Source organism: Suncus etruscus, chromosome 11 (assembly GCF_024139225.1).
Source record: "Suncus etruscus isolate mSunEtr1 chromosome 11, mSunEtr1.pri.cur, whole genome shotgun sequence".
Taxonomy (NCBI): Eukaryota; Metazoa; Chordata; class Mammalia; order Eulipotyphla; family Soricidae; genus Suncus; species Suncus etruscus.
In genome coordinates, this window is record NC_064858.1 from 86,436,129 (window position 1) to 86,501,642 (window position 65,514).

General features: G+C 48.5%; 4 protein-coding genes across 8 annotated transcripts in view; 1 reads left to right on the plus strand and 3 right to left on the minus strand.

The window, feature by feature from the left end:
- The first annotated feature begins 4,698 nt into the window (after positions 1-4,698).
- Positions 4,699-9,645, plus strand: SHMT2 (serine hydroxymethyltransferase 2). The gene is made up of 12 exons (XM_049783076.1): positions 4,699-4,826; positions 5,755-5,952; positions 6,547-6,626; positions 6,736-6,936; positions 7,128-7,209; positions 7,319-7,441; positions 7,565-7,704; positions 7,990-8,155; positions 8,344-8,443; positions 8,529-8,684; positions 8,765-8,872; positions 8,995-9,645. The coding sequence occupies exons 1-12, from the start codon at positions 4,794-4,796 to the stop codon at positions 9,120-9,122; spliced, it is 1,515 nt and encodes a 504-aa protein (XP_049639033.1). The 5' UTR covers positions 4,699-4,793; the 3' UTR covers positions 9,123-9,645.
- Positions 9,646-9,720: 75 nt separating this feature from the next.
- Positions 9,721-11,536, minus strand: NDUFA4L2 (NDUFA4 mitochondrial complex associated like 2). The gene is made up of 4 exons (XM_049783102.1): positions 11,480-11,536; positions 11,182-11,270; positions 10,361-10,421; positions 9,721-10,231 (listed from the first exon to the last, which is right to left on the minus strand). The coding sequence occupies exons 1-4, from the start codon at positions 11,534-11,536 to the stop codon at positions 10,175-10,177; spliced, it is 264 nt and encodes an 87-aa protein (XP_049639059.1). The 3' UTR covers positions 9,721-10,174.
- A 6,923-nt stretch (positions 11,537-18,459) lies between these two features.
- On the minus strand, positions 18,460-26,572 carry STAC3 (SH3 and cysteine rich domain 3). The gene is made up of 10 exons (XM_049783105.1): positions 26,261-26,572; positions 25,678-25,775; positions 25,418-25,481; positions 23,564-23,661; positions 20,807-20,873; positions 20,584-20,633; positions 19,729-19,814; positions 19,497-19,548; positions 19,054-19,191; positions 18,460-18,801 (listed from the first exon to the last, which is right to left on the minus strand). The coding sequence occupies exons 1-10, from the start codon at positions 26,475-26,477 to the stop codon at positions 18,703-18,705; spliced, it is 969 nt and encodes a 322-aa protein (XP_049639062.1). The 5' UTR covers positions 26,478-26,572; the 3' UTR covers positions 18,460-18,702.
- A 4,962-nt stretch (positions 26,573-31,534) lies between these two features.
- R3HDM2 (R3H domain containing 2) overlaps positions 31,535-65,514 on the minus strand; it is a 183,579-nt gene continuing 149,599 nt past the window's right edge. For 3 of the 5 annotated variants that reach the window (XM_049783057.1, XM_049783059.1, XM_049783058.1), the window contains 12 exons: positions 64,208-64,404; positions 56,940-57,041; positions 52,901-53,143; positions 52,292-52,418; positions 51,522-51,682; positions 50,648-50,802; positions 47,622-47,722; positions 38,482-38,651; positions 37,619-37,766; positions 35,273-35,370; positions 34,882-34,966; positions 31,535-32,539 (listed from right to left, as the gene is read on the minus strand). In XM_049783057.1, the coding sequence (XP_049639014.1) occupies positions 32,199-32,539; positions 34,882-34,966; positions 35,273-35,370; positions 37,619-37,766; positions 38,482-38,651; positions 47,622-47,722; positions 50,648-50,802; positions 51,522-51,682; positions 52,292-52,418; positions 52,901-53,143; positions 56,940-57,041; positions 64,208-64,404 (1,928 nt within the window). In that variant the 3' untranslated portion in view covers positions 31,535-32,198. The remainder of the gene's footprint in view (positions 32,540-34,881; positions 34,967-35,272; positions 35,371-37,618; positions 37,767-38,481; positions 38,652-47,621; positions 47,723-50,647; positions 50,803-51,521; positions 51,683-52,291; positions 52,419-52,900; positions 53,144-56,939; positions 57,042-64,207; positions 64,405-65,514) is intronic. The other 2 variants (XM_049783061.1, XM_049783060.1) reach the window with 1 other exon arrangement.

Genomic DNA, 65,514 nt, shown 5'->3' on the forward strand with positions numbered 1-65,514 from the left:
GGGGACCCTGTAGCTTCCTTCCCTCGGCCTGGCCTAGTCTAGCCTGGCCTCGCTGTCTCCACCCTTTGCATTTTTGGGGTGCGGAGAACAGCCCTCCCAGGCCCCACCTGGGGTCCCTCCATTTCCTTCTAGGAAGTGACCCCAAGATGAGCATGGGAGGACACCCAACCTGGAGGGGTAAGGACACAACCCAGAATAGGGGAGCTTGGACGCTGAGGAGGTTCCCCTTTGCCCACCGTGTTAGGTTGGACACTCCCATTCCCTTTGCCCGCAGCTTTAACCAAGCTGGCACCCTCTTCGACATCCCTTCACCCCACTTTCCTACCCTGTGGGTGCTCATCACCTCCACCCTAACCCCAGTAAAAACTGTCAGGGCTGTACCTCCGTCTCCCCCAACCCCTGATGCCTGCTAAGCCCAGCCCGTCCACCTCCCACACCTCCAGGTAGGGGAGCGGAAGCACAACTCCTTGTCCACTGGCTCGCCCCTCTGCCTGCCCCCTCCCCAATTTCGAAGTCTCCAGCCCTATTTACTCTTCTCCTTTCCCGCTGCTTCCTCTCGTGATTTTTTTTTTCTACGCCAAAACAGACGTGAAAGGGCACAAAATAAAGTGAAACACTCCAGGCAGGCGTGTGTGTGTGAGAATTTTGTGGGGCAGTGGGGATGGTGGTGATGTCTGGTAGAGACCTGGCTAGGGTCTTTCTTGGGTGACTCCTGGGGAAACTGAGGCAGAGCTGGGCGACCTTGGGAAGGCATGCCAGGGCCGGGGAGAGACAGGGGTGGGTGGCCCTGACAGCAGAAGCCTCAGGGACCCTCCCGCGGTGGGAGGTTCACTCCCGATTCCCCAAGGGCTGCACCGGGGCGCCAGGGACGACAGGGCCAGGTCCGAGGTGGGCCGGGCTGCAGCGAGCGAGCGCTGACAACCTGCTAAGCTGGCGGGGCCCGAGGCAGGCAGGCAGGCGGGGGAGGAGGCCGGTGTTGGCGGCATCTGGAGTCATCGATCTTCCTTTTCCTCCCTAATTTCGTGGGCGCTGAGTTTGCAGACGGCGGAGGGCGGGAGGGAGGCCGGAGTCGAGGGGCGGGGGAAGGGACGAGCGGGAGTTGGGGAGCCGGGCCGCGACGCCTCCTGCCAACCGGGGCCCTGCAGCCAGCTGCCCACCCGCCCGCAGGTCCGCCGCTGCCTCCAGCTCTCAGCTGCTGCCACCGCCGCTGCTAATTTTATCCGCCCCCAGCCCTGGCCGGGGCGTTAATTGGCTGCTTCTTCATTAGCAGGTTTTCAGCTCAGCCGCCCCCCTCCTCTGGGGACCCCTGACAGAGGCGAGGGCGGGGGGGGGGGTACCAGCAAGCTGGAGCATAGAACCTCTCACTTCGCGAGCGCCTGGGGTCAAGGTGCAAAAAGGACAGCCAAAGTGGCCTGCTGGCCTGCTGGGTTCCAGTGAGGAAACTGAGTCTGACTTGGTGGTGCATAGTCTAGTGATTCGTGGACAATGGTCTTTGACAGCCGGACAAATGAGTGACAGGACCAGTGAGAGGAGGAGGGAGGCAGGCGGGATGTGGCTCTGGGTCTGAGACTGGGACAGGAACCCAGTAAGCCTTACCTGACTGAGGCTCCAAAGTTTAGGAAGATTTGTGAACTTCTGAGGCTCAAGGAGGAGGGATAACAGGCCCTGACAGAGATCCCACTAGCAGGGATTAGAATCAGCAAATTGGCTTGGTCTGTTTCCTTTCCTCACTTGTAAAGCAATAATAACGTAATATGTCTTCATTGCAAGAAAAATTATTTTAACTGGGGCCAGAGCAAATTAGGTGCTTGCCTTATATATGGCCAATCCTGGTTCAGTCTTTAGCACAACACCCCAAATGATCCCCCAAGCACCACCAGGAGTGATTCCTGAGTACAAAACGAGGAGTAATCAATCCCTGAGCTAATATTACGAGATGTGGCCCAGAAACAAACAAGCAAAAATTACAACTAATAATAGTGATGGATAGACATGTGGTGACCATTTGGTAATATATACAAATGTCAAATAATCTATGGTAAACTTTAAAGTAACGTATGCCAGTTGTAGCTATATATATGTCATGTCCTGGCGCATGTCCAGGAAACATTTCCAGGAGTCATTGTCCTCCCCTTCTGCTTCCTCCACCGTCATCTTCTCTTCCACTTCCAACATGTGGATATTTGAAGCAGACCTAGGTGACCTGCCTATAAATGCAAGTGTTGCATTTTGTTCTTTTTTTATTGTGGGGAGGGGCACACCGGTATGCTCAGGAGTTATTTCTGGCAGGCTCAAGGCACCATATAAGGTATTGGAGATCCAACCCAGGCTAACTTCATGCAAGGCAAATGCTCTGCCCATTGTACTATCACTCTAGCCTCACACTTTGTTCCCTTTTTTATGCCTTTCCCCAGTATACATATTCTGGGGTGGATAGAAACCCAGGGTCTATATATATGAGTATTCTTCCTAGTACTGAGTTAGTCCCAGCTCCACTTTTCACCTCTTGATGTTTCAACGATCAGTAATTTCTTTTTAGATCCCCGAGGGTGTGCCCATGCTTGTCACAGAAAATGAACTCTATATCCTCCTTATTACTCTTTATGTCTAGTGAATGAATAGATATGTAATATTGCTATGTAAGACAATGGTTCTCAAAGTGAATCACTGAGGAGAGGTTTCATTAACAGTTCATTGGCACAAGTGGGTAATCATCCATTTTTTTTTTCTTTTGGATCATATCCAGCAAAAATCAAGGGTTACTCTGACTCTGTACTCAGGAATTACTAGAGAAATCGTATGGGATGCTCAGGCTAGAACCTGGGTCAGTTGTGTTAAAGAATAGTGACTTATCCACTGTATTATCTATCCAGCTCATCTAAAAATCTACTCTTTAAGAGCCAATGAATTAGGGGCCAGAGAGATAGCACAGCAGTAAGGCATTTGCCTTGCACGAGGCCTACCAGGGATGGACCCAGGTTTGATCCCCGGCATCCTCTATGGTCCCCTGAGCCTGCCAGGAGTGATTTCTAGTGTAGAAGCCAGGAGTAACCCCTGAGCACTGCTGGGTGTGCCTCCCTAAAAAAACAAAAAACCAAACCAAAACAAAACAAAAAAACAGTCAATGAATTAGAACCTCTGCAGAGAAGTCTCAGACGTGTATATATTTATAAGATATTGTCTAGTTAATTTTGATGACCAGGTATGGGAGGTGCCAGTTAGTCTCTCCCTCTCAAGTCAGGTTAAATGGAAGAGACTTTCCCATTCCAAAGAGCTACAGTTCTGTAAGAGGTGAGCAGCAAATAAAATTCAATAAGCACTGTGCTAGGAATGGGAAGCTTGCTCAGCTTCTGGATACCTCCTCAGGAGGAGATTGCCATGGAAGAGGCAAGTTTGTGAAACAGAAACAATTTGTTCCAGAGCATGTTTACTTACAGGATCTGGGATGTGTGTGTGTGTGTGTGTGTGTGTGTGTGTGTGTGTGTGTGGTTTTGGAGCTACACCCAGTAGTGCTCAGGGGTTACTCCCATCTCTGTGCTCAGAACTCACTCCTGGAAGGTTCAGAGGACCATATGGAATGTTAAGGACAGAGCCTAGGTCATTGCATTGAAGGCAAATGCCCTATCTGCTGGACTATGGCTCCAGCCCACTTACAGGATATTTTTTTAAATTTTTACTGTGACCAAAGTGCATTACAAATCTTTCGCTGCATCATTTATGGTACATAGTGACAATGAATGAGGGGCATTCCCACCACCAGTGCTGTCCTCCCTCTGCCCCTGTTCCCCACTTAAAGGATCTTAACTTTTATTTTTTTTTGCCTTAAAATTGTTTTTGGGGGCTGGAGAGATAGCACAGTGGTAAGACATTTGCCTTGCATGCAGAAGAATGGCTGTCCAAATTCCGGTGTCCCATATGTCCCCTGAGCCTGCCGGGGACGATTTCTAAGCATAGAGCCAGGAGTAGCCCCTGAGCACTGCCAGGTGTCACCCAAAAACCAAAATAAAAATTGTTTTAACCATATGCATTAATGTTTAGGGATTTCTTTTGGCTCTGTACTAAAGAATTATTCCTTCAGAGATTTGAAGCCAGGTCAGCTATATGCAATGCAAGTACTTTACCAGGTGTACAATCTATCCAGCCCCTTCACATATTTTTATATTGCTTTGTGGATGAAGAAACTGAGGCCCAGATAGGATAGTTAGTCCCAAACCTGGAACTTCATTCAGCTCAGGGGGTCTCACCCTTCCAAACCAGGTGCTTTCAATCACTTGGGACTTTCTTGTACAGGAATTTGTTTTGTTTGGGGGCCACACCCGAAAGCGCTCAGGGGATACTCCTGGCTCTGTGGTCAGAAATTTCTGACCCTCTATAATCGCTCCAGCCCCTCTTGTACAGGATTATTTTTTATATTTCCTAATAGTAGATTGATAGTAGATATGCAACTGCATCCAATAACTGTTGTAGACAGAAATTAAAAAAAAAAAACCCACAAAATTTCAAAACACTGAGGAGATTAGGGGGTTGTACCTCTTTTCTTCCAGGCAAATCCTCTGCCCTTGGGGCTAGCTGGATTAGAGAGGGACGAGTAGCGGAAGAAGGGGAGGGAAAAAAACTACAACTCCCAAAAGGCGATCCAAAAAGGGCCGCTGTACGCATGCGTCAGTCCCGCCCCTCGTTCCCGCGGCCCTTCTCGCGCATGCGTGCTTCGTCCTGTCTATTTCCGACCCCCGGCTTTCCCCGGCCAGAAGTGGTGTCTGGACCTCGTGCGACCTGGACTGCAGCTGCCAGTGATGCTTGCCTTCTCGCTGCGTTGGGCGACTCGGGTAAGAACGGGGCCCTGGAGACAAGGTTTCCAGGAGCAAACAAAGTCTCCTCTCCCCTTAGTTCCCATTCACAAACTTTGGGGTTCGCTCTCTCCTTTTTCCACGCACGTGGTTGGAATCCTGAGGGAGTAGAGGAGTAGCTAGGGATTTCCAGAGATCCCGGAGGCCGCAGGGGATAACGGTTCCTGTTGCATGCCTAAAAGTAGGCTTGCTTAGGCCTCCTGACGTGGCATTGGGGTGAGAACCTTACCGGATGCCTTATGGCTCTACCGCCGCAAAAAAAGCCTTTTCCTGGCATGTACTGGCTAGCTGAGCTTTTCTTGCTTGCATAGAGCTGGCAGATGATGCAACCGTTCCTGCTGTTTGCATCAAGGGTCCTGCGGCTTTATGGTGGTAGAAATGTGTGTGTTGCTGGGGAGGGTGGGTATTGCACAGGACTGGGATGTGGGACTTGGCATATACCCTTTGCTGCACCCCCCCTACTTGTTCTTCAAGGACTCTGAACCACCTCTAAAGCCCCCACTGCCTTAATTCATGTCTATTCAACTATGCCCCAGCCCCATAGAGAGTCCTGTAGGAAGCCTTGCAGAAAGAACCTTTCTAAAAGTTTGTAGGATCAGCCTGAATTAAAGACAAAGTGTTTTTTTTTTTTTTTTTTTGGAGGAGAGACTTTGCCCTGTGGTTTTACAGAGTAGTAGTTCATGGGTCAGGCAGGAGGGAAATTCTGAGATGAAGTGAATGGACCGAATCAGAACCACCCCCTGGACATTGATCTTAATCTTGGCTCTGGTATGGCATTTGAAGGTGGAAAGAACTAGAACTGGCTGACTGGACGGCTAGATTTGGAGCCAGAGAGTGTGATAAGCATGACAGGGGTGTTGGGTGACACTCTAGATGTTTGATTTGACGCTGCTTATTGCTTCCCTAGCCTCTCAAGAGATGTGGGCCGCTGGGTGGCATGGCTGTGCGGTGCCAGCACAGTGAGGCAGCTCGGACCCAGGCTGGAGAAGCAGTGAAGGGCTGGACAGGCCAGGAGAGCCTGTCAGAGAGTGACCCTGAGATGTGGGAGCTGCTTCAGAGGGAGAAAGACAGACAGTGTCGTGGCCTGGAGCTCATTGCTTCAGAGGTAGGTGTGGGGGTCAGGGTGGGCACCAATGGTCATTTCTCTGTCCTGTCACCACATCTCCCTTCTGAATCAGGGCCTGCCTGCAGGTGTCTCATCTCTGTCTTATTTGGGGGTGGGGGTGAGGGGTTGGGCCACACCTGGTGGTGCTCAGGAGTTGCTTCAGACTCTGTACTCAGAAATCTCTCCTGGCAGGCTGGGGTGGGACATTATGGGATGCTAGGGATCGAATTAGGGTCTGTCCCAGATCAGACACATGCAAGGCAAAAACCCTACTACTGTGCTATAGCTCCTGCCCTTATCTCCTCTGTTCTTAGGGCCCTCAGACACCATTAGGACATGGAATAGAGCTTCAGAGAGCAACTAGGTCCTTACTACCTCTTTCCAAGAAGAGAAAGATGCCCAAAGTTCCTGTCTCAGTGGGCAGGTGGCCTTGCTGGGGACATTGGCATAGCATCTGGGATCACTAGCTGCCTCTACCCTGGTCAGGAAACCCGAGTGAACAGAGGTCTTCCCTGTGGACTGGGTCTCTAGCAAGGCAAAACTTTGGGGTCCCAAGAGTTGGTCCAGTGTCACTGATATTGCTCCTTCCCTCAGAACTTCTGCAGCCGAGCTGCTCTGGAGGCCCTGGGCTCCTGTCTAAACAACAAGTATTCGGAAGGTTATCCTGGCAAGAGGTGAGGGTGAGCCCTACGGGGATGCCTCACAGTGCTTGGGCTTAACTGGATGGGGATAGATAATGGAGCCCCTTCCCTGTGCCCTTACATGCTTTCCCTCCTGTGGCAGGTATTATGGGGGAGCAGAAGTAGTGGATGAAATCGAGCTATTGTGCCAGCGTCGGGCCCTGGAGGCCTTTGACCTGGATCCTGCACAGTGGGGAGTCAATGTCCAGCCCTACTCTGGGTCCCCAGCTAATCTGGCTGCCTACACCGCTCTCCTGAAGCCTCACGACCGGATCATGGGTCTAGACTTACCTGATGGGGGACAGTAAGTGTGATGGTAGAGGTGGGCTGGGAGCAAGCCTTTTGATGGTCTGTGAGGGGGTGAGGGGAGGAACCCTGTTCTAGTGTGAGGAGGGTGGGGTGTGCTTGGAGCCAGGTTTCAGGGACAGGCCTCAGGTGCTTGGCAGGAGTCAGGCCAGAGTACACCCCTGCAGCCTTCTCCCTCCTCCCTCCCAGTCTCACGCACGGCTACATGTCCGACGTCAAGCGTGTGTCTGCCACCTCCATCTTCTTCGAGTCTATGCCCTACAAGCTGAATGTGAGTGCTGAGAGGGAAGGGCATGCCCGTCTAGGAGCCTCTTCTGGGCAGGCAGTGCCCTACCCTGCTGCCCCCTTAGGCCTTTAGCTGTCTTTTTTTGTTCACCCAGCCCCAAACTGGCCTCATTGACTATGACCAGTTGGCCTTGACCGCGCGCCTTTTCCGGCCGAAGCTCGTCATAGCTGGCACCAGTGCCTACGCTCGACTCATTGACTACGCCCGCATGAGAGAGGTTGGTAGGGGGCGAGAGTTCTGGGACCGGCCCCAGGGGCTAGTGAGGAGGCTTGGGGGGGGGCAGCCTGGGGCAGGCCCACAGGACCCCCCGCAGGCTGAGGCTCTCTCTATACCTGCCCAGGTATGTGATGAGGTCAAGGCTCACCTGCTAGCAGACATGGCCCACATCAGTGGCCTGGTGGCTGCCAAGGTGATCCCCTCACCTTTCAAGCATGCGGATGTTGTCACCACCACAACCCACAAGACCCTCCGAGGGGCCAGGTCAGGCTCCCCCAAGGCTGGGCCTCCCCTGCCTCACACTCCCCTCCCCAGCACAGCCGGGCTGGCTCTGAGCTGCCACTCCCACCTGAGACCTGGAAGTCTTTCCACTTGTTGGCCGCAGGTTGCCTTCTGCGCACAGTGGCCATGCCCTGGCGGGGTTTTGGGAGGTTGGTGAGGGGCTGCTCCCCTGGACCCTCAGCCCGCAGAGGCTGGGCCAGGCAGTTTCTCACCTTTCCTGGTCCTACTTGTGCTTTCTTCTTCCATCTGACCCCTGCTGCTACACAGGTCGGGGCTCATCTTCTACCGGAAGGGGGTACGGACTGTAGACCCCAAGACTGGCCGAGAGATCCCATACACATTTGAGGACCGGATCAACTTCGCTGTGTTCCCCTCCCTACAGGGGGGTCCCCACAACCATGCCATTGCTGCAGTCGCTGTGGCCCTAAAGCAGGTTGGAAGCCTTGTCTGGGGAGGGTTTGCTGGGGTGGGGTGTGGGCCTGGAGGCATCAATCCTGCACCTCTTTTTAACTGACATGGGAATCAGGGTAGAGGGAAGAGAATACCCAAACGAAGTTGGGTGGCATGTGTGAGGAACGGGGGATAGGGCTTGGGTTCACAGGCATCACACCCTCCCTCCAGGCCTGCACCCCCATGTTCCGGGACTATTCCCTGCAAGTTCTGAAGAATGCTAGAGCCATGGCTGACGCCCTGCTGGAGCGAGGCTACTCCCTGGTGTCGGGTGAGCCAGATGGGCGGAGCCTTCATGACCTGAGATGGTGCCCCTGAGCTCATGATGCCCGGCTCACTATTTCTCCCCACCCTAGGTGGCACTGACAACCACCTTGTGCTAGTGGACCTGCGGCCCAAGGGCCTGGATGGAGCTCGAGCAGAGCGGGTGCTGGAGCTTGTCTCCATCACGGCCAACAAGAACACGTGTCCCGGGGACCGAAGTGCTATCACCCCAGGGGGCCTACGGCTTGGTGAGCCCTTGGGTGCAGGCGGAAGGGGTGTCAGGCTGCCTATGAGAGGAGCTACGCTCACCCTCTTCTGCCTCTGCCAGGGGCCCCGGCTCTGACCTCTCGACACTTTCGGGAAGATGACTTCCGCAGGGTGGTAGAATTTATAGACGAGGGCGTCCGCATTGGGTTGGAGGTGAAGAACAAGACTGGTGAGTGGGCAGGGCCCAGGCAGGGGTGGTGGGCAAGGGGAACAGGCACCGGCCCCTTCCCTACTGAGCTAACTGACCCTCTGTCCTCTCACCCCGAATCTGACCACTTCCTCTCTTTCCAGCCAAGCTCCAGGATTTCAAATCCTTCCTGCTCAATGACCCAGAAACCAGCCGCCAAATCACTGACCTCCGGCAACGGGTGGAAAAGTTTGCCAGGGCCTTCCCCATGCCCGGCTTTGACGAGCATTGACAGCATCTTGGAAATGGGGTGCACAGACTGAAATTTCTTCTTCCCCCTCCTTGGACCAGCAGAGGGGATGCCTGACACCAGTGTATTTGCTGGAGGAGAGCACCCCCTCCCCAAAAATCGCCCCCCCCCAACTCAGAGTTGAGTTGATTCCTTTTGTAACAAGACTTGGATCTTCCCAGGGCTTCCTGCCCTGCCTGCTCCCACTATCTCAGTGTTAGACTCCCCACTTTCTTGAGGAGGGGGAGTTGCCTTCATGAGCCAGGGCAGCAGAAGGGTAGGGTAGACACCCTCCTTTTTGTTTTTATCTAATAAAATGCTAACCTGCCTCCTGCTTCTGGTTCTGGGGGAGGGAGTCCCCTGGGCCAGGTGGTGATTTGTCTCCCTCAGTGTCTCCCCCACTCTCCAGCCCCCACCAGGACCCCCGGGGCTGCAGCCTCCTCCCTGTCTCTGATCAGAGCCGACACCAGACGTGATTAGCAGGCGCAGCAAATTCAATTTGTTAAATGAAATTGTATTTTGCCCACGGCTGCTTCTGTTTGATCCCCGGGGATGGAGGGGAGCATGGGGGGGGGGGCGGCAGGCAATGGCAGGGGGGAGGCCCAGGTGCTGGGCGGGAGGGGGGCCGGGTTGGAATCCCGCTGTGCTCTCTTGGGTGAGGTCCTCAGAGCAGGCGGAACAGCCCACTGCTAGCCCAGTCGAGCCAGGGCAGCGCCAACCTGAGTTAGCCTGGGACCCGCCACGTCGCTTGGCACTCAGGCCTCTGCTTGCTCTTGGCTCACGTAGGCCACGCGCAACACGTAGCCTTGCCACGCCCGGTAAAGGGGGGCTGGAGCAGGCTTGGAGTGGACTGGGTTGCTGCTGCCCTAATTGCCTCCCTCCCTCCCCCAGGGACTCAAGCTGAGGGTCAGAGGCGTTTCCGCTGCTGGGAACAAGGGACAAGGATAAAAGTGGAGCCAGTCCCCCCCTGCGTGGGAACCCCAGACTGTGCAAGCAGGGGCTGGATAGCTAGTAGGCTGACTGGGGTTTGCATCGAACGTGCACCTCGGTCCAGTTCAGAAATCCGGTCGGTCCTTCTTCAGCTTCTTATAGTCGGTGGAAACAGCAAGGAACTAAGGTGGAGGAACAAGGGATTTGCATTGGGTGCCCCAGGCCTCTGCCCCTTGCTTGGGGGGCTCTGAGGGAAGGGTGGGTCCATTGGATGAGCAGAGTGGGTACAAAACCAGTGCCACCAAAACTACCTTATATTGGTCATTGGGACTTAGGCGATTCCAGGGCTCCGGGTTGTTCTTTCGGTCCCAGCTGTGGATAAGGGGGGCAAGGAGCTATGACTGGAGCCTGAGGTGACCTCAGGGTCTCTTTCTCATCCCAGTACCCCCTCCTACCCGAGGGGCTGGCTTGTAGAACTGGGAGGGGTATGTCGGTGCTATGCTGGTAGAACTGACCTAGAGCTGGAGAGATACTTTGGTAGGGCACTTGATTTGGTCCCCATATGGTTTCCCCAAGTCCCACCAGGAGTGATCCCCGAGCACAGAGCCAGGAAAAAGCCCTGGTGTCTGACTGACAATCTACACCCCAGGTGAGCCCTGCAGAGCCGAGCAGAGGGCCAGGCAGATAGCCCACAGGGACAGCCGTGATGTGCCTTGAATGCCAACAATCCAGCAATGTTAGGGGGCTTCTGATGTGTGCAAGATGCTACCCCAGAACCCAGTTGCCTCTGGGGGGAGCAGACTTTGCAGCATTCTGCTCCCCGCAGCATCCCCCCCCCTCCACATTCCTCCCGAAGAGATAGAGGTACCCAAAGGCCGCAGGCTGGCACAGCAGCGTCGCCATGGTAACCAGGCCCGGAGCTGTGTGGGCTCCAAAGCCCAGAGCCAGCAAGTCTCGACCCACTGCAGCCGTCGGGTGGGTCAGGCCAGAGGAGGCTCTGGGTTAGATAGAAGCTGGTGGAAGTCACAGGTGTGCAGCCTTGTGAGCCCAGCCAGGCCCCATGTCACCTGTATTCTCGTCCCATCTGGCTACACCCAGGACCCCTGAGAGTGCCCCAAGACCGGCCTTTTACCAGACATCAGGGCTGCGCAGGGCGAGTCGCAGCAAGTAGAGCGCGGCACTGCCCATGCCCAAGCCAATGAAGCCGATCATCGGAATGAGCTGCAGGAAGATGAGGGAACCATCAGGGTCAGTGCCTCCCACCCCCCAAGTTCCAAGCTGTCTGTGACCAGCTTTTCTGCCAAGCCTGCTCCCATCCCACCCAACTCAGGCTCCCCGGTGCCCCTCTAGGATGAGATCAGGAGACGGCCCTGGACTGGAATCTGGCTCTATGGCGCAGCTGGGACTTGGCTTGGGGGCACCAAACTCACCCCCGGATGTCTCTTGACCTGTCGGTATAAGCGGGCCCCCAGACCGGTTCCTGCCATAGCTCCAAAGTTTCTGATCCTCAAAGCAGCTCGGCTCCCTCACTCCTCCTGGGGTCCCGCCCCCCCTGGGGAGGGATCAGATCAACCCAGCCTGGCCCAACCTCTTCCTTTACTCAAAGCCTTCTCCCTCCCACAATTGGAGGCTGGGAGTTGAACTGCTGAGGAGCAGAAGGGGTTTCTGAGGTCCACTGTCTGTAGATGGCTGTGCCCTGGCCCAGAGGGCCCCATTCCACTGGGCACAGGATGTGAGACCTCCATAACTTTGACCAGAGACTACCTGGAGGGAAGGAGGGGTCCCATGGGACTCCAGACAGAGAACCTTAGGCAAAATGGGTGTGTGGTGCCTCAGCAGGGACCGGGGACTAGTAAGAGTCTACAGAGCCCTTTGGGGACTCGAAGGTACTAGAAACTTTATTTTTTCTTTTAGCTTTTTTTTTTTTTTTTTTTTTTTTTTGGTTTTTGGATCACACCCTGCAGCATTCAGGAGTTACTCCTGGCTCTACCCTCAGAAATCACTCCTGACAGGGGCCGGAGAGATAGCATGGAGGTAAGGCGTTTGCCTCTCATGCAGGAGGTCATCGGTTCGAATCCCGGCGTCCCATATATGGTCCTCCCGTGCCTGCCAGGAGCAATTTCTGAGCCTGGAGCCAGGAATAACCCCTGAGCACTGCCGGGTGTGACCCAAAAACCACAAAAAAAAAAAAAAAAAAAAAAAAAAAGAAATCACTCCTGACAGGCTTGGGGGACCATATGAATGCCAGGATTTGAAACACCATCCTTCTGCATGCAAGGCAAACGCCCCACCTCCATGCTATCTCTTCAGCCCTTTTAGCTTTTTTGTCTTGGACCACATCCAGTTGTGCTCAGGTCACTCCTGGCTCAGTGCTCCGGGATCACTCAAAGGGGTGTTGAGGGGACATATATGGTGCCAAAGATTGAATTAAATTGGTCTGTGCAAAGCAAATGCCCTATCACCTCTGCTTTCTCTCTAGCTCCTGGAAACCTGGGTTTCTTTCCCTCCACAGTGTGGTGGGGGATTAGGGAAGGGGTGCAGAGGGCAGTATTAAACTGGCACAGCCCCCTGTCAAGGGAGCTCTCTTCAAGTGGCTGGCTGGTCTGGAATGGTATTTGGTATTGGAAGCCAGTTCCTTCCAACCCCAACCCCAAACCTTGAGACCAATTGGCCCTGCCGTGGGACGGGTAGAAGGTGGGACTCTGTCAAAGTGGGGACTCTATCCCATCTGGTTACCTTTGGGGTGCTAGGGACTCAGGAGCCTTTTGGGGGCACAGTCAACAGTGATCAGGGCTTACTTTTGCCTCTGAGCTCAGGGATCAGGCCTGGTGGGGTAATACGGGATGCTGGGATAGAACCAGGTTGATAGTGTGCGAGGCAAGTGCACTACCCACTGCATTATGGCTCCTGCCTCGAGCTTTTTTGGGGGGGGGTGTCACTCAGGGGTCATTTCCTGCTCTGCACTCGTTCTTGGCCGACTCAGGGGACCATATGGGATGCTGGGGTTGGAATCCGGGTCCATCTTGGGTCAGCAGTGTGCAAGGCAAACAAACAAACAAACGAACACCCTACAACTGTGCTATTCTCAGGCCCCTGCCTTGAGCTTTTATTTTGGGGGGCATACCCAGCAGTGCACAGAGGTCACTCCTGGCTCTGCATTCAGGAATCACTCCTAGTGGGTTCAGGGTGCTACATGGGATACTGGAGATGGAACCACCTGGAGGGCCACATGCAATGCAATGCAATATAATCTCTCCAGCTCCTTCTGCCCCAGTCTTAAATCACCTCTCCTCACCCCCATGTTAACCTCTGTGTTAAGGTTCCCCACTTCTGGGACTGAGGCACCCGGGCCTGAAAGGCAGGGGTGAGCAACGCAGGCCCCTGCAGACCCCTGGAATACAGGAAGGGAGGGGTCCTTAAGATGCCCTTCTGAGGGCCCCCTTTCTCCATTCTCGCCCACGCCCCCTCCTCTGGTGCCTCCCTGCCCCCTTCGCTGACAAGTGCGACTGTAATTAGGCTGCGGGGTCCGGGGCTCTCCGCCTCCCTCCGGCGGATAATGAGATAAAGTGACAGAGACACGGCGAGAACAAAGAGACAGAGACAAGAGGCGACGTGTGACTGGGGCGGGGGAGGGGGCTGACGGGTGTCAGAATCGGAGCCGAGCGGAGCCCGCACCTACAGGCAGGGGAGAGGCTTGGAGGTGGATCCCCGCAGGCCCCCCCTCTTTCTGGGACTGAAAATCAGCCCCCTGGATGGAGTGCTGGAACTGGGGGAGCTGCAGGCCTGGCTCTGCTTGGCCCAGCTAGGGCGCCAGGACAAGGACAGGAATGCCTGGCTTGGCCTTGTGCGCCCCCCTCCCCAATCCTGGGACCCTTGTGAATTTCAGGTCACCCCAAAACTCTGAACTGTGCATCTGGGCCCGGTTGGGACTCATTTGGAACGCACTTTCTCGCAAGCACTTCCGAACGCGGCAGCCTGCTCGGGTGGGATGTGGGGTGCGGCCTGGGGTTGGGGGTCCCTGGCTCAAACCAAGCCCCTTTGCAGGGCGTCAACATCTGGGCTCAGCGGAGATGCTCGCTTTTGGCGCCCTGGTCGCGGGCGCCCCCTGGAGGCCGAGCTGTTGCGGGCGCCCAGGGGAGGCGCCTCGGGCGCCCCCTGTCGGGCCAGCGAGGTCAGGCGCCTAGGGGCTTTTAGCAGCAGTAAATGAGGTCTGCCAAGGCCTCCAGCCCTCCTGCACCATCGCCTCTTCTTTTTTTTTTCGGGGGGCGGGGGTTCACACTGGGCTGCGCTCAGGGGTTACTCCTGGCTCTGTGATCAGAAGTCGACTGCTCCTGGCAGGCTCGGGGAACAATATGGGACGTCGGGATTCAAACCACTGTCTGTCCTGGATTGGCCTTTTGCAAGGCAAACGCCCTACTGCTGTGCTGTCTCTCCCAATCCCTCCTTTTTTGGTTTGTTTTTTTTGGTCACACCCAAAGTGCTCAGGGGTTACTCCTAACTCAGGGTCGGGTGACCATATGCGGTGCAGAGGATCGAACCAGGGTTGGCCCAGAGCAAAATAGACGACCTCCCTCCCTCCATTCCTCTGCTGTGAGGTGGGGCCTAGCTGGGGTGGTGGGGCGAGGAGGAGGAGGAGGGCAAGGAAGCTTCTATCTTGCCAAGCACCCCAGACTGTGGCTGGTCCATTCCTGGGGCCCCTGCCCTTTGCCCTCTGTTCTTTCAGTCTGTCAACCCTCTCTACCTGCTGCCTCTGTTAGCCTGTCAGGGTCTCCATCTCTCATCACTCGGGTGTGTCTGTCTCTTTCCCTCTGCAGCTCGCCCTACCTGGCTTTGTTCCTGGGCATTGGCTCTTCTGCATCTGTCCTTGCCTTCTCTCTGTGCAGCTACCTCGTTGTGCCTTTGCACAAATGTCTCTCCGCCACCCTTTTCATCTCTGTCTCTCCCTTCCTACTCTCACTTTCAGTCCCCTTCTCTTTCTTGGGGGCTTAACAGCCATCCAAGGGGGGGGCGCAGACTTAGAACCCCCCTGGGGCATTGCCCGGGGGTCCCCTTCTGGTCACCTGCACATGCCCATCACCTCATCAGCTCCATCCCTCTGCAGATGCTGGGAGTGGATGGGGGCGTCGAGGAGGGCGGCCGATGCCCAGCATCTGCTCCAGAGCCTGGGGTGGCTTCTGACCCCCCTCTGCCGCTGTTGGGGGCTCTGGGTCCCGAGGCTGGGAGATGATCCTGATTACATCAGCCAGGCAGCCTGGGCGTCTTCGGAGACAAAGACGCCCGCGCCATCTGCTTATGCAAAGCGCGCTCTGCCCGGGGACCCCCAAAATCCCGGTGCCCGGTGCCCGGCCCAGCCTCAGGCATGGCACAAGCCAGTCGGAGCCTTCTCCTAGGCTCCTAGGGAGCCCCCCCACCTCTGCCCAGCACCCAGAGGGGGCCGCGGGGCAGCAGAAAGCAGCGGGGTGTGGGGTGGGTGGTGGTGCTGATGTGATTGGAGCGGACGCGGCTGTTTCTTCAATAATGGATGGAGATGATGCGGACGGCGGAGCCAACCCGCCCGAGAGGAGAGAGGAATAGAAATGGGGAGACAGGCGATTGGGGTGGGGTGGGGGTGGGGTGGGAGATCGAGCCAGGCGAGCCCATGTTTGTGTGTTCGCGTGCATGCGCACACACACACACAGACACACATGGGTGCGTCACTGTCATTTGCAGCAGCTCACACCCTGGCCCACGCCCACGCCCCGTCACCGAGACACACACCTGCAGGTGGAGACACAGTAGAGCAACACACACTGAGCAGAGAGGCGCTCCTGCCTTCTCACACACAGCCACGCAGACACACAGGGGTACCAAGACCTGAAGCACCCAGATGGAGGCACCCCAGATAATATAGATGCATTTGGCCAGTGCTAAAAATCCCCCCCATCAGGGGTGTCAACCACACTCAGCGGGGCACACAGACACAGCCACTGCTCACCCATCACCGCTGGACACTGGGACCCTGTCCTTCAGAGCTTTGCACCCACACAATCTTTGCTGGCCGCCTGTGCTCTGCAGCAGTGAATATGGCCCGGAGGTCACTAGGGGTCCTCCCCTAAACAGCCTTGTCAGCCCAGTTGCATAATGAGGTTCCGGTGATAGGACACATCTGGAGCTGTGGACCTAGACAGCTGGCAGTAAGCTTCCTTTTCTGGGGCCTATGGTCAGATCCTACTGGTGCAAAGCAGATTTTGGGCCTCAATTGCTTCTCTCCTTGCTCCTGCTTCCAAATGGGGAAAGGAAGGGAGTCATAGGGGGCCATTGGCAGTGGCACTGGGAGATTCCCCAAAATCCCAAAGTGGAAATGGAAGAGGCACTCTGCATCCCTTCCTCCCCGGTACCACCCAATCTTCAGTGCCGAGGCAGTGGGGAGGCAAGTAGTGGCCCGGTCACCCGGCCTCTGTTTTCAATGCAGGTAGCTCCTTAGCCCAGACTTATGACCTTTGCGGTGTGAGCAGCTTCATCCATCACCCGGGCTGCTGCAGCTGGGTGTGGGGACTTTGGGGAGGGGTTTGTGGGATTGCTGTCACTCCTGCTCCCTCCCTTGGACCCTGTTTTCCAGCTCGAGGGCTCAATTTGAGGGCAAGTGCCCAGGAGGGTGCGACTGTGGCCAAGACTGGACTTCCTGTCCCCACCCTGGCATCCGCAACCATCCTCAGAGCTCCGCACAGCTGGCCTCCCGGCTCCTCTCGCCCTCCCTCTCTCGGGCCCTTTGCTTAATTTCCTATTAACTGCTGATAAATCCAATTAAACCGCCGCTCTAATTAGGGACAGCTGCTGGCTCTGCCAGGCGGGGCGGGGGTGCCCCCCAAGTGTAAGGGGGGAGGACAGTCTCTCTCTGCTTCTTAGCACCCCCACGCCAGCATCTCCGCCCAATGAGCCAGTAAATTAGTTTTGCTTCAGCATTGTGGGGGGCCCTCTGGAGGACTCGGGGAGGGTCTTTGGTTTGGAGTCCTTCACCTGCTTGCTAGATGGCAGGAAAAGCAAGGGGGATAAAGGGGAGTCCTAACTGTTCCTCCAACCCACCCCCTGTGTTTATGGTGGACAGCTCCCAAGGCAGAAGGAAGGATAGGAGCAAAAGGTTTGATTTGTGTGTGGTGGTGGAGGGGAGTCTTGGATCTGTTCTGTCCAAGCTTGATTCTTGATTCAAGGGGTGCTGTGAGGCTTCTCTTGTGACCCCCAGCTGCACCCCCAGGGGTCAGGGATTGTGAAGGGCAAAGAAAAGGGTTACAGGAACCCTGTCATTTTTTTGTGTGTGCAGGGAATGTGCCTTCCCTACCCCCACATCTCAGTCTTCAGTAAGGGGGCTCAGTCTGGGGGCCCTCCTCTTCCCAGCCCAGCTGAGCCTCTGCCCTCCACCCCCCCGCCAGCAGCAGATGGTGCCCGGGCTCCCGCTGCCAACCTTGCTAGGCGGTGCCAACCTTAGGCCTGGCAGAGAGAGACAGCAGGCAGAAGAGGATCTCTAGACTGGACCGGGCACCCTCCCCCGTCCGTCTCTGGACCTTCCGCCTGCCCCTCTCCTGCCATCACCCCGGGGCTGCTTCTCCCAGGTCCCCCCCAGCTCCTCGGTCGCCTTCAGCATCCTTTCCCTGCACCTTCCGCTCCCCGCGCCACCTGCTACCCTGACCGGAGCCGGGGCATTAGCATATTTGCATATGCAAATGACCGCATTTGCATGCCGCGCGCCACAGGGGGGGTCTCGGCGCGAGCGGGCGAGCTGTCTGCCCGGCGCCCTCGCGCGCTCTACCTGTCGCGGGGGGCTGGGGAGGGGCCCCGCGAGTCGGGGGGCGAGGCCCGGCTCACTCGCGCGGCTCCCTGAGGACTCCAGGCAGTGTTGCCATGGAGACGGCACGCGCCCCACCCCCTCCCCGGCCCTGCCAGGGTCTCGGTGTCTCTGGTTCTCTTTCTCCACTCCCCCCACCCCAACCCCAGGAGCCCCCCACTCCGTCCTCCGCGCTCCAACTGAGATCTCGCATCGCCCCCTGGCGGCGGAGCTGGGCGTTGAGCCAGGCTCCGCAGCACAGCTCGAGGGGTGGCCCAGGTGGGTGGGTGGGTGGGCGAGGTCACCCCCAGAGTCCACCCCAAAGGCCATTGCATCCATCCCCAACACCAGGAACCTCAACTTGGGGCTGGTCCCTGCACCTGGAGTCCCAACTCCCACCGTGGGGGGCCCAGCCCAGGTGAGTTGCGGGTGATCCGAAGGCTAACGGAGATGAGGCATCTTAGGGCCTCCTCACCTTTCCCCCTTTGCAGCACCCCAGTTCAAAAACAAACTTTCCTCGAACTTTTCTGGAAACTTTAATGCATTCCAACGCTCTACAGTTTTTGCTTCCTTCCACCCCTTCCTTTCCTGGTGTGGGTGAGAGTGCAAGTTCATGGTCTAGTTCTCCAAGGCTGGGCCTGAGGGGTTGAGAGTGAAGGCCTTGGGGCAGGGAGTTGGGGGAACAGGGTGGGAACTAGTCCCCTCCCAAAGGCACTTGACTCTGGGTGCCCTCCCATTTCTCTGCTCCACAGCAGTATTGGTGCTTCTTCCTCTTTCCTCCCCAACTTCCTCTACTGGGCCGGCCCAGAATAGGGCAAGGGTATATCTCTGGCCAGCAGGCATCTTCTTGCTGGCTTAAATTTCTTCCAGGAAGTCAGTGGGGAAGAGCCCCACTTTGCGACCCGTGTAGACCTTGACATAGCCACCGGCTTCATCTCCTTTCTGCACCACGATCTGAAGGATTAAAGGGCTCAGTTGGAGAAGAATCTAGGGAAAGGGCAGAGGAGAACAGGGGAGGTTCCCCAGGTCCTACTAATGGGTTATAATATCTCAGGAGTGTGGATTGCAGATAAGCCAAGGTTGGCTTTGGACACCACAGTTACATGGTGTGTGTGTGTGTGTGTGTGTGTGTGTGTGTTTTGGGGGGAGGGAGAAACCATGTCACACACATGCAAGGCATATATGAGCTCTATCCCCAGTCCTTACCTGATCCTTCTTGAGCGTGATCTGCCCTATTTCTCGGTTTCCCACAAAGGATCTTGTTACACGGTGCACACGCTCTCCAGCCCGGACTCGAATAATAAAGTTTGGAGGGAAAAATCCTACCTTTTCCCCAATCTTCCCCTAGAGAAGATGGCAGGGAGAGTCAGTCTCTCAATTTTAGATTGTAAACCCTGATGCTTGTCCCACCTTCCCTCAGCCATTACTTTTTTTAATAATAAATTTTTTATTAAATGACTATGAGATAGTTACCAAGTTGTTCACAGTTGAGTTTCATTTAGACAATATCCAATACCCAACCCTTTACCAGCCCACATTTCCCACCACCAATGTCTCCAGTTTCCCTGCTCTCTTCCCTCCATCTTTCCTTTCCTCTCTCTTCCTTTTTCTTTCTTTTAGACTTTGTGGTTTTCATCCATTACTCTTACCCGCCACCACTCCTCATTGGAGTCATCCACGACTGTGATTTTCTCTCCAGGACTGGGAGGGAAAGGAAGGAGTCTTAGATGTCAAGGTCTTACTCAAACCCCATCATTGGATATACCCAGCTCCAGATTCAATCAAACCCCTTCCCCACTTAATCATCTGCATCCCCCAGGAACCTGGGATTTCCCTTTTCCACCCTCAGTACAATCCCACCCCAGTCCTTTGGCCTCTCACGGGAAATCCAGATCATCCTTCTCCAGGGCTTTGAACCGATAAAGAGCCACAAAGTAATGCGACTGCTGGAAACCAGGTTGCTTGTTCTGAGGGTGGAAGGATTCACAAATGTTAGGGCTCCTCTGTCCCTTTCTCTGTGAAGGGCAGAAGTCTAAGGAAAAGGCATCATCTGGATATGCTATGTTCCAATTCTCTTCCAGATCTTTGAACTAAAAGGTAGATATTGTGTGTGTGTGTGTGTGTGTGAGAGAGAGAGAGAGAGAGATAGATAGATAGATAGATAGATAGATAGAGAGAGAGAGAGAAGATTAAACATGTTTTTATATGTGTGGGCTGTCAGTGGTAGTGGAAAAGACAGATCAAGAGTGAAGTTGAGGGACCGGAGAGATAGCATGGAGGTAAGGCGTTTGCCTTTCATGCAGGTCATCAGTTTGAATCCCGGCATCCCATATGGTCCCCTGTGCCTGCCAGGAGCAATTTCTGAGCCTGGAGCCAGGAATAACCCCTGAGCACTGCTGGGTGTGACCCAAAAACCAAAAAAAAAAAAAAAAAGAGTGAAGTTGAGGGGCTGGAGTAGTGGCGCTAGAGGTAAGGCATCTGCCTTGCAAGCGCTAGCCTAGGACAAACCGTGGTTCGATCCTCCAGCGTCCCATTTGGTCCCCCAAGCGAGGAGCTATTTCTGAGCGCATAGCCAGGAGTAACCCCTGAGTGTTAATATGTGTGACCCAAAAACAAAACAAAACAAAACAAAAAGAGTGAGGTTGGATTATTACATGTGAGCTTCCACTGGGGAGTGAATGTCAGAGCTTGGTCAGGGTGAGGACCGAGGCCCCTGTAGGAAGAAAGGATTCTTACTTTGTCATCAGTTGTCTTCTTTTCAGTCTTCTTAGCTCCTTCAGGGTTTCCTGTGATGGAAAACATGGGAAAATGGTGTGGCTCTTTCATCCTTTTACCCTTCTGTTGGAGGGTAGTTTTTTCTCTCATCTCCAAACTTGGCATCCTTTTGACCTCCCCTCATCTCATCCCCAGCCGAGCCTAATTCACTGCCATCTCCCTGGATGAGGTGGGTGACACTCACCATCCTGAGGTTTGTCTTCCTCTGGTCTGGCAGACTCTGGCTCTTCTTCCATCATGGCTGCCAGAGGCTGGAGGGAGCATCAGAGTTAGAAAGATGCTGTCTTTGGAGCCTATACTTGCCCTAGCTCTCCAGTTTGGCCAGAGAACTATAGAATAATAGGATCTCTTGAGATAAAAGGAAGCTTGGAAGTAGCTGAACCACCTGGCCAAAGCAGGCACTTCCTCTTAAACTTGTTTAAGATGCAGATGGGATGTCCACATTGTATTTGAATATAGCTAAGAATTGGGAGTTCACTATTTTATAAAATAAGCCTATGCAATTTGTGGGAGCAATTTGTTAGTCGCCCTGTTAACTTTCAGTTATTGCTCCAAATTTTCCCTTTACAGCAATAAAGCATATAATCCATTCATTCTATTTCTTTAAATCCCCCAGTGCTTCTCATTCCAGGTTCCTTACTATAATGCTTAGTCTTAAAACACCTCAGTATTACAGGAGTTCAATCCCCACCATCCTATATGATCCTCTGAGCCCCGCAAGGAATGACCCTTGAGTGCAGAGCCAGGAATAATCCCTGAGCAAAAAAAAACAAACAAAAACCATCCCAGTATGTGGACAGAGAACGTTTAAATGGCTGGACTACATTCTTTACATGCAGGAACTGTGTTCAATTCCAGGCAGTACATAATCAATCCTTTAGCACTGTTCCAACACACACATACACCCCAAAAAGAAAAAAACATCAGAACACAAACTCCAGTATATAAGAGAAAAATGGGCAAGGAAAGTTTTTACAGTTCCCTTTTGAAAATAAAACCTGGGGCTAGGTTAGAACAATAACACAGCAGTAGGGTATTTGTCTTGCATGAGGCTAACCCTGGACAAACTTGGTTCGATTCCCGGCATCCCATATGGTCCTGAGCCTGCCAGGAGCGACTTCTGAATGCAGAGCCAGGAGTAACCTGAGTGTAGGGGGAAAAAAAAAAAAAAAAGAACCGAAGGCTAGTGAGATACTCAATGGGCTGGAGTGCCTGCTTTGCATGTAAAAGCCTGGGTTCAAGCCATGATGGTTTTTGGAGCCAGGAATAGCCCCTGAGAAGACAACCAAGAGTAGCTTCTGACTATCTAACCTAACTATCAGGTTAGCCTCCCAAAGTAAATACCCTCACCCACCCACCCCCAAAGAAAATAGAATCCAAAGGTGTGACAAATCACACCACTAGTATTTTATGTCAAGCCAGTTTTACTACACAATGGACTTGCACACAATGCCCTTTTTATTTTTTATTTTATTTTTTTGGTTTTTCAGGCCACACCCATTTGATGCTCAGGGGTTACTCCTGGCTAAGCGTTCAGAAATTGCCCCTGGCTTGTGGGGACCATATGGGACGTCGAACCATGGTCCTGATCCTTGGCTAGTGCTTGCAAGGCAGACACCTTACCTTTAGCGCCACCTCGCCAGCCCCCACAATGCCCTTTTTGATGTTAAATACTTTGACGTCAGTTCCTGGTTATATCTTTGTATGGTTAATCTGGGTGTGAGGTGATCCAAGGGGTATATTTTCCTTACTACTTTTTGGGAAGTTTTGTTTTGTTTGGCCATACTGGGAAGTTCTCAGGCTTATTCTTAGTAGTGACTGAAGAATCATATAGGATGCCAGGGATCAAACTCAGGTTGGTTACATGCAAGGAAAGCGTTTTCTTCAATGCACTATCTCCCTAAATTTTTACTTTAAAAGTAAAACTGGACAGCTGGCAGTACTCTGGGATCACACCTGATGGGGCTTATAGACTCTAAAGGGTTCTGGGGATCAAAAATGCTCTGCCATGGGCAAAGCAAGTGGCTTACTAGCTGCACTATATCTCTTCGACCCCTCTAGATATTAAATTATTAGTTTTGAGATTTTTCTTCTTGTTAGTGTTTGTGCAACACTCAGTGGTGCCCATGGGCTACTCCTAGGGTGGTACTTGCGGTTGGCCCTGGCAGTGCTTGGAAAAATATGCAGTGTTAGGATCAAACCTGGGCTCCAGCAAGCATGAACTCCAACACCATGAGTTATCTCTCTGGTCCTAATAGTCTTCATTTAGTTTTTTTTTTTTTGTTTTGTTTTGTTTTGTTTTTGGGCCACAACCGGCGGCGCTCAGGGGTTACTTCTGGCTATCTGCTCAGAAATAGCTCCTGGCAGGCACAGGGGACCATATGGGACACCGGGATTTGAACCAACCACCTTAGGTCCTGGATCGGCTGCTTGCAAGGCAAACACCACTGTGCTATCTCTTCGGGCCCATAGTCTTCATTTAGTTATGGTATGTTCATCTTACAATTGCTTCGTATAAATATATTTTTGTCACACCCAGCAATGTTCAGAGGTAGTTCCTGGTTCTGCACTCAGGAATTAGTCCTGGCAGTGCTCAGGGGGCCATAAGAAATGTCCATAAGAGATGCTAGGAATTGAACCTGGGTTGGCGCTGTGCAAGGCAAGTACCATACCTGTTGTACTATCTCTGTAGCCCTGGAATGAATAAATAATGGCAAGACGTTTTTGGTTTTGTCTTCTGCAGTGCTAGAGATTAAGCCCAGGGCCTCACATCACACATGCCAGTTTAGTGAGTATTCTACTCTGAGATACATATGTACAAAAATATTGGGTTACGTGCATTTCCAGAGGGTCCCTAGCTTTTGTCAGCTTTCCAGAGGGAGAGATGGGCCTACTTCACAGGGCCTTTGAAAGAACCTCAGTAGGAAGGTATGATGCTCACACTTTTCTTATCTCCCTGTCCCTTCTTCCGCTCCTTGTTTGCCATGATCACCCCAGTGCGTAGAGTTTCAAACACAGGATCATTGTGGTTCCCAGAAGCTAGTGGGAATGGGAGAAGAAAGACGTTATTCGGATGTGGCAGAGGTTGGGAAGACAGTACAAGAAGCAAATAAAGCTTGGAGGAAAGAGACATCTATTAGGATGCAGTTGGAAGATACATGAGTATGTGTGTGTGTGTGTGTGTGTGTGTGTGTGTGTGTGTGTGTGTGTGTGTGTGTGTGGTGTGTGTGTGGTGTTTGTATCTCTGTCTTTGTCTCTGTGTGCACTCATAAGGGTTAGTTGAACATGTATGAACTCTGAAAATCTCAATGAACTGTAATATGACAGAAAGATCTGACCAGCCATCCTTCCAAGCACAGCATATTACAGGAAGCTGGAAAGACAGTTTTGCTACTGAGTTGTTTGGGAGTGGGGAATGCTGTCACTGATGTCATTCTAAGGAGACTGGTTTTTTACTGCTCACTTTTGTTTGCCTGAGTAGCATATGCAAGTTGGGGTGCTACTATCAGTGAGTTTTTCTTTTTGAACTATATTCCTCACAGTGTCCAGCCTCTCTAATAAATGGAGCAAACTGGCAATAAGAATGTTTGTTTTTTGTTTTTTTTCAAGCAGTGCTCAGTGCTCAGAAGGCCTGAGGCCCACACCTGGTGATCCTAAGTCAGCAGTGCTGGCAGTCCGATGTGAAGCCATGAAGATACAGTGATATAATCCTATGGTGTTTGGGATGATCCAGAAATCCTTAGGAGCCTCCAAAACTATACCTGGCGATGCTTGGGTGAACCATGTGTTGCCAGAAATCAACCAGAATCAGTCACATAAGAGGCATGCCTTTTTTATTTGGGGGGGGGGTTTGTTTTTGAGCTACACCTAACAATATTCAGGAGTTATTCCTGGTTTGACACTCAGGAATTACTCTTGGAAGTACTCGGGATGCCAGAGTTTGAATCCAGCCCTACCCTCTGTATGTACTATCTCTTCAGCCCTAAGGCAAGCATCTTAACTCTCACGCATGTTATCTCTCCTTAACCCCTGTGCCCAATGAGAAAGTTTGCCAAAAAAGTTTCCAGAAAGACTGCCAAATTATGAACATATCTGGAATGCACAGAGCTCTTGGTGTGGTGCTGAGCCTGTCAAGGAGGAGTACAATCTAGAATATTCTTCCTTAAAAGCAGTTTTGCACAAAGGGGCCGGAGTGATAATACAGTGAGTAAGTAACGACACTGAGTAAGTAAGGGCACTTACTTGACATGCAACCAACCAGGGTTCGAGCCCCAGCATCCCATTTGATTCTCTGCACCACAAAGAGTGACTGATATCCGAGTGCAAAGCCAGGAGTAACCCATAAGCTTGGTTAAGTGTGGCCCCAAACCAAAAACAAATGAAAAATTAGTTTTGTGCAGGAAAAGCACAAATTTTGAAGTGAAGATAATCTTGCCTGTCTTGAGCTAGCTTTAGCTAAATCTTATCTCCCTAAGACATCAAATAGGAAATATCTGCATTCAAGATGGTTAAAATATATAAGAGAAAATCGGAAATAGAATTTTTATAAATCAGAATTTGGTTTCCTAAGGCCAGAAAAACAGCTCATTGTACTAAATGCATGCTTCACATCCAGTTCAAGCTCCAGCACCACAATGTCTTGAGCATTCATTGATCCAGGGGTAGTTCCTAATCCCACGAGCTTTGACCAAGAAACAATAAAACAAAATTAACAAACCCCCCCCCAGAATTTGGTTTTCAAATCAAGAGGTGATGTTGAAACCTGATTCCCTTAGGTCCCAGATGAGGCACTTACAGGTAGAAGCATACTGCTGGTTGCTGTAGAGTGGGGAGCTATAGGCCCGATGGAAACCAGGGGGCTGTAGGATGGGATGGGAGGAAGCATTAGAGATGGCAAAGTTGTGCCCAGCACCCCATCTCTCCTATGAGTGTGCTCCCTTTCTTAGAATAAGTGATGGGCTGAGGATAGAAAAGCAGGACATGGATGGGATGGCTCAAGCCAACCATGCAACAGTACCTTCCCTTGTGCTTTCTTCTTCCCCAGAGTCTACTCACAATTTTGCCGAAGCATCTTTGCATTTCCACATAGGACTGACAGTGCTCATGGATGTTGGTCTTGCAGTTCTTACAGCGAAGGCCAAACTTGTTGTTGACTTGGGAGAGGGAAAAGCATTCGTTTGAGGTTCCAGATTTCCCTTTCCCTTGAACCACTGGTTCTAGACTGGTGCTTAGGTCACTTTTGTGTTTGGGATTTTTTTTTTTTTTCCTTTTCTTTTTTGTTTTTGGGTCACACCCAGCAGTGCTCAAGGGCTACTCCTGGCTCTGTGCTCAGAAATTGCTCCTGGCTTGGGGGACCATATAGGATGCTGGGATTTGAACCACGGTTCATTCTGGGTCATTTGTGTGCAAGGCAAATGCCCTACTGCTGTGCTATCGCTCTGGTCCCAAGAGAATTTTCTTAGTTATTTTCCTGAGCCAAGTAAGGCAAGTGTCCTACCACTGAGCTATATTCCTGGGCCCTTGTTTAAAGCAAACCTCGGTGGTCTGGCTGCTATATACGGTACATGAGCATCTCCCCAATCTTTCCCCACCCCAGCCTGCAGTATCACTCTCTCCATATCCTTCCTTCAGAACTCACGAACAATCATCCGGGCACAGACATCACAGAACTTGGGCTTCTTGAAAAAATGGTCTTTGAATTTGTGGGGCTTATCATTGACAAGCTTAGGAGGTTCTGGGGGTGGCTCCTCCTCTTCCTCCTCTTCTTCCTCCTCCTCCTCATAAATGTAGTATATGGGCCCACCCCCAGTTTCCACCGCCTCCCCATTGGCCTGGGGCTCTGTGGGGGGTTCCATCTCTTTTGTCCCTGTAGACTCTTTGCTGAATAACTGCTTCAGCCGCCGTAGCTGAGGGAGTGAAGGAAACTGAAGGTTAAAAGAACTATCATTCTCTCATGAGTAGGAGGTGAGGCGAAAGCTAACTGGACAATTTTCAAACCTGGGACAAACAACACATGCCAGGTTTAAGGGATACTGGAGGCTGTGGGGCTGGCTAGCACCCTAACAATAACCGAGTTATAGACAAGTGAGTTCAATCTAAGCACTTTTCTTAAAGGGCTGTAATGGTTTCCCAGATTCCCACTCCCAGTGGCCGGAAATTCACTCACCCCACTTTGCGGAGACTCTGCTGTGGCGGGATTAGGGGACTCCAGCACCTCCTTTTCTGTCATCCTGCAAGAGGTTGGACCCCACTATGAAATTTAATGCCTGAATCCTTCCCTCCCTATTCCTGTCCTGAAACACAGTGGTCCTTGAAGAGAAGGCTTTGGGAGAAATGGGTTAAATTGCCTTATGGAAAGATTACACTAACGTCCAAACAAACAAAAAACAAAAACGAAAAAACCCCAATAGACTAAGACCAACCAGTATCTTAAATTCATCCTGATCCTTCCACCCTAAAGACTAATCCCAGAGTTTGTACTTCAACCCTGTGCTCAAAGCTGCATGGCTTTGGGGTATTCTATAGGGACTGTTTCTTCTGAGCTTCATGGGGTACCAGAGCTACAAGAGGCACTGTTTAGGGGCCTCTGTGTATCATCATGCACAGAGAAATGCTGGGGGGTGGGACACCCTGGATCCCCCCACCACTCTCTGAACCCAAAGAACCAGGGGCCCAGGGCCTAGATACATGTCTGTCTCAGACCTCAGCTATTTTTAAGTTTTCAGGGTAATATGAGCCTTTCCTTTCCTTACTATTACATTCCCATGACCCTACCTCTGTGGCCCAGCAATCTGAGCTCTTATCCTGGAAAGAATAATTTTCCTCTTAAAACCCAAACTATTTATAGGTAAGGAGAAAAATAAATCAGAAATCCCAGAATTGGGGAGCTGGGGTGAGAACTCCTGGAAATGGAGTGGACAAAGAGGCAACTTACGTTTGGGATCCCTAAGTCAGTCCAGTCTATGGCAGGAGGAGGAAGCCCCTGGGGTCCTGAAATGTGCCGAAGGACTGGTTCTCTTTCTTGGGGGCTAAGTCCCCCGACCCCTGCTTCCTCTGTATTCACACCGACTACTCAAATGGTTTATAAAGATCCCCAGCTTCTTGCCTTGGTGTCAGAGCGGCAGTGACAGGGCTGAAGGAAAGTGGACAGCTGAGACACAGCTGACACAGAGAAATTGGACACGGGAGGTCTGGCAGGGTTGGCAGGACCCTAACTCCACCCATTCTCCAGAGCTGTCGCTGCCTGGTTTGTCATCTCTGGGTGCAGGTCAAGACGGCTAAACTCAGGTCATGGTGTCTGCCCTTGCTGCACATTCACCTGGGTGATGGTGGATGACCGAAGATAAAGAAGAATTAGAAACAACGTTCCTTCATTTCCTTTCCTCAAACACCTTCCAGGTTTTCCCTAGATTCACTCTGGAAGAGTTGGGATGAAATGGGTTGGCTGCACGCAAGTGCCTTAGTCATGGTACTCTTTCTCTCTGGTTCCTGACATCCTTTTCTTTTCTTTTTTCATTTTATAAACCATTTTATTTTGCTTTGCTTGAAGGATTTTTTAAAATAAATTTTAACTGAATCACTGTAGGATAGTTACAAAGTTGTTAGAGTTCCAGTCATACAATGTCCAACACTCATTCCTATCACCAATGTCCCCAGTTTCCCTCCTGCACCCTCCCACTCTTCACTTGACTCTATGGTAGACATTATTTCTTCTTCTCTCTCCCCTTTAGGCACTGTGGTTTGCAATACTGTTATTGAAGGAGCATCATGCATATCACTTTACCTCCATTCAGCACCAGGTTCTTGTCCAGAGTGATTATTTCCAAGTATTAGCATCATAGTGGTCCCTTCTCTGCTCTAGCTGTACTTCCTGCTCTTTGTGGCAAGCTTTGTATCATGGACCCCTGGCCCTTTCTCTATTGTCTTTGGGTATTATTACCATACTATCTTTTTTTAAAAATTTTTTAATATCCCACATATGACTGTGATCATTCTATATCTATCCCTCTCCCTGACTCATTTAACTCAGCAAAATACTCTCCAAGTCCATCCAGGTATAAGCAAATTTAATGATTTCATTTTTCCTAATAGCATAGTATTCCACTGTATAGATGTACCATAGTTTCTTTGTCCATTCATTTTTTATTGGACACTTGGGTTGTTTCCAGATTCGGCTATTGTTAATAGTGCTGAAATGAACATAGAAGTGCAGATACCTTTTGTGCATTGTGACACCCCTTGTTATTGACATGTGTTTCTAGAGTTCTAGTTTCAAATCTTTAGGAAGGAAAAGACCGAAAATCAGTGAAGAAAGCAAAAATTTTGTTTCTTTTTCTTTCTTTTTTTTTTGGGAGGGGGGGTCCACACCTTGCAGTGCTCAGGGGTTACTCCTGGCTCTATGCTCAGAAATCACTCCAGGCAGGTTCAGGGGACCATATGGAATGCTGGGATTTGAACCATCATCCTTCTGCATGCAAGGCAAATGCCCCACCTCCATGCTATCTCTCCGGCCCAAAATTTGATTTCCTAGGGATCAAATCAGCCAGAGCAGATTGTGATGTTAGGGATGTGTTGTTTTGTTTTGTTTTTGTTTTTGGGTCACATCTGGCAGTGCTCAGGGATTACTCCTGGCTCTATGCTCAGAAATTGTTCCTGGAAGGTTCGGGAAACCATATGGGATGCTGTCCTTCTGCATGCAAGGCAGACACCCTACCGCCATGCCATCTCTCTGGCCCCTGTGCTTTTTTTTTTTTTTTTTGCATTCCCCTATAGGCAGTGCTCAAGGCTTATTTCTGGCCCTGCATCCTGCATTCAGGGATCATTCCTGGCTGGGCTTGGGAGAACCATTTATGGTGTCAGGGATCAAACCTGGGTCAGCTATATGCAAGGAAAAATGCCTTTCCCCACCTCCATCTCCCCTGCCTCTAGGTTGCACTTTTACCTGTGGGAGGCTGAAGGGCAACTTTGCTACCACTCTAGAAAGGGATGCAGATTGAATACAGAGAGGACTAATTTGTTGCTTCCAGTTGTCCCCATAGATATCCCCTCCCCCATTTCTCTGAATGCTCATCCTGAAGAGGGAAGGGAATTATGAAAGCTACTGAAATAGGCAGGCTGGGACTTCCAGCTGAGGTTTTGAGTAGATCAGGTAAGGATAATCTTGTTAATACTGAACAGAATGTAATAGCTGCCACAGAGGGGGTTTTATCATCTGTAATGAATTGCTTCCCTATCCTCTGGTCCCAGAAATGGAAACTCCAGGTTGTACATTAAACAAGACTCACAATTCTTGAATCATTTCTTGTGAAGAGGAAGGTTTGAGCCACAGTTGGAGGTACTCAGGGGCTCATGTCCGGGACCAAAAATCCCTAAATCCCTGTACTAGCTCTTTGGCTGCCTCTGAATCACTTTGATTCCTAGGTTCCATCTCCCTCTTGTGCTGCTCAGTCTGTGAACAAGGCCAATGAGATGATTGCTATTCTTCTTTGGGCGGTGGGTGGTGTTTGGGACTTGCTCCCAGCTGTTAGGGACTGCTCCTGGTGGGGCTCTAGCTACAATATAGGGGTACTCGGGATTGCACATCTGGCTATGTGCAAGGCAAGTGCCCTACCTGCTAAACTATTTCTCTGGATCCAGATACTTGCCATTCTTTTTATTTATTTATTTATTTATTTATTTATTTATTTATCTATTTATTTATTGGGTTTTGGGTCACACCCAGTACTCCTAGTTCTACGCTCAGAATTACTCCTGGCAGGCTTAGGGGATCATATGGGATGCTTGGGATCAAACCCAGGTTATCTGCATAACAAGGAAAATGCCCTACCTGCTATACTATCCCTTTGGCCCTATGCTTATAATTCTTATCTCAGGGGATGCTGTCTTCTACTTTGGGTTATCACAGGGCTGAAAAAGGAGATGCTCTCACCTCAGAAGGAAACTTGGAGGTGGTATGTAATGATGCTTAATCCCTTGTGTAAGTAATAAAAGATTATACTAAATGGAGACTGGGTCCGACACACATGGCTAGAGATATCTGTACCCAAGAATTTCCCAAAGCCCTAGGGATATTATAGCAGGCAGGGAACTTCATATGCACATGGCTGACGAGGGTTTGAGACTTATGACCCTCTGAGCCCCACCCAGGAGTGGTTTCTGAACTCAAAGCCAGGAGTAAGCTCTGAGCACTGTTAGTGTGCTCCCCCTACACCAGAAAAAGAAGATAAAAATTTCCTAGGGCTTTGTCATTTCTACCCACTTGATTCATTTAAGGAAAGATAAGACTATATAGGGGTTCCTGGATGATTGTGGAACCAAGGCTCCTTAATGGCCACATCCAGTGACGCTCAGGAGTTACTCCTGGCTATGTGCTCAGAAATTGCTCCTGGCTCGGGGGACCATATAGGATGCCAAACCGTGGTCCATCCTGGGTTAGTGCATGCAAGGTAAATGCCCTACTGCTTGCGCCACCACTCTGCCCCCATGGTTTTAGTATTAAAGGCTTCCATTCTTGAAGAGTTTTGAGATGGACAGTGTAAGATCTCAACCTAAATCGGGACTTATGCACTCCTTACCAGCTTTCGATGAAGACCTAAATGATCACTAAGACATTCACAGAAAGGAAGAAACCTGAGAAGTCACTTTGTAGTCCAAGGGTGCAGGAGTAGTGTTGGGCAAGGGCTTTGATGAACTAACTAGTCAGACCTGGAGTTGGGAGAGGCCAGGACTAAGGTCTCGGTAGGGAACTAACCAGAATCTGTGTTAGGCAGTCTAGGGCAGAGAAGCTGGGTGAGCCAATGCGAGGAAAACCTCCCAGCCTGCAGCCTTGACTATCCCTGCAACGCTGCAAGACTGCACTTACTGAGGCCCTCCAATTCCATAGCAGGGCGGCAACAGAGAAACAGGGACTGTGTCCAGTGACAGATTTTTTTTTATATTTAAAAACAAAATCAACCTCCCCCCAAGAGCCTCCCCAAACAAACAAAAAAATCCGATTAAATAAAATTTACAGTGAATATACCCAGCAAACGTCTTTATGTGTAATTAAATACTGTGTCTGTTACTGTGGCACGAACCTCAAACAAACAATATACAAGTGTTCTGGGGGTTTTTAACTCTGTGAGGCTTGGGGGAGACAAGTTGGGAGAAGTGAGAGAAAAGGGAAATCAAATTTGTTTTTTTTTCTTAATTCTGTCCATATAAATATATTCATAAAGACCAAAAAAGAAAAGGGAATTTGGGATAAAAAGGTAATAGGAGAATAGGGGAGTGTGGGGCCTTCCCAATTCTGCCTGACCAAAAAGTATGAAATTAATTTCACGGTAGGAGGAGAGATAAAAAAAAATGATAGAAGAGGATGGGAAGGAAGAGAGAAGCAGCAGTGAGGGTCAGGGAATAAGAGGGGACCTATGGCAGGGAGTGAGGAGCCCAGTGCCAGCGTGGCTTCTCTTCCCATCTTCGCCCCAAGTCAGGGGCCAGCTCGGGGTCAGTTCTTACTCTCTGCCTCTGTCTATGTGCGTCAGGTGCCTCTTCACCCTGCCCCAGCTCCACTGGGTGGTTCCCTTCTCCTCCTCCATTTATTGGGAGCTGGCTCGCTCCAAGATCCTCAGGTCATAGTTCTTTTTGGCCATTCGAAGTTTGAAGCGACTCACGGAGTTGTTGAGGCGAAGGGAGGCATTTTGGGCAGCCAGGGGGCTGGGGAACACAGCCACGATGGTGTACAAGGCAGCGAGGTCCGCGTGGCGGCCGTTCTCGGCAGTCCCACCGTTGTCTCCTCCACCCCCCCCAGGCAGCCCATGAGCCTCTTTGAGCCACTGGATCTTGGCACCAGACATGGCGAGCTGAGTGAAGAGTTTATCCGCCTCGGTCCGGGTGATGCCTTCAGGGAGATCTGTCACCTCTAGCACCCGACCGAGGACTGGAAAGGGAGGAGAAAGGACATAGGGACATGGTTATGAGGCGACCAGGGTAGAGAGAACTGGGCAGTGGCCAAGCAGGTAGATCTGACTGATTATGTCTGTATACAGTGTTTGCAAAAGCTCACCTTCCCCCATTTCACTCTTTCTGACCTCTCCCAATAACCCAACTCCCCACCATCAAGCATCTGATCAGGGCTGCTGAGAGTAACCTTCCTTCTTCTGGGCTAGAGGTCTAAGCAAGATGGGGAGTCTAAATCCTGGACTTAAGACTGGAGTTCCAGGGGCCGGGTGGTGGCGCTAGAGGTAAGGTGCCTGCCCCTTGCCTGCGCTAGCCTTGGACAGACCTCGGTTCGATCCCCCAGTGTCCCATATGGTCCCCCAAGCCAGGAGCAACTTCTGAGCGCATAGCCAGGAGTAACCCCTGAGCATTACCGGGTGTGGCCCCAAAAAAAAAAAAAAAAAAAAAGACTGGAGTCCCAGACCCCTGTTCTCTAATAGGGAGCTCAAGATAGTGCTTTTGCTAATAGTTCTTATTTATTTTTGGGCCACATCTGATGATGCTCAGGGTTACTCCTACTTCTGCATTCAAGAATCATTCCTGGAGGTACTCAGAACCATATGGAGATAGAACCCAGGTTGGCTGGGTGCAAGGCAAGTGCCCTACCCTCTGTACTATCACTCTGGCTACTCTTTTTTTGTGTGTGTGTGTTTTTTGGGTCACACCCGGCAGTACTCAGGGGTTATTCCTGGCTCCAGGCTCAGAAATTGCTCCTGGCAGGCACGGGGGACCATATGGGACGCCGGGATTCGAACCTCCTGCATGGGATGACCTCCTGCATGAAAGGCAAATGCCTTACTTCCATGCTATCTCTCTGGCCCCACTCTGGCTACTCTTGCTAATGTTCCTTCACAAAGTCAATAGCCAGTGTGAAATATATTCCTTATTTCCTTCCTTATCGTGAGGAAAGTCAGTTTCCCATCCTTTTCTCACTTAGCAAAGTGTTCCATATTGGAGAAACCCTGAGAGGTCTGCATTGCCTAGCATGAAGGCCTGCCAGAGAAAAGTTTCTCCCTCTAAAACCTGTCTAGCTTCTCTAGATTAGCTCTGGTATCAATAGACATCCTAGAGTGAGGTCTGGACCAGCCTGACTCTTAGTTAATAAGAAGCATAGTCCCTATCATTGTGTCTTCCTTCCCTCCTTCCTTCCTTCCTTCCCTCCTTCCTTCCTTCCTTCCTTCCTTCCTTCCTTCCTTCCTTCCTTCCTTCCTTCCTTCCTTCCTTCCTTCCTTCCTTCCTTCCTTCCTTCTTTCCCTCCTTCTTTCCTTCCTTCCTTCCTTCCTTCTTCCTTCCTTCCCTCCTTCCCTCCTTCCTTCCTTCCTTCCTTCCTTCCCTCCTTCCTTCCTTCCCTCCTTCCTTCCTTCCTTCCTTCCTTCCTTCCTTCCTTCCTTCCTTCCCTCCTTCCTTCCTTCCTTCCTTCCTTCTTCCTTCCTTCCTTCCCTCCTTCCTTCCTTCCTTCCTTCCTTCCTTCCTTCCTTCCTTCCTTCCTCCTTCCTTCCTTCCTTCCTTCCTTCCTTCCTTCCTTCCTTCCTTCCTTCCTTCCTTCCTTCCTTCCTTCCTTCTTTCCTTCCTTCCTTCCTTCCCTCCCTCCCTCCCTCCCTCCCTCCCTCCCTCCCTCCTTCCTTCCTTCCCTCCCTCCCTCCCTCCCTCCCTCCCTCCTTCCTTCCTTCCTTCCTTCCTTCCTTCCTTCCTTCCTTCCTTCCTTCCTTCTTCCTTCCCTCCCTCCCTCCCTCCCTCCCTCCCTCCCTCCCTTCCTTCCTTCCTTCCTTCCTTCCTTCCTTCCTTCCTTCCTTCTTCCTTCCCTCCCTCCCTCCCTCCCTCCCTCCCTCCCTCCCTCCCTCCCTCCCTCCCTCCCTCCCTCCCTCCCTCCTTCCTTCCTTCCTTCCTTCCTTCCTTCCTTCCTTCCTTCCTTCCTTCCTTCTTTCAATTTTGGTTTTTGGGTCACACCCAGCAGCGCTCAGGGGTTATTCCTGGCTCTACGCTCAGAATCGCTCCTGGCAGGCTCAGGGGACCTTATGGGATGCCGGGATTCAAACCACCACACTGACAGCATGCAAGGTAAACGCCTTACCTCCATGCTATCTCTCCGGCCCCATTGTGTTTTTCTTAATTTCATTTTCCTAAATCCTGGGATTACTTGGATAGGAAGGCTAAGATACTTTTTCATGCTCTTGAGTACAAGAGGTTTTCATTCTATTCCTCACCTTACGCTTGTTTTTCTACCTGTCCCAATCTGGTTACATAAAAAATTGGGAGCTTGGGACTCAGCATCCTGTTACTCACCAACGTCTGTTGTCCCTAGGTCAGTGGAGGCAGATTTGAGTGCTTGTCTCTTGCTTCGGTTTCCATGCTTCAATCCACTCTGCCCCTTCAACATGGAAACAATTCTCACTGCCAGTAATAACATTGACTGCCTTGCACATCGATGACTGCTTGAGAGGCTTGAGAAGCTGTTTCCAACTCAGAGGTTCCCCCATCCGATCAGGCAATTAAATTGATCAGAGGATAACTACTGAGAAACAAAGATCCCTTCCTTTTGGGATTGTGGGGAGAAATAAGTACAAAGGCGGAGGCTTAGACTCTTCTTAGTGTTGTGCTCTTGTCTATCAAGCTGATCATGGTGAGAGGCACGGAGGTAGGGGCCCAGATAGAACCTACCGGTGGACACTCTTACCTGGTGTACTGTGTAAGACGACTGGCCGTGGAGCAAGGGGGGGCACATGGACAAGTTGTACTGTAATGGCTGGCCCAAGAGTGAGTAGCGTCCATCACCTAAGGAGGAAAAGTAGATGATTTCCTGGGAGTTTAAACTTCATAGTATGATACCCTGACTTTTTAAGTTTTTGAGACACACACCCCACCTTCACCAGTACAACATTCCCATCACCAATGCTCCATGTTTCTCTCCTCATTCCGCCTGTATTCGAGATAGGCTTTCTACTTCCCTCACTCATTTGACATTTTTTTTTTTGTTTGTGTTTTTTTGTTTTTTGGGTCACACCCGGCAGCGCTCAGGGGTTATTCCTGGCTCCAGGCTCAGAAATTGCTCCTGGCAGGCTCGGGGGACGATATGAATGCTGGGATTAGAACCAATGACCTTCTGCCTGAAAGGCAAATACCCTGCCTCTATGCTATCTCTCCAGCCCCTCATTTGACATTGTTATGATAGTTCTCAGTGTAGTTATTTCTCTAACTGCACTCACCACTCTGTGGTGAGCTTCATATTGTGAGCTGGTCCTTCCTGCCCTCATCTCTGGGGATTATTTCAATAATGTCTTTTCTTTTTCTTTTTTTTTTTTTGTTTTTTTGGGCCACACCCATTTGATGCTCAGGGGTTACTCCTGGCTAAGTGCTCAGAAATCACCCTGGCTTGGGGGGACCATATAGGACACCCACGGTCCTTCCTTGGCTAGCGCTTGCAAGGCAGACACCTTACCCCTAGCGCCACTTCTCTGGCCCTGTCTTATTTTTCTTAAAACCCATAGATGAGGGGCCGGGCGGTGGCGCTAGAGGTAAGGTGCCTGCCTTGCCTGCGCTAGCCTTGGCCGGACCGCGGTTCGATCCCCCGGCGTCCCATATGGTCCCCCAAGCCAGGAGCGACTTCTGAGCGCATAGCCAGGAGTAACCCCTGAGCGTCACTGGGTGTGGCCCAAAAACCAAAAACCAAAAAAAAAAAAAAAAAAAAAAAAAGAAAACCCATAGATGAGTGAGACTATTCTGTGTGTCTTTCTCCCTCTGACTTATTTCACTCAGCATAATAGATTCTATGTACATTCATCAGACTTTATCTCGCCTGACAGCTGCCCTTCAACAGATGAATGGCTAAAGAAACTGTGGTACATATACACAATGACATATTCTGCCTTTTTAATCGTTTTTGAGACACACCTAGTTTTTACTCCATGTGTACTGGGTTCCTCCTGGCTCTAAGCTCACTGATCACTCCTGGTGGGCTTGGGGGACCATACAGGGTGCCAGGGAATGAACCTTGGGTTGGAACCATGCACAGCAAACACCGTACACATGAACTGTCACTCCAGATCTTCTGCTCTATAAAGTTTTTTTTTTTTTTTTTTTTTTGCTCTATAAAGTTTTTAATTCACGGTCTCATGTTATTGTTATTAATTTTTTTTTATATTTTGGGGGGGCCATTCTTGCTGGTGCTCAAAGATGACTCCTGGCTTTGCACTGAAGGATCATTATTGGCAGGGCTTGGGGGACATTTGGGTGACTGAACCTGGGTCAGTTGCCTGAAAGGAAAGTGCTTTACTCCCCTGTACTATGGTTCCAGCCTCTCTCTTGCATGTTATTTTTATCTGTTTGTGATAACCAAGGCAAAAGTAGATGATGTTATTGCCATCTTAAGTATATTAACTTCACTTTCTATATTATAAAACTGAGATTTGGTTCCCAGTTTAAGAATCATTGCAAATTAGGTAATGGTGAAACTAGAATCTGAATTCAAGTCTTGTGTTTATTATATTTTTGGTGGAGGGTGTCTCAACCACACCAGGTAGTGCTCAGTGGGGCTACTAATGGCTCCTAGCTCTGTGCTGAGGGTCTGTTGGTGCCAGGGATAAAACTGATACTAGCCACATGCAAGGCAAGTGCCTTAACAAAATTCAGTGAAGAGTGTGTGTGTGTTTGTGTGTTTACATGCATGCACACTGACAGAAATAAAATCCAGAGCATCATACATTCAGACGAATGTCTTACAGCTGAGTACACATCTCTGGCTCCTCAGTGACCTTCTCTCCAGTTCACAATCATCTAACTTCCTTAGCAGTAACTACTAAGTATGGAGAGAAACTCTGGAGTAATTTTACTACGGGCAGTGCTGTCGTAGGGTAGGTAGGCATCCTTGGGCCTAAATGTGGATATTCCAGGATCAAATGGGTCTCGGAGTTGAATGATCAGTCATATTGGTTCTCTTCCTGTTGCTACTCTCTGGATATCCTCACCTACGTATGGGATAGAAGTGTGAATCTGGTGGTAGCCAGGCTGAAATCTAACCCCTCACCTTGTGCTGGACCCCCAGGTCGGGGGAACTGTGTGAGGACTGGAAGGGGGCTGAGTCCAGTGCAAACATTGCTGAGGCTGGCAACAGGAGAAGGTGCTGGAGATTGGGTAGGAGATGTGACGGGGCTGCTGCTGAGTTGTGAGGTGGCCTGTGGGAGACAGGAACACGTAGCACATCAACAACAAACATTAATTACCCTTGGGATAATCTTCTAATTTGGCTTAAAATTCACCTCCCTCAGGAAAATGTCTCTTGCTGAACTCAGCTGAAGTCACAGTGCTGCTTCAAACTTCCCCCTCTGTCTCTAATGAGTTTATGATATTTTAACATCTACTTCGGAATAAGTATTCTCCTAGCATTTTCAAGTATGTGTCCCATCTGCCATCTCAAATCTCAGGCTCCTTCAATGAAAATGCTCTCCTGGACATCTTGTGTGTTTTGCCACAAAAATCTGCACTGGAAAAGCCAGATGAAAGAGGCTTCTGGTAGGGCAAGAGCAATAGCACAGCGAGTAGGGTGTTGCCCTGAATGTAGCTGAACCGGGTTTGACCCCTGGCATCCTATATGGTCCCCTGAGCCTGCCAGGAGTAATTTCTGAGTGCAGAGCCAGGATTAACTCCTGAGTGCTGCTGGATGTGGCTACCCTAAAAACCAAAAAAACAAAAGAGGCTTTGGGGCCAATGACACAGGTTATTTCCTCAGAAGAATCTCATCTTGTTGTTTTGGGCTGTGGCTGGCTCTGGGTGCTACTCCTAGTCTGAGCAGGGTTCCCCCAGCGAAACATGTGCTCCATCCAGCCCTCTGGTGTACTTTCCCTAGTGTGTTTACTCTTTTGCCAGGATAAAGCTGGTTGCTGGCCTTACCTGGGCACTGTTGTCAGGACTGTACAGGTCTCCAGGTTTCTGTCCCCGTTGATCCATGCTATAGTATTTACAGTGACTCCACTGGACCATAGATGGGTTCTGTGGGGGCTGGGGTCCATTTGGAACATTGAGTTGCATGACCACCACACCTGGTCCAGATGGTGACACTCCTGAGAGGCAGGAAGAAAGCAGTTGGCTGTAAATTCATACTCTGTTGGCCTTCCAGCCAGCCCTGAGTGGGAAAGGGAAAAAGCAAATCCACCTACTTGCTTCCGGCTTATTTAACTGTGTCCTTCCAGTAAGTTAAAAACAGTTCTGACTGGTTTATATTTCCTCCCCAATTCGTAGGAGTTTGGAAGGGACACAGTCCTAGAGGGTAATGCTTTCCCAGACTTCAACTGGGGGAGTATGCTTTGTTATGCCTAGTAGAGAGCTACTTTATTCGGTCAAAATTGGATACTACTAAATACCAGGTTAAACTGTTCGGATGAGGAAGAAACAACAAACTGAGCATCTGCTTTCATCCCAGTTACCACATGGTTCCTTAGACACTGAGGGAACAACACCAGAGTACCACTATATGGCCCTAAACTAAGCCCCCAAATACAGTAACAAAAAACCTAGGTTGTTCTAATGTCTGGGTGTCATTCAGGTGTTAGTCCAAGGTGTAGACCAGAGGCTTCTCTGGTGATGGTCATAGATAAGTAAACAGTTTTTAGAAATAAATAGGCAGAGACTCTAGCACATTGTCCAGAGCTCACTCCTGGCAGTGCTTAAAGGACTATGTGGTGGGCCCGGAGAGATAGCACAGCAGCGTTTGCCTTGCAAGCAGCCAATTCAGAACCTAAGGTGGTTGGTTCGAATCTCGGTATCCCATATGGTCCCCCGTGCCTGCCAGGAGCTATTTCTGAGCAGACAGCCAGGAGTAACCCCTGAGCATTGTCGGGTGTGGCCCAAAAACCAAAAAAAACAAAAACAAAAACAAAAAAAAAAAACAAAACGGACTATGTGGTGCCAGAATCAACCTGGGCCCCTAGGATGCAAATCATGCTTACTAGCCTTTTGAAACATTTCCCATGTTTGAGATGGGAACATTTTAGGCAGAGGGAATAGCATAAAGGTGCGTGTCATATTCAGGGGAAGAGAGAGAATATAGTGGGTAAGATGCTTGCCTTGTACACAGCTTATTGTGGTTCAATCCTCAGCACCAATATGGTTTCCCCAATCCCTGATAGTAGTAATCCCTGAGTACAGAGACAGGAGTAAGCTCTGAGCACAGCTATGTGTGGCTCCCCAAATGAAAAATTCTCCCAAAACCTGAAACTCTGGGGCTGGAGAGATAGCATGGAGGTAAGGCGTTTGCCTTTCATGCAGAAGGTCATTGGTTATAATCCTGGCATCCCATATAGTCCCCAGAGCCCACCAGGAGCGATTTCTGAGCGTGGAGCCAGGAGTAACCCCTGAGCGCTGCCGGTGTGACCCAAAAACCAAAAACAAACAAACAAACAAAAAATAACAAAAAGCCTGAAACTCAAAGATGAATCTAATATTCAAAAAATATAAAAGTATTACAAGGTGGTTGAAGTACAGGGCTAGGGAGGAAGAAAAGATAGATTTATTCAATACATGTTTATCTATATTTTAATGTATCATTTCCTAGTCTAGTCACTGAGTATAAAAACAAATAAAACTGATACTGGCCCTCATAAAATCTATTATGGAGTCAGAAAAACAAGAAAATGCTATTAGAGTTTGAAGTCAGAGGCCAGAATAATAGTACAGTGGGTAGGGCATTTGCCTTGCAAGTGACAGATCAAGTTCCACCCCCAGCACCACAGACCGAGTTCCATCCCCAGCACCGCATATGGTCTCCTTAGTTCTGAGTTCTGCCAGGAGTGATTTCTGGGTACAGAGCCAGGAATAAGTCTTGAGCACCACTGAGCAAAACCCCAAAACAAACAAAACAGAAAAAAAGAATAACAACAAAACCCAAATAGAATTCTGTATGTTCTGTGAGCGCCCTTATCTTGTTTGTTTAGGAACAGGACTTGTGCTTCAGAGAGCTAACTCAAGAGGATAAGTATGGGATGGCTGAAGGGAGGCAGAGGTCAGTTAGGAAGCTACTGAAACAGTGTGTGAACAAGAATAGTGTGTGTTGGGGTCAGAACTCTGAAGGTTTCAGTGAGAAGTGCAATAACTGATAGATGCACTTCTGAGGTCTTAGGACAAGAAACCATTGATACCTTACTTACTCCCCTGGGCTGGGGAAAAGAGAAGACATAGTGAGGAGCAGAACAAAGTTCTGGATCTTTCATGATGAGAAGAGATCAGGGAGGAACAATGTGGTGGGCAGTGCCTGCTGGGAGAGCTGGGCAAGAGCTGGGCTTCCTCACAGGAGACTATTTTACAGGAGGGTTTGTGCCTGGCCTCCAACGCTTTCTATGGGGGGCTAGGCTGAGTTCGTGTGGCAGTGGTTGTAGCTTGAAAACCTGCCGCAACGCTGTTGTTTTCATGGCTCAGTGCTCTGAGGCTGCCACTATGGCCGCCATTACACTGCTTTCTGTGATGGGAAAAGTAGCCTCTGCCCTGGGCACCAGTCATGCTGGAAAGTGAGTGTGATTGCTTTTCTCAGGTAGACCAGTCAGGTCAAAAGAGAGGGAAAGCTCTGAGTGAGTAGTCCCAGTGTGGTCCAAAAGCCTAAACATACACGAATACACACATAAAGAAGGAAAAGAAAGGAAAGGAGAGGGAGAGAGAAAGAGGAGAGAAAGAGAGACACAGACACAGACAGATAGGACTAGAGAGAGAAAGAGAGAGAGAGAAGGGAGGGAGGAAAGAAAGAAAAAGAATAGTGGGAGTGCTAGAGAGCAGCTCAAGAAATAGAGTATCTGAGGCTGGGGCTATATACAAAGGATAGGGCATTTGCCTTGTACACGACTCACCCAGGTTTGATCCCTGACATACCAGGGATCACTGCTAGGAATAATTCCTGAGTGCAGATAGAGCCAGGAATAACCTCCGAGCATCACCAGATATGGCCCAAACAAACAAAAACCAAAAAAGAGAGATACAGATTGACAGGCTCATAACAGCTACTCCTGCCACGGAGAACAGGGTATTTCTCAGTATGGCTTCTGGACAGGCATAGGAAAATTGTGGAGTGTCAAGCATTTGACAACTCATTCCTAATTATGTTGTTCTAAGCACTTTATTTCTCCCTCCCAAGACCGTACCTGCTCCAACAACTTCTACCACCTGAATTGCAACTGACCTTATTTAAACACCTCTTTCCTATCCAAGGGACCAACGCAAAAATAATCATATCCTCAGTTCTGGAAGGCAGTTCATAAACTGAGCCTAATGTCCTGAGCCAGGAAGGGTGGGAGATGTGTGAGGTGGGCAGGGTATGAGCAAAAGCAAGGACCACCACAGAGCCATTAGGAGCTATTAGGGTGTTGAAGGGGAGGGACAAAGGGAAGAAAATGCTCCTATAAATTTCTCTGATTCCAACAACCACCATCAAAAAGGCAGGCTTCTGCAATGCAGCCTTGAGAGCCTTCCCACAGAGTTCTCTCCCATTGGCTAGGAGCACTCTTTTCTCACTCAGCTGACTCAGAGTCCTAGTCTGAAGAGCTGATTTGGATGCTTTTCTTCCTCAAGCCAAAAGCTGGTGGCATCAGTTAGCAGTTGAACTGTCTACTTCTTAATGGACATGGCAATAAAACAAAACAAAACAAAACCAAAAAATCCCACTGCCAAGTGACAGCACTTCCATATAATCAGGCTGAGGAAGGAGTCTGGGCTAGGGTATGAAGGGGAAGCAGGGTGCTGAATAAGGAAATCAATTTTGGCTTGAAAGCTCTGAAAAGAAAGGGGACGTGTGAATGGTTTTTTAAGTGGCATCATTAAACCTGGGCAGAAGGTCGATTGGGCAGAGCAAACCATATAAATACAGACAGATGACATTTATGTCTGGCAGAATTGGTTTTTGTTTAGCAGTTTGTTTTTTTTTATTTTTTTTTTAAATCTGAGGCAGAAGACAGATAAGGCATCTTCCTTACCACCAGGAATCAAATTTATGGAAAAGGATGTTTAGAGAAATAAAATCCAGAGGCATCCTTTCCGAATTACAGGGCAGAATCAATAGTATCTTGATCTTATATCCTGCGTGGTGGAGGGGAGGGATATCTTTAGAGAGTAGGAGGGAAAGAGTGAGTCTGAGTTTTGGAAACCCCTCAGTTACACAATGCTCGGGAAGAATGCAATAGGCTATTTCTGTACTTCAGGCCTTCTGACGGTGCTGCTGTGTCATTGTGAGCTGTGAGTCTGTCAATGAGACTGATCACTGTCATTTCACGTCTGTGCGCATTTCTCCCAGACAGCATCGCTAAAGCAAGCCATCATTGTAGAAGGAAGAAAGTGTTTCCTGAGGTGACAGTCACTCTAATATCACAGTGGAAGAATTCACAGACCAGAAGGTAAGCTGGACAACTACAAAAATGTATTAATAAACCAGAACACTTGTTCCAGGAACAGCCCATCTTAATCCCTGCTTTTATTTTTGGAAAAGTGACCATGATGCTATATGGGAGAAGGCAATGACTGTCCTCTGAAGGTGATTGAGCAACCTTGGGAGGCCATGCTTGCCTTCTATCTTCCCAGTAAAGGACAAACGTAGAAAAAGGGCAGATGAAACTCTTTTCGTCTACTTCTCCTAAAATTTACATGAGAAAGAACTGAAAACTCTTAAAATCTAATCTATGGTTTGGTTGGGTGGAACAGAATATCCCATCATCTAGAAAAAACTCAAAGGATCAGTTCACATAGAGAGGAAAGGAAAATGTAACAGAAAATTCCCAAGAGGCAAAGGAACTAGATGATGAAGAGGGTTTCCTTCATTCCTATTGATTTGGGAAGAGCCCAGATTATACTTTTCCAATTTCAGCTCAGCTTTCTAATACAAGCCATTTTCAGGACAATAATTGTTTCACTTTACTTAACCAGTAGTAGATCCAGAGTTAGGTAATAAAAAAATGATTTTTACTTGGTTTGCTCCTGATTTAAAGGCTTTATTTATTGGTGTTTTGGTCACACCTGGAAGTGTTGAGGGCTTACTCCTGGCTCTGCACTCAAGGGACCTTATGAGGTGCTGGGGAATCAAACCTGTGTTAGCAGTGTGCGAGGTCTTGCTTGTTGTACCACCTCTCTAACCTTGAAAGACCTTATATTTGAAGATATGGCAACAGAGACACAAGACCCTTACATAATGCATATACATATATATAAGATATATTACTAAGATATACACAAAAATACATAGGTGTGCATGTACACACAATCACATATTTTAGCAAATAATGATTCTTAGACTGGTTTCTTCAATTTCCTACGATACAGGAGTCTCAATGAAAAGTATTATTTGGATGGGCTGAAGCAGGTATAGCAGGTGCACTTGCCTTCAAAGTACCTAATATGGGTTCAATTCCTAGAACCCTCCATGATACTGAATCTTTTTTTTTTTTTTCTTTTTTGGTTTGTTTTGCTTTTGGGTCACACCCAGCAGCGCTCATGGATTACTCCTGGCTCTATGCTCAGAAATTTCTCCTGGCAAGCTCCAGGGACCATATGGGATGCCTGGATTCTGCATGCAAGGCAAACACTCCACCTCCATGCTATCTCTCCAGCCCCCATGATACTGAATTTTGACAGGAGTGGTCCTAGAGTACAGAGCCAGGAGTAAATCTTGGGCACTGCTATATGGCTCAAAAGACAAAACAACAAAAAAGAAAACTATTACAGGCATAAACTAGAAAAAAACCAAGGGAGACCAATCATATAACTGTTGAACTTTATTAAAACTCTGCTTCTGTGGATTCCATGTCTGTTCTGGATGGAGGTGAAGTCATTGTTCCTTGAAGGTAAGAAAGAACTGATCATATCTTATGCGTAAGATAAAATGTAAAGGGCCTGGAGAGATAGCACAGTGGCATTTTCCTTGCAAGCAGCCGATCCAGGACCAAAGGTGGTTGGTTCAAATCCCGGTATCCCATATGGTCCCCAGTGCCTGCCAGGAGCTATTTCTGAGCAGACAGCCAGGAGTAACCCCTGAGCACCGCCGGGTGTGGCCAAAGAAACAAAACAAAACAACAAAAAAAGATAAAATGTAAAGTTTACTCCACAGATGTTATATAGAGCACAACATTTTTTTTGCTGTTTCTTTGTTTTGGGGCCATGTCCAATTGTGCTCAGGACTTACTCCTGGTTCTGTATAAAGGTATCACTCCAGGAGTGCTCTGGAGACCAGATGGGGTCCCAGGGATCAAACCCAAGTTGGCTACATGCAAATCAAGTGCCCTACCAACTATACTATCACTCTAGCCTATTACTGCAAAAATATTATTTAAAATTAATTAATGGGGGGGACAGAGAGATAGCATGGAGGTAGGACAATTGCCTTGCATGCAGAAGGACGGCAGTTCAAATCCAGACATCCCGGGGCCGGGCGGTGGCGCTGGAGGTAAGGTGCCTGCCTTGCCTGCGCTAGCCTAGGACGGACCTCGGTTCGATCCCCCGGCGTCCCATATGGTCCCCCAAGAAGCCAGGAGCAACTTCTGAGCGCATAGCCAGGAGTAACCCCTGAGCGTCACAGGGTGTGGCTCAAAAACCAAAAACAAAAAAAAAAAAAAAAAAAAAAAAAAAAAAAAAATCAAATCCAGACATCCCATATGGTCCCCCAAGCCTGCCAAGAGTGATTTCTGAGCGTAGAACCAAGAGTAACCCCTGAGCACTGCTGGGTGTGACCCCCCCAAAAATTAATTTGGAGCTGGAGCAATAGTGCAGTGGGTAGGGCATTCACCTTGCACGTGGCTGTCCTGGGTTCGATCCCTGATATCCCAGCCAGAAGTGATTCCTGAGTACAGAGCCAGGAGTAACTCCTGAGCACTGCTAGGTTGTGGCCCCAAACCAACAACATCATCAAAGTTTACTGCTTTACTGTAAGAGAATTACAAAATTGTTCATGATTGAGTTTCAGCCATACCTATTTGCCTATGTGGCAGACACCGTTCTCTCTCTCTCTCTCTCTCTCTCTCTCTCTCTCTCTCTCTCTCTCTCTCTCTCTCTTCTCTCTCTCCCTCACTCATCCTTTTTCTCCTAAAAACTAGTACTAAATATCAGTACTGCAAAAAAAAAAAAAAAAAAAAAAAAAAGGGAAAGGTTCATTTCTATTGCCTTTTTTTTTTTTTTTTTGGTTTTTGGGCCACACCCGGCGGTGCTCAGGGGTTACTCCTGGCTGTCTGCTCAGAAACAGCTCCTGGCAGGCACGGGGGACCATATGGGACACCAGGATTTGAACCAACCACCTTTGGTCCTGGATCGGCTGCTTGCAAGGCAAGCGCCGCTGTGCTATCTCTCCGGGCCCCTCATTTCTATTTCTAAACAGGGAAAACTGACACAATATTTCCTTCATACCAGAAGAGGGCACTCTGACATTCCCACAATAGAGCCGAATGGGATTGGAGGGAACATTCTGTTTCTGTATGTCTGTGTGCTGGGGCACACACCTAGTGGTGCTCAGGGCTAATTCCTGGCTCTGTGCTCAGGGATCACTCCTGGCACACTCAGGGAACCATATGGGGTGCTGGGAATCGAATCTGGGTCAGCTGTATGCAAGACAAGACCTTATCTGCTGTACTCTCTCAGGCCCCCAGAGTCCCCAGAGTTTCTTTACTATTAAAACAAGTTTTTTGTTCTTTTTTTGTTTTTGGGTCACACCTGGCAGCACTTAGGGGCTACTCCTAGCTCTATGCTCAGAAAACGCCCCCACAGGCTTGGGGGACCATATGGGATGCCAGGATTTGAATCACGGTCCTTCTGCATGCAAGGCAAATGCCCCATACCGTTTTTTTTTTTTTGTTTTGTTTTTTGGTTTTTGGTTTTTGGGTCACACCCGGCATTGCTCAGGGGTTACTTCTGGCTGTCTGCTCAGAAATAGTTCCTGGCAGGCACGGGTGACTATATGGGACACCAGCCACATTTGGTCCTGGATCGGCTGCTTGTAAGGCAAACGCCGCTGTGCTATCTCTCTGGGCCCTGGGCCCCATACTGTTAAGACAGATTTTTTTTTTTTTTTGTGGTTTTTGGGTCACACCCGGCAGTGCTCAAGGGTTATTCCTGGCTCCAGGCTCAGAAATTGCTCCTGGCAGGCACCATATGGCAGGGGACCATATGGGGCGCCGGGATTCGAACCGATGACCTCCTGCATGAAAGGCAAACGCCTTACCTCCATGCTATCTCTCCGGCCCCAAGACAGATTTCTATGAGAGGAAACTGTGTTGGGGGAAACTGTGAGAGGTTTTATGACACAACTTGGGATAGCTAGCCTTTAGTGGTTAAACAGGATAACATTTATAGTTCCTACTGGAAGAAAAGGAATAGTAGACAGAAAAGCCTGTTGAAACTATTAATGAGGATGCAGTATGGAATACAGAAAATCAAAACCCAGCGGTGCTCAGGGTTACTCCTGTTCCCGTACATGGGGTAGCAAGTTGTGCTGTAGCTCCCAGGGTTGCTGCATGTAAAACATGCATGAGAGTTCACTGAGCTCCCTGGCCCTCCTCTTGGAGTCTTACAATTTCTTCACAATATCGTGTTAAGAATTGAAGTGACACAAAGTCTATAAGGAGATACAAAAAGCTGTGGGACAAATCTAAGATAGGACTCTTAAATAGCCTCTCACATTCCCAAGAAGAAAGAAAAGCTATCTAAAGGCAGAGTGAGTACAGAGACAGAAGTACTTGTGTCTCAAAGGAATGTGAGTCTAAGTATAATGTTGGGTTCAGGAAAAAAAAAACAAAACAAAGAAAGCCAAGGAATTGGAATGGTTGGTCAGAGGGACAGCTTCCTCAGGATGTCTGCAGCTTAACCAACTTTATTCCTTTAGAGAGGTCAACTTCAACACTCCCAGAAAACACAAGTGATGTTTTGTGTTTGGCATGAGGGAGGTTCCAGCTACAGACAGAGCCAATGTGCAACTCTCTCTGTCCTTCCCAGATCTAGGACATCCATCTTCAGCAGCAATTTGCTCCTGTCAATGCCTAATTACTTTTCATTGCACCCTAGCCCCCACTTTGCCCTCTTACCTGAGTACTGCTGTGGCATCTGTGGTGGACTGCAGGGAGAAGGAGACTGAGGCATCTGGAACTGCTCAGAGCCAGGAGGTTGCAGAAATCCCACAGAAGGGCTGGAGAGATGGAGAAGAAAGGCATGATAAAGAGGTAGAGGGAGGATATACAGCTCCTGACAAACAGCTGCTGCTTCCTGGGCCTCCCCTGTGGGAAGCAGAGGCAGCTCCAAACTATTCCCAGACCAATTTGCCGTGCAATTTCTAAAATCACTCATCAGTTCAAAGTTAATTATATATATTTGTACTTGATCATCTTTCAATTAGGAAGCTGCTAATCAGTGCTACAGATGGAGTGTTAGCGACACATGTTTTAACCAACAGTGTGGAAACAGACATAAACGTTCATATGTACACACACACACACACACACACACACACACACACACACACACACACACACACCATTTCTGACCAAAAAAATTCCAGGGACAGTGCTAGAGAAAGGTTAAAAAAAACTACAGATATATGATTTAGCATATTTATATAATGATAGACTCCCCACAAGACAAATGGGGGAAAACCCACAATGTACAACATACAGACATATGAGAAAAGCAGAAAGAAAAATATACACAATGGGAGACAAACACAGCAAAACATACAGGTAAGCTCAGACAAGTGCTAGCTCCAGCTCAGCTTCTAAATTAGCAGTTTTACTTTGGTTGTGTTTCCTAACATTCCATGCTGGAACTTCCACATTTATAAAAGAGAGAAAGATAAAATAAGGAATTGTTCTTGTTTGCTTGTTTTTTGAGCCACACCTGGTGATGCTCAGGGGTTACTCCTGGCTATGTGCTCAGAATCGCTACTGGCTTGGAGGACCATTGGGGAGAATTGGGAACCACGGTTCGTCCTATGTTAGCTCAAGCAAAGCAGATAGATGCCTTACCATTTGTGCCACTGCTCCGGCCCCTTGTTAGTTTTATTTATTTTTTATTTCTTTTGGTTTTTGGGCCACACCCGACAATGCTCAGGGGTTACTCCTGGCTGTCTGCTCAGAAATAGCTCCTGGCAGGCACGGGGGACCATATGGGACACCGGGATTCGAACTAACCACCTTAGGTTCTGGATTGATTGCTTGCAAGGCAAACACCGCTGTGCTATCTCTCCGGGCCCAGTTTTATTTTTTTTAATTAATTTTTGTTGTTGTTTTTGGGTCACACCCGGCAGCGCTCAGGGGTTACTCCTGGCTCCACGCTCAGAAATCGCTCCTGGCAGGCTCAGGGGACCATATGGGACGCTGGGATTCGAACCAATGACCTTCTGTTAGTTTCATTTTTGTGTCACACCTGGCAGCACTCAAGGATTACTCCTGGCTCTGTGCTCAGAAATCACTCCTGGCAAGCTTGGGGGACCATACTGGATGCTGGGGATCAAACTCTGGCCCGTCCTGGTTTGGCTGCATGTAAGGCAAATGCCCTACTGCTGATCTATATCGCTCTGGCTCTGATATGTTTTCTCTAAAAAATTTATTTATTGGGGGCCGGAGAGATAGCATGGAGGTAGGGTGTTTGCCTTGCATGCAGAAGGACGGTGGTTTGAATCCCGGCATCCCATACAGTCTCCCGAGTCTGCCAGGAGTGATTTCTGAGCATAAAGCCAGGAGTGACCCCTGAGCGTTGCTAGATGTGACCCAAAAACCAACAAACAAAAAAGTATTTATTTTGGAGTCACATCAAGCTATGCTCTGAGCTTACTGCTTGCTCTGTGCTCAGAGATCGCTTCTGACAGGGCTCAGGGAATAATATGGAATGTCAGGGATTGGACCAGGTTGGCCACATGCAAGGCAAGTATCCTACCCGTTGTACTATCTCTCTGGTCCTGATTATTCTTTCTTTTCCCACTTTCCTTCCCTTTGTTGTTATGATCAGGGGTCACACAATTAGTTTTACTCATCAAAAATCACACACCAAAAAAACTGCTACTCTTTCTTTGGTAGTGCTGGGGATTAAGCCCCTACACATAGAAATAAATTTTTAGACGTTCATCTATAACCTCAAGAATAAGCACAAAAAAGTGTACATGTATACACTCTAATTCCTTCTTTTATTGGGGGTGGATGAGTCCTCCAAGAGTGTTTAAGAGGCCCTGGACCATTTCCAATGATACCTGACCTGGTGCTGCTTGGGTTTAGCAGTATTTGGGACCACCAAGGCAACTTTGTTGGTACTCAAAAGACCATGCAGTACTGGGGATCCGTTTTGGAGACAAGCATGCCAGGGATATTTTCCAGCCTTTTTTTTTTTTTTTTTTTTTTTAATATTTTCTAATTTTGGAAAGCACACACGGCAATAATCAGAGATTATTCCTGGTTCTGCACTCAGGAATCATTCCTGGTGGTACCTGGGAGACTATATGGATGCTAGGAATAGAGTCAGGGTTGGTTGCATAAAGGAAGTGCTCTATACACTGTATGATTGCTCCAGTCCTGTGTCCCAGCCCTTTGAATCATCTTCCCATTCCCAAATTGCTGCTTTGTTGTTGTTGTTTTGTTTTTAGGCCATACCAGGTGACACGCAGGGGTTACTCCTATCTCTAAGCTCAGGAATAATTCCTGGCAGGCTCGGGGGACCATACGGATGTCGGGGATCAAACCCAGGTCAGCTGCAAGCAAGGCAAATGCCCTACCCGCTGTACTATCGCTCTGGTTCTGTGCTGCTACATTTATTTATTTATTTATTTATTTATTTATTTATTTATTTATTTTTTGCTGCTACTTTTCATTATAAGCAGTCATACTTCTGGATCTCACTGATCAGGATAAAAAAAAAAGGAAATGATGTTGCTTTCATCCCTGAAGTAAAAATTTGTGGTGGTGCTGATGTGTTCTTATGCAAATGTCAAATTAATAGGAGAAATGTGAATGAACCCTCTCATCTTCTACATGCTATAAGCTGGCTTTTCTTAGGCCAATGCAAACAAAACCATGATATAACTGTGGCGGATCCATGGGAGATGTGCACCATTCTAAGGAGTCCTCACCTAGTACCATTCTGCTGAGCTGGGGGGATCATGCTGTAGTATACTGGAACGCCCCCTGCTGGGAGGCCTCCTTGCACAGACTGACTCACAGGAACCAACATAGGTTGCTGGAAAGGCGGCTGGACCACATTCTGTGAGTCATTACCCACTGGGACCTGGTGGAGACAAGAAGAGAATGACCACTGCACCCACAATGAGTTCATCCAGAGAACAAGTCCAGTCAGGACTCTAACTTCCTTTCCCCGCCTCTGAGAGACTCCTACTCTCCCATTCTGCTTAAAGAAACTTCTTCCAGAGCTACTTTCATTCCTCTCCCCTCCAAACACCACCTTGGGTATCTGATAGAGAGGAAGGAACCTGGTTCCTTTAGCTCTTACTTCTCTGAGCATATGCTCATTTGCCTGGCTGTATAAAGACTAAACATTTTTTTCCCTTTTGTGGTGCAAAAGACTGTATAGGGTCTCACAAATGAAAGGCAAGTACTCTACTGCAGAGCCACATCCTGACTCGATTAAACATTTTTTTGTTTGTTTTTGGGCCACACCCGTTTGATGCTCAGGGGTTACTCCTGGCTATGCGCTCAGAAATCGCTCCTGGCTTGGGGGGACCATATGGGACGCCAGGGAATCGAACCGCGGTCCGTCCTATGCTAGTGCTTACAAGACCTTACCTCTAGCGCCACCTTCCCGGCCCCTGATTAAACATTTTAAATTAAACTATTCTCAGGCTCTTTGTGTTTTCTTTTAGAAAAAAAAAAAAGCTAAAAGTTGTAGGGGAAATTGTACAATATTGAATGTTTGAGTTGTCAGACTGGATTATTGTGCTTTTCCCATCCCAAGGATTGGAGATCTTTCCCAATGCAGAATGCACCCACTTGGTAAGAAGGCAGTGGAGAGTATTGAACCACAAGGCCTTGCATCTGGCCCCCCAGGCTGTTCCTCTGGTTGTTGAGCAGGCCCTGGTTCTGTGGCTGCTGGACCCCAATCATGCCTTGGTAAGTTGCCTGCTGCTGGTTAGGCATCATGGGCTGTAAACCTAGGGATGGGCAAGGCAGAGGAAACGTTAGCATAGTCTCAACAATGTTTAGGAGATTACACTCTTATCGGTAGCTTCCCTGTTTTATCTTTTCTATTTTCTTTCTTGCAACACAAAATACTTGGAGGTCCCTTCTCCCTCTGTACTCAGGAGTCACTAACAGTGGTGCTCAGGATAGAATCAGGGGTTGGGGTTGGCCACATGCAAGGCAAGGCAAGTGCCTTAACTCCTTTCTTTGTTTTTTTTCCTCCTGTACTAAGCAGTGCAGGTGTGATTCAATCCCAACAATGCTCAGGAAACCAGGTGGTGCCAGGGAATGAGCTGGGATTGGCCTATGGAAAGCAAATTCCTTAACCCCTGCACGATCTCTCTGGCCCTACTTAACTTTTCTCCTTTTTTGGTGGTGCTGAAAATTGAACCAAGGCCTTGTGTAAGAAAGGCAAGAATTCTACTGCTGAGCCACATATACATCCTTGCACTACTTTACCTTTTCTCTTAGGAATTTGATAACTTCTGTCTCTTTTCTCTTTTTTTAACTGGGAACTCAACTTTCCTTAGTATCCACCCTTCCCCTACTCACTGCCTTCTTACATCAATAGTCATTCTTACCCGGCTGCGGGGATGGCTGGGGCAACTGCTGACCACGCTGGGGGCTATAGGCCACCGGGTGTGAGAGAGGTCGATATTGCTGGTTGGTGTTAGGATACTGTCCAGGAGGATAGTAAGAAACCTGGATCTAAGGTGTGAGAAAACATATGTGAGAGGGTCCTTCCAAATGTATTCCCCAAACTATTAAATGTATCCAAGCAGATGACTAGAATCTGTAAATGGGGATGTTTCGAACTAGACCAGGAAGGACTGTATCATGCAGGAATATGGGCTTCTGACTAGATCGACAGATGTTTTTTTTTTTTTTTTTTGCGTGGTTTTGAGTCACACCCGGCAGTGCTCAGGGGATACTCCTGGTTCCATGCTCAGAAATTGCTCCTGGCAGGCACGGGGGGACCACATGGACGCCGGGATTCAAACTGATGACCTTCTGCATGAAAGGCAAACGCCTTACCTCCATGCTATCTCTCCGGCCCCAGATTGACAGATCTTAAGTCTGGCTTCAAGGTGAAGAAATGAAGGTAGAGATGAGTATCTGGTCTACTACTTTCCAGATTAGAAAACTGGACAGATGGAGTTCCAGCTAGGGCTGAGAGCCCAGCTACTAACCTGCTGTGGGGGCTGCATGTAGCTCTGGGGTGGCAGGACTTGCTGAGTAGGGGGTGTGTGGCTCGAGGTGGAATAGTTGGAAGCAGGGAGGGGCTGTCCTGGAGAAGCCATAATGAAGCTTGTTTGCTGAGGATGCTGCGGGATGAGTGAGGGCTGAAAGAGAGCTGAGGACGGGTCGGCTGCTTCAGTGGAACCTTGTCGGCTAAGGCTCATTTGTCCAAAGGGGTTGCTGAGGTCATCTGCCTGTTAAGAGAGTTGGGGGAGACTCAAGATGCATGCCTGGCTTCAACAGAGACAGAAATCGTCTCCACAGCCCTCCTTATTTATACTTATTTGGAATTCCCCTTTCTCTATGTCCTGGGAGGCAGTTTTTAATTCCCAAATCTCTCCTATGGCATTTTAAATTGCTATGAATTGAACTGCTGCTTAAAATCAAACTCCATAGCCAGACTTCTTTCTACATGAGAGCTATATCAGTGATCATTCTAGTTATGATCTTTATTAGAATTAGTCCCAGGGAGATGGGACTGATGGGAGCTATGATACAATTTCTATATATAGAGGGGGAAAAAAACAGAACAAACTAGTGGGTAACTAGTGGATAACAACAAAAACAACAATAACAGTGAATGTTTCTAATTCCTGTCTTCAAGGCCCCAATCATACGTGGGGATTCATGCTGCCATAAATTCAATTTTACCTAAATTTTACCTAAAGACAATCCACTCAAGGTGGATCATGGGTGTGGTTCATGTGACTCCCCAGCTCTAGCCTGAGCAGCAGGGATACTAGTTGGACTTCCAATCCTGCTGCTTTTCTCCTTCTCCCTCTTGAGGTCATTTCCACCTCTGCTAGCCTAGAGTTTTCTTGCCCTTTGCAAACCACTTCCAATTCTCACCTCTCAAAGGAGAGCAGGGTGAGTGACTGAACTAGAGGTCAAGGCTGGCAAGTCTGTAATTGCCTTTTTGCCCATTCCTCCTCCCTTAGAGTAATTGCCTTCCATCTCTTACTTGAATGTTGGGAAGGTTAGAATTTGTTAGTTTCTTCAACTTTAGACACGAATCGCTAATTTTCTCTTTTTTTCACACACAGACACAACACGAAGACACATAACAGAGCAGGAGTTCTCTTGCAAAAATGACTAGCAATAACAGACAATGCTTTCCTATGGTGTCAGTCCATATTCAGGAAACTTATTATTTTTTGGGGGGCCACATCCGTTTACTCCTGGCTATGAGCTCAGAAATCACTCCTGGCTTGGGGGGGGGGAAGACCATATGGGACGCTGGGGGATCGAACCGCGTTCCATCCTACGCTAGTGCTGCAAGGCAGACACCTTACCTCTAGCGCCACCTTCCCGGCATCAGGAAACTTATTTTTAAGTTAGCTATACTGTATTATTTTGGGGGTAGCCCACACCCAATTGTGCTCAGGGTTTTTTCTGGTTCTGTGCTCAGAAATCACTCCTGGCAGGCTCAGGGGAAAATATAGGATGCCAGGGATTGAACCCAGGTTGGTCGCATACAAAGAAAATGTGCATAACCCCTCCGTTGTGTAGGGGTGGGTCCAGGCCCTATCTATACTGTTTTCTCTGTGGGCAAGACTAGGAGGTAAGACGACTGGATTGTAGATAATTCTGCCTCCATATTCAAAGACTTTTTAGAATGGAGGTAATAAGTGAGTAAAGAGGGATTCTAGTGAATAGAAGCAGACAGATCTGATGAATTAAAAAAATACTAAAAAAAAATCCCATAACAAATATGACTTTACTATGACTTATTCATAACTATGTGGCAAATAAAACCTCAGGATTGGGGCCGGGCGGTGGCGCTAAAGGTAAGGTGCCTGCCTTGCCTGCGCTAGCCTTGGACGGACCACTGTTCGATCCCCCGGTGTCCCATATGGTCCCCCAAGCCAGGAGCAACTTCTGAGCACACAGCCAGGAGTAACCCCTGAGCATTACCGGGTGTGGCCCAAAAAAAAAAAAAAAAACACCTCAGGATTTTATTTGGGTATGAACATTACATTGGGGATGTTTTTTTTCAAGGTTTTTAGTTGCTCTGTTTTTAGGAGCTCTTGGCTCTGTGTTCAAGAGTTCTTGTGGTGCTCAGGAACCATCTACAGATGATTGATCTACAGGGATTGATGCAGACAAGTGTTTGACCCCTGTACTAACTCTCTGACTCAGGGGTACAAACTATTTAAATAGCAAATGCAATGGAAGAGGATTTTTTAAATATAAAATATGATAAGGTAAGATAAATCTGGATACACACAAACATACACACACGATTTTTTTTTTAGCCACACCTAGCAGTGTTCAGGGCTTATTCCTGGTTCTGTGTTCAGAGATCACTCTTGGCTGGGCTTGGGGGACCATAAGGAAAACTGGGGGCTGTTGAACTTCAATCCGCATGCAAGATAAGCACCCGACCTGCCATACTATCATTCTGGCCCTGAGAGGAGAATTTTTAGTTTTTACTGGGGGTACCAGAAATATATGCAATTATCTTTATTTGTAAATAAATAACAGAGTGGGGGAAACCATACAGAGCCAGGGACTGAACCTAGGGCTTTTGCATTCAAAGCAGTTGCTCCAATCCTTTGAGCTACTTCCCCAGTCTTTTTTTTATTTGCTTGTTTGTTTGTTTTGAGCAACATCTGGAGGTGCTGAGGAATCACTCCCAGTGGTGCTTCAGGGACTAGATGTAGTGCCAAAAATTGAACCTGGATAGGCAAGCATCCTAGCCTCTGTATTAATGCTCTGGCACATTGGGTTTGTTTGTTTGTTTGTTTTGGTTTTAGGGTCACACCTGGCAGTGCTCAGGGGTTACTCCTGGCTCTATGCTCAGAAATTGCCCTGGCAGGCCTGGGAGACCATATGGGATGCCGGGATTTGAACCACCATCCTTCTGCATGGAAGGCAAATGCCTTACCTCCATTCTATCTCGACGGCCCCATTTTTTTTTTTTTTTTTTTTTTTGGTTTTTGGGCCACACCCGTTTGATGCTCAGGGGTTACTCCTGGCTATGTGCTCAGAAATCGCCCCTGGCTTGGGGGGACCATATGGGACGCTGGGGGATCGAACCATGGTCCGTTCCTTGGCTAGTGCTTGCAAGGCAGACACCTTACCTCTAGCGCCACCTTCCCAGCCCCCCGGCCCCATTTTTTTGAATTATTTTAAAAATAATTTTTATTTTGACGAAAGTGAATTACAAATCTTTCACAAATATTTTCGTGTTTTTTATTTTTAAAGAAAATTAGAACTATTCTATAATGAATAAACTAATGTCTCTAGACATGGTCATGGAACAGATAAAAGAGCCCAAGACAGAGCTCAAGATAGACCAGTCAATTTCCTTCTCACAGGGGAACTCAATGTTGCTACAACTAGTCATTTTTTTCTTAAACTTTATTGAATGATTGAATGGTTTTTGGGCCATACCCAATGGCACTTGGGTTACTCCTGGCTCTGCGCTCAGAAATTGCTCCTGGCAGGCTCAGGGGACCATCTTGGATGCTGGGAATCGAACTGGGTCCCTCCCGGGTCAGCTGCATGCAAGGCAAATGCCCTACCACTGTGCATCTCTCTGGCCCTACATCTAGTCATTTTTATTTGTTCTGGAGTCATGCTCAGCTGAGCTCTGGGATCACCCGTGGGGGCTGGGTGTTGATATCAAACCTGGGTCTGCTGCATAAAATGCAATAGCCTACTTGCTGTACTATCTCTCCAGCCCCATCCATCCATTTACAGTCTAAAGTGCTGTTTCTGCTGAGTATAGTTCAGTCTGTGTTGCTACAATGGGGGAAGAAGTGGGTGGGCCACAACCAGCAGCGTCTTGAATAGGTACCATGTGGAGCCTGGAATGACCAGGAGGGCCCCATGGAAGGTAAACACTCTGACCCCTGGTGGCTCTTTGAAACATAACCTTTGTTTTAGAAAAGCCTGGTGGCTATGCAAGGTTGTCATGGACTGACCCAGACACACCCACAGAGAAGTGACACATGAACAAGACAACAAGGGGTCTGAGATTTATACCATGTTGTACTGCTGGGGCGGAGAGACTGGCAGAAGGACTTGGGGACAGGAGCTTGGAGAAAACTGAACAGGCTGCGGAGAGGGCTGCAGAGCCGGGACTGGCTGTGGACCAGCAGAGAAGCACGTGGAAAAGGGAAGAGAAAAGGGAGGCACAAGGAGAGGCAGTGGGGCAGAGACGGGGAGGGAAGAGGAAGGAACAACACGGTTAATTATAAAAAAATTTTCACATGAATAGCAAAGCTGCTGCAGAGGAGGCTGAAAAGCAAGCCTAGGATTGTTTGTGGTTTTCATATCCCTGACAAACTGGCAGTTTCTCTTGTCAGAAGAGCCCTACTGCAGAACCGGATGCATGAGCTACTCGAGGTGCTCTGCAGCTGCCCAGAGCAGCTGAAACACTCTCAAAAACGGTCTGCTGCTTCATTTCACACAGCTTTCCCACCAGCATTTTATTTTTTGAACACCTGATTCCTGGGGAGGGCAATCACAACCCTCCCAGGATGCACACTTGAGAAGGGATTCCTGTCTGCATTGCTGTATTGCTTCTACAAAGGGTTCATCCAAGGTCTGGCTCTGCTTTCCTGACTTCACACCACAGCTCTCCTGGAGGAAGTACTCATTCACAAGGATCTGCTCCCTCCCCAGGGCAGACAAAGTAAAAACAGCCAGTTCACGCCTGGTTCCAGACACTTTCTTCAGCTCAAGCTTGTTCTCTGCTCCTTTAGGCTGTGAACAGAGTATGGAAAAAAATACCCCAGAAGCAAAACAAGGAGGGATTTAGGAATAAAAGCGAAATGGCATGATTTTTGCTCCTGTTCCTTCAGTCCCTTCACTAGCCTCAATGCAGAAGGGTGGTTTTTATTGTTGTTGTTGCTTTTGAATTATAATCATGCTGTGTTCTAAACTACCTAATGGGTTAATTATGTTTTGGTCTCTCTTCTTCCATTTAGTCATTTCAATCACCTGATCAGTTCTCCTGAAAATAGGTGGTCTAGGAGAAAGGTCAAAGGCTAGAAAGGGGGGTTATAAGAGTCCTATCTGGTGTCTCATTTACAGACATTGTCTTGTTATAGTCTCACACTAATCCTATAGAGAGAAATGATATGTTGTATTTGTAGCTAAAATACTAAGACTCAGAAAAATGAAATCACGCATCTAGGATCACATATGGCAGAGCAGGTATGGTTTATGTGTTTATGTGTTCTCTTCCCTTCTCTTTCCCTTCCCCTACTGGTGCTGTGATGACCTGGATCATCTACATGGACTTCGCTGAGCTGCTTGTAGGGGGCTGTTGGAGTGCATGTACATGTGCTCACGAGGGGGTCATGCTCCTCAGCTGTGGTGCTAACACATACCTGGAGACAATGAGGCCAGAAATGGCTTGTGGTGCTGGGCATCACAGACAGCAGGGCTGCCAGGATCATGCCCAGCACATGTGGTGGAACTGGGGATTCAATGCATGCTCTCAAGACAAGCACTTCCTCTACTAAGCCATCTCCTGTGCCTGGCTCACGTTTGTCTCATTCCACTGTAACAGTAGGGTAGGGAGGGAAGGAAGATGTCAAATAAAATCACACAAACATCTTTGTGTTGTAGCATTATTCTCCTTCCTTTCTTTCAATGCAGGGGATGAAGAATGTGGAGGAGGGCCAGAGTGATAGTATTATGGGTAGGGCATGTGTCTTGCATTCGGCCAACCCGGCTTTAATCCCATATGGCCCACTGAGTACACCCAGGAGTAATTCTTGAGTTCAGAGGCAAGATTACTCCCTGAGCATTGCTGATGTGGTGCCCCGCCCCCCCCCCCCCAAAAAAAAAAGAATGTAGGGGAAATCAACATATTAGCAACCTCTCTTGCCATAAATCTCTGGATCTTTTTACCAGGGGATTAGCACCTCTGAAGGCAGAGAGTCTGGAAATTATAATATATACTCGACTCTCTAAACAGATGTGTTTTGTTCTGTTTTGTTTTTGGGTCACACCGGGCAGCGCTCAGGGGCTACTCTTGGCTCTGCATATCCAGAAATCACTCTTGGAAGGCTCGGGGGCGGGTGTGTGTGTGTGTGTGTGTGTGTGTGTGTGTGTATATGGGATGCCCAGGATCAAACCCAGGTTGGCTGTGGCAAATGCCCTACTGGAGTGGCAAAAGCCCTATGTTCCAGCCCTACTCCTGATATCTGGATTAGATAAAATATGACTCATCTTGAGATCCACTGTGTGACTACTGTGAAATGCAAGACAGGCTGCCATAGCCTCAGGTATAATCTCGCAACTTTCCAGCACAACCTTCTCTAGGTAAGCCAGTACATTCCAGACAGAATTGGCCAAGCTGCTCTGGGTGAATGATTTGGGCTGGTGCCTTTTAAGCCCCTCTTTATTACCCTAATCTTCTACTCTTTTGAGAAAGGGCTAATTATGTTTCATGCCTCATATACTCTGGGGGAGAAGAGGATGGTGAAATGTAAAACAAGTCTACCTGTTTTCTTCACATTCCTGAGTTCTGAGGCAAAGTGAAAAAGCAATGATGCTCCTCTTATAGGTTTCTTTTGAGGAAGGATTAAAATAAAAACAGGGTCTCTGTACAATTTTAACGTTATTCCACTAACAGTTTCAGCTGCAGGTTTTCTTCCTGGACAGTCTCAAAGATCAGAGTCAAGGAACTTCAAAAGAATAGACTGAATTTAAGACTAAAAAGACTAGACTGGCTCAGGGGGACTGCCACCTACTGGTGAATTCTAAACTACATCATTGAACTCTGGAAAGATTCGACACTGATACCCTGCAATGCTCAGGACTTACTACTGCCTCTTTGCTCAGGAATCACTCCTGGCAGTGCTTAGGGGAAAACATGGGATGCCAGGGATCAAAGTTGGGTCAGATGTGTACAAGAGCCCAACTTGCTGTAGTATCTCTAGGGACCCTAAAATAATTATTATTGCTTTGAATTTAGGGCCACCCCTTGTAGGGGGCTACTTCAAGATCAGTGCTTGGTGCTTCCTTCTGGCAGTGTTTGAGGGACTATGCTGTTTTGGAGATTTGAATCCAAGTCTTGTTACATCAAAGTATGTACTCATTCCCTTGAACTATGTTGCCAGCCTTCTTAAATGTTTTTTGTTTGTTTCTGATTTTGGGCCAAGCCCAGCAATACTTATGGCTTCCTCCTGGCTCTGTTCTCAGGGAACAATAAGAGATGCTGGGCACCGAACTCAGATTAGCTGTGTGCAAGGCAAGTACCTTACACACAAATATCTGACACATTGCTTTTCCTTTTTTGTTCCTTTTATTTTGGGGTAATAGGTGGTGCTCATGATTTATGTTTGTCCTTCACTTAGGGCCAAGAACTGGACTCCTAGTGGTGCTTGGGAATCATATGGAGTGCTAGGGATTGAATCCGGATTGGCCACATGCAAAGCAATCACCTTACCCGCTGTACTATCTCTCTCACTATCTAGCTTCTTTAGTTTTAATTTTTAGACCATACCTTATAGTGCTCAGTGGCTACTTTTGGCTCAGTGCTCAGGGGTTGCTTCAAGTGATGCTTAGGGACTGACACTTGCATGGAAAGCATGCACTCCAACCAACTGAGTTATCTCATTGGCCCCAAGACCTAACTTCTTAAATTCTAATTGAATGAGTCAAAAAAATTGGCAACAGTGAAAAGTTTCTGAAAAATGCAACAACCAAAAATGAATTCAAGACCAGCCACATAATGAATCCAAGTATTTCTAGCAGTGGAAACCTATGTTCATAAAAGCAAACTACAGGGGCCGGAGAGAAAGCATGGAGGTAGTGCGTTTGTCTTGCATGCAGAAGGACAAAGGTTCTAATCCTGGCATCCCATATGGTCCCCTAAGCCCGCCAGGAGCTATTTCTGAGCCAGGAGTAGCCCCTGAGCACTGCCAGGTGTGATCCAAAAACAAAAACAACAACAACAACAACAACAACAACAAAAAATCAAGCAAAAAAACGAACTGCAAATGGAAAAATGTTTAAGAAACTCAAATCTCCACATCACATTAGTGAGAATGGTCCACTTCAAAAAGTTTGGTAACAGTCACTGCTGGCGACCCTCATGGTGGTGAAAAAGAAATCCTCATTCACTGTTATTGAAGCTATTATTTGATTTAGCCTCAATGGAAAACTGTAGAAATTTCTCAAAAAATTAATGGGGCTGGAGAGATAGCACAGTGGTAGGGTGTTTGCCTTGCATGCAGTCGACCCAGGACAGATTCCTGGAATCCCATATGGTCCTCCAAGCCAGGAGCGATTTCTGAGCACAGAGCCAGGAGTAACCCCAACACTACCAGGTATGGACACCTAGAAATCCAACAAAGCAAAACAACCTCCCCAACTTAAGCCACTTTCATATGATCCAACAATTCTACTCTTTGATGTCTATTCCAAGAACACACACATACAAAATTAAAAAATATATTTGCATAACTGTATTTGCTCACTGTAACACTATTTATAATAGCCAATATCTTAAAAAATCTTGAGTACATGGGCCAGTGATAATACAGACGGCAGGGTGTTTGCCTTGAATGTGGCCTACCCATATTTGATCCTCAGCAATCATATGGTCTTCTGAGCCCTCCAGAAGTAATTCCTGAGTGCACAGCCAGGAGTAATTTCTTTTTTTTTTTTTTTTTGGTTTTTGGGCCACACCCGGTGACGCTCAGGGGTTACTCCTGGCTATGCGCTCAGAAGTCGCTCCTGGCTTGGGGGACCATATGGGACGCCGGGGGATCGAACCGCGGTCCGTCTCCTAGGCTAGCGCAGGTAAGGCAGGCACCTTACCTCCAGCGCCACCGCCCGGCCCAAGGAGTAATTTCTTAGCATCACCACACATGGCCCAAAAACACCCCCCCACAAAAAAAAAAAAAAACCTTGAGTACAACAACATAAGTTATAAAGAAATTGGTTTATATGTTCAATGGAATATTACTTAGTTATTAGCTGTAACCTTACAGTTAGCTACAACTTGGGATAGAACGGAAAGGTGTCATACTGAGCTAAATGAGTCAGAGAAAAAGGATATTCAAATACAGATGATCTCATTCATATGTGGAGCATATAGAACAAAGGAATAGACAATGGTTCAGGAAAACAATTCCTGAGATTCTGCTTATAGAACTGAGCCTGCTAAGACGGAGGGATGAGAAGGGACTTAGAGGCAGTGGTGAGGGCTGTGGCATTCTGGTATTAGATGTATGGTGACACTGTCTACCTAAAACATTAATACTATTATAAATCATGATACCTCAGTAAGATGTAAAATACCTCAGTAAAAATGTACAATAGAAAGATAGTTCAATGGGCTAAATGGAGGCCTGGATTCAATCTCTAGTATCATATGGTCCCCAGAGCACCACTGGGAGTGACCCTTGAGCTATCCTTGAGCATAGACGTATGACTAATAATTACCTCTCTTTCCCCTCAGAAAGAAATCTTGACCTAGTTTCAGGATTCCTGAAATTAGATATTAAAACTATAGTAGTTGGGGCCGGAGAGATAGCATGGAGGTAAGGCATTTGCCTTTCATACAGAAGGTCATTGGTTCAAATCCCAGCATCCTATATGGTCCCCCGAGCCTGTCAGGAGCGATTTTTGAGCATAGAGCCAGGAGTAACCCCTGAGCGCTACTGGGTATGACCCAAAAACAAAACAAACAAAAAAACAAAAAAACTATAGTAGATAAAAAAAAAAGGGGAGAGTGATAGAACAGCAGGTTGGGTGTTTGCCTTGCAAGTGGCCTACCCGGGTTTGATCCCTGCATCCCATATGGTTCCCTGAGCCTGCCAGAAATAACCTCTAAGTACAGAGCCAGAGTAAACCCTGAGCGCCATCAGGTATGGTCCAAAACAAAAAAAGAAAAAGAGAAAAAATATATATAGAAATGTCGGTTTCTGAGGACAGAGAACAGAGAACACTTGAGGATAAAGTGCTTACTAAGAGTGCTTTTCAGCTGGAGTAACAGTACAGAGGGTAGGGTGTTTACCTTGCACATGGTTTGATCCCCGGCATCCCATGTGGTCCCTTAAGAAATGCCAGAAGTGATTCCTGAGTGCAAAGTTAGGAGTAACCCTGAGCATTGCCAGGTGTGGCCCAAAAACCAAAACCAAAACTAAACAAACAAAATAACCTCCCCAAACAAACAACAAGCAATTTTTTTTTTTTTTTTGGTTTTTTGGGCCACACCGGTTTGATGCTCAGGGGTTACTCCTGGCTAAGCGCTCAGAAATTGCCCCTGGCTTGGGGGAACCATATGGGACGCCGGGGGATCGAACCGTGGTCCTTTCCTTGGCTAGTGCTTGCAAGGCAGACACCTTACCTCTAGCGCTACCTCGACGCCCCGTCAAGCAATTCTTTACACAAAAGAAAATTAGTGTAGATACTGCTCTCCTCAATGTATTAAGGAGACTTTTTATAACTTTTTTTGTTTGCTTTTGGGTCACAGCTGGCAGTGCTCAGGGGCTACACCTGATGTGGTGTTTGGGGAACCAAAATATATATATTTTGGTTTTGGGGTCATACCTGGCAACACTCAGGGGTTACTCCTGGAAGGCTCAGGGAACCATATGGGATGCCGGGATTCGAACCAATGACCTTCTGCATGAAAGGCAAATGCCTTACCTCTATGCTATCTCTCTGGCCCCGTCGCATGAGATATTTTTATTTTTGTTTTTAGAACACATTCAGTGATGCTCAGGGCTTACTCCTAGATACATAATCAAGAATTACTCCTGGCAGTGCTCCGGGGATCATATGGAATACTGGTCACTTCTTCCAGGAGCCAGGTATGTCATGTACAAGTCAAATGCCCTACCCACTGTACTATTTCTCTAGTTTCAGCACACAAGACTTTTAAATATAAAATACTGAGGTTCCAGTTTAGACTGGGATCTAATTCATATAATTAGACATGCATGGTCTCCACAGAAGCAAAACTTTAAGTCAAACTCCAATTGGTATCAACTCCTGGCAGGAGGCTCCGGAGACCATATGGGATGCCAGGGGATCGAACCCGGATCCACCACATGTGAGGAAAATGCCCTACCCTCTGTGCTATTGCTCTGCCCCCACACCTGTTGACTTTTATTAAAAGCCAATACTTTGCCTTTACTCTTCTGTCCTACAACTAAAAAATAGGAATGGGGTGGGAGGGCTATGTCTCCCAAAACAGACCTTTGCTGTTATTGGCAGCACAAGATACATAACTTCTGCTTCTGTTTGCTTGAAAAGCGGAAGATGAGACTCCAGTGACTCACCTGTGAGATCATGTGATTATTCAGGGGTGGCTGTTGCTGAGGTGTGGGTGGGAGAGCAGGAAGTTGCTGTTGCTGTTGCTGCTGCTGCTGCTGCTGCTGTTGCTGTTGCTGCTGCTGGACAGTACAAGGAAGAAGGCCCCGGACAGACTGGGATGAGGGGACCTGGTTGCATACTTCTGGGGCACCTAGCACCATACCTAAGTCAAAGAAGGGACCCATCAAAAGTTGTAAGCACAGACCATGGACATACTCCTTCCAGGAACCAGTTTCAGGGCTCTACTTTTTCCTTGCTCTTCCTTCCCACCCTCTGTCCCTTGCTTCACTTTCTTGGGGTGAGTCCTGAAAAACAAGGCTGCACTGAGCTGACCTGCTGATAAGAATCTTCACTCCAGCAGGTTTCTGCTGCACAGGGACAGTAACCACCTTGCTGATATTTGATTTTAGAAGTGAACAAAATACGAACCTCCCGTGAAGTGCTCAGAATTTATGCAGTATGAGTAGATAAGTGAAAACGTGAGTGTTTACTCCTTGTAAAGGTATAGATTTCTAGTCATAACTAATAAATGATGTCAGTCTTCCTTTAGATTCCTTCTCAACTTGCAGCATCTCAGGAAAGGAGCCGAGAAGAGTCAAGAAGATAGTACAGAAGGCTGGATGAAGAACATGCTCTGCACTCAAGAGCCCAAGGTTCACCCCAGCACCACATGGTCTTCAAGCACTGCCTGGAGTGACAGTTTAAGTGCTGCACTGGGAATAGTTCCTAAGCACCACCAGTTGCTTGTTTTGAGTTGGCACAGAAACAAAAAGAAAAACCAAAACCAAAACCAACAAACAAAGAGTAGCTGAGGTGAGTTTGCTTCTCCAGAGCATATATGCATACACACACACATACATACATACATACATACATAGACTTGCCTATAGCTAGATTTCATTGCAAAGATCATGCACTCATCTATACCATTTCTTTTTTGTTGTTAATTTGAACCACACCTAACAGTACTCAGGGACTATTACAGACTCTGCTCTTGAGAGTCATTCCTGGCTGTGCTTAGGGAACCATAAACTACAAGGCATCCAAGTCTCCTCTATGTAAACAAGAATTCCAGCTTGGGGACTGAAGGGAGAACACAGCAGGTAGGGTGTTTGTCCTACACATGGCTGATCCAGGACTGACTCAAGTTCAATCCCCAGCATCTCATGTGGTCCCCAGAATCTGCCAGGAACAATTTTTGAGCACAGAGACAGAAGTAACCCCTGAACACTGCTGGGTGTGGCCCCCAAACCCCCTAAAAGAATTTCAGCTT

What these genes read in the sequence shown, in the direction of transcription:
- SHMT2 (XM_049783076.1), top strand. Translation starts at nt 4,794, where the DNA reads ATGCTTGCCTTCTCGCTGCGTTGGGCGACTCGG. An exon ending in CTATGCCCTACAAGCTGAAT is followed by an intron (nt 7,210 to 7,318) that starts GTGAGTGCTGAG and finishes TTGTTCACCCAG; the next exon opens with CCCCAAACTGGCCTCATTGA. An exon ending in AGGCTACTCCCTGGTGTCGG is followed by an intron (nt 8,444 to 8,528) that starts GTGAGCCAGATG and finishes TCCCCACCCTAG; the next exon opens with GTGGCACTGACAACCACCTT.
- NDUFA4L2 (XM_049783102.1), bottom strand. Translation starts at nt 11,536, where the DNA reads ATGGCAGGAACCGGTCTGGGGGCCCGCTTATACCGACAGGTCAAGAGA. An exon ending in CTGCGCAGCCCTGATGTCTG is followed by an intron (nt 10,422 to 11,181) that starts GTAAAAGGCCGG and finishes CCTTATCCACAG; the next exon opens with CTGGGACCGAAAGAACAACC. An exon ending in GTCCCAATGACCAATATAAG is followed by an intron (nt 10,232 to 10,360) that starts GTAGTTTTGGTG and finishes CCTCCACCTTAG; the next exon opens with TTCCTTGCTGTTTCCACCGA.
- STAC3 (XM_049783105.1), bottom strand. Translation starts at nt 26,477, where the DNA reads ATGGAACCCCCCACAGAGCCCCAGGCCAATGGGGAGGCGGTGGAAACT. An exon ending in GGAAGACAAACCTCAGGATG is followed by an intron (nt 20,634 to 20,806) that starts GTGAGTGTCACC and finishes TTTCCATCACAG; the next exon opens with GAAACCCTGAAGGAGCTAAG. An exon ending in TCACGCTCAAGAAGGATCAG is followed by an intron (nt 18,802 to 19,053) that starts GTAAGGACTGGG and finishes TTAATCCTTCAG; the next exon opens with ATCGTGGTGCAGAAAGGAGA.